Below are 72,089 nucleotides of genomic sequence, written 5' to 3'. Positions count from 1 at the left end.
TTAAAATGCCTGGACAAAGAGGGAAGAGAAGAGCCTCTATTGCCACCTACTGGGCTCCATGTTTTTATCAGCCTATCCAGTCTACCATCTCTGGTTTCAAATCTCTGGCCTCTAGCTTCTTTTGCAGGCTAACTTCCCTCTGACACGTGTCAATCTTTCAGTTTCAGTTTGGATGGAAAAATGCTTATGAAAAAGAAATTAACATTTTAGCTTTCAGCATCAACTATTCTTTAAACTTATGCTAATTCATAAACAAGGATAATAACTAACCACTTCTCCATAGCACTCAGTTGCTTCCAAGTGTTTTTCATTAAACTTAAGTGAAAACATTTCTCAGGATGCAATTTGAAGAGACTATTATTAATCATATGCCTTGATTAGCCTTGAACAGTGGAATAAGTAAACTGGCTGAATAAAAATTATTTTCTTCTTTCTGAATATCCTTATTTTATAAGCTGGGTATGGCTGAAGGTTTTGGTTGCCTTTAAAAAGTGAGCTATGTGAAGTGATTTTCCAATTGTATATTGACTTGCAATCATGCCTGGCATATAATTTTATATGGCTTTATATTTTAACCACTTGATTATCCGGAAGATATTGATATGGATACCTTCAGGGTCTAAGGCAAAATGTTTCAAATCTTTTCTAGAGCACTTAAGAGAATAAACAATTTAACAGCATAGATTTAAGGAATGAACAGAAGCCCCTAGCACGTAGAAAATTTCACGATAAAAAGTTTTTACTCTTCTCAAATTCTTTCTTCTCTATTCACAGTTGCTCACAGTTATCTGAAAAACACACATGACTTTTAAAAGGGAGATGCCAAGAGTCCCACAAAAATGTGCAAAAAGATTGAGTTGTTGGTAAAACAAATTAGCATGAGTGGATCAGCAGAATTCAAGATTGAAGATTTATTATTTAAAACATAGATTACATATTGTGTTCCTGAGTAGAAAGAGTCCATATTGAAAAGATGCTGATTATTACTAAAAAGCATGTATCAATTTGATTCAATACAAATCAATATACTAGCAGAATTTTTCAATGTTGTTTGACGAGCTTGATTCTAAAATTCATTTAGAAGAAAAAATGAGTAAGAAGAGCCCCCCCCTGAAAAAATCTTTGAAAAAGAAACTGGACTTTTCTACACAATATAAAAATGTACTCTAAAGATATAATCATGTAAGCAGTGTGATACTGTTGCGGACTTAGGAAAATAGATCAAAAGAACAGAATGGAACATCCACAAATGAATCTATTTATATATAGGATAAACTAATAAATTATACTAGAAAATTTCTTTGGGGAAAAAGATCCCTAATATGCACCTAAAAATAATAATAAAATGTCAGGTAGTTAAGGTCTAAACATAAAAACTAAAAATTGTTAGAAGAAACTTAGGAGACTATAGTTTTGAAAGGCTTGAAAAGGCTCTTTAAGCTATACATCATAATCAGAAAGCAGAAAACCAAAGTCTAACATTTTACTACGTTGAAATGTGTGATTGACTCTAGGACTTCTGATAAGACAACTTCTCTTCCAGATGCAAGGTTACCTACAGTGAGATTGGAGGCTCCCAAAGCTCCCTTAATCCTGCACCACACTTTACACTTCAGTCTAGAAAGGAAAGGACTAAGCACCAAGTGCCCCTGAAGCTAAGTGAGGCCCCAAATGCTCCCATTTAAGCCTCCCTGTTACTGACCCACAGAATAGTAAGTGCCCTCTGAACACTGCCTCCCTCCCAGCATCCCTCCGGTCAACATCTCCATCTTGTCCTAGAAAGAAGCTTCAGTTAGAACTGAACAAGCATTCCCTAAAGGACCCCCAGTACTAATCTCAATGGGAATTATATCCCCGTTTAATTTAAATGCCACCAGAAATTCTGGCTTCCCAGAGCATTATGGAGCCTCATATCCATAGACAGATCGGTAAATTCTCTCGTCTTATATTACCCAAACTTCTCCCTGACCTCCAGCCGTGTAATTTGCAGAGCCTAGTGCAAAATAAAAATGTAGGTCTCCTAATAAAAAAAATTATTAAGAATTTCATGATGGTATCAGCAAAACATTAAAACCAGCATGGGGCCCTTCTGAGCGCAGGGCTCTGTGTGACTATGTAGGTTATACACTCTGAAAGCCAGCCATGCTCTCTACTCCCAACCCCTTTCTTTATTGCCTTATGGCCTCAATTTCTTCTCTAAATGTTTGAAAGCATTCTTCTTAATCTAACTAAAACTCAGCTGTCCTTTGAGGACACTGTTGGATTCCCATATTCCACACCACAGGACCCAGGGATGGAGTAGGTACCCTCTTTAGTCCTCATTCCTTTCCCTTTTCAGAACTTTTCCTTCTTTCTTCAAAAGTCATTTCTTTCAAGCCCATGCCACCATCTAGACCCGCTGTCTCTCCTTGTTGAAGTCATCAACACATCACTCCATTGTCCAGCTAGTACATGACACCTCATAGGACCTCCGTAAATATGTATTGAGACAGTTAACACTTTCTTGTCATAACTGGCACAATTTTTTTAAAACTTGATAGAATGCAAATTCTACTTGCCCAACTGCCTAATAGGAGCAGTCATACTTTAAGCAAAGTATCTGTTTTGCCTGAATACACCATATACTTTCTGTTCACAGTATGTGGATATTTGCATTCTATATGCTGTGTAAGTTCGTCATGAAACTAGCCAAAATGTGACCTGTTATTAAGCCAACTTGATATTTATATCTTAAATATTTATGATTATTTCTTTAAAAAGTTGGGAGTGGGGAGATGAAGGAATCATTTGATATGACTTCAGAAGAAATGCATGCTCCTTTTATAGTTCGCTGCAGCAGTATGAAAAAAAGAGAACCCATCAGCCTGTTAATGCCTGTGCCTGCACCATGAGAATTTCTATGTTCAACACTTCCAAATACTGCCCTCTTCTGGCTAGACGGTGCTTATTATTAGAGTTGTATGAAATGAGCCTGCTTCTGAGAAGAGAAATGGAATAAATGGGGATAGAGACAATGCGATTGTGAGACAATGAAATTAGAAAAAAAAAATATGGGAACAAAAATGGGAAAGGTAGATTTATAAACTTCCTAATCTTTAGGCCCACCCACATTATTCCTGTAGAGGTCATCTTGTCCAATGACCTCCAGAATGAAAACAGACAAGGCATACAACTTGTCTGACTTGCCTTAGTACCTGTGGAAAGTTAGGGGCTTGAAAGAAATGAAGCCATAACTGCTCTGATCTTTTTGTTGTCAACAGCCCTCTCTTTCCTTGTGTACAGACCCTGTTCCTGCCCTTCATCCCTGCTCCAGCTGTTCCTCTGATCTGCTGCCCATTGTTGGTTGGGCTTCCAGATAACCTGCACACACAGCATGGCCACTCTTAGATACCTCCAGAGCCTCCCCTGATAACCCAGCTATGTATGGGTTTTCTTTCTATCCTTCATTGCTAAAAGGTATATGGAACTGCTTCATCGCCTTCTGCATCTGGGTTCTTCAGCTCTCTGGAAAATACCGCATTGGTGATATAAGAAGAAAATGTAGCAAGTAAACAAAGAGAGGAAGAGAAATAATACCTTTAACTAGAGAAAGTGAAACATTAATTTTGAGAATTTTTTAAAAGTTGATCCCACATGCAGTTGGATTCCACATCCCATACAGTCTAGAATGTTACTGTACCTTTCCTCCCCATGGTCAATGTCACTTACCTGCATGTAGGCTGCAGAGCGTCCCACCACGTTTCACTTTACAGTACATTTGAAACATGCTAATATACATGCTAGTGTTCACCAATGAGGCTGCTTAGAGCCAGAGGTGAATGCCACAGGCCCTGGAGGACAGCCTGGAGAGCCAAAGGGATTAATGTGTTAGCACACCAATAATGGGCACATTGGTTAGGAAATAGTGGTCTAGAAAATACAACAGATTAAGGCAAAATAACATGCCTTATCAAATTATCAGGAAATCCTGTGGACAAACCCAGGGAATTACAAACAAAAACAGGCCAATTAGAGTGGAAACAAAACAGATCAAAACCTGCAATTCACGGAGTATCCCACAATTTCTATGGGTTTTTTCCTTGGGGTGTCCTCTAGTGACCCTGCTGCCTCTACCTCCTCATCCTTTCAGGGCCAGCTCCAACTTCCCTCTGCAGTGAGGTTTTCCTAACAACTTCAGTCCTCCCATCTGCTTTGGCTGCAGGAGGTAGAGCCCATATAACACCATTTGGTACAGTTACACTAAGTCTTGTGTTGTTCATTGATTTTTTTTTTTTTTTTAAGACAGGGTCTTGCTCAGCTGTTCAGGCTGGAGTGCAGTGGCATGATCATGGATCACTATAACGTCAAACTCCTGGGCTCAAGAGATTCTCCCACCTCAGCCTCCTGATAAGTGGCAACCACTACACTTAACTAATTTTTTTATTTTTTGTAGAGACAGGGTCTCACTTTGTTGCACAGACAGGTCTTGAACTTCTGGGATCAAGTGATACTCCTACCTTGACCTCCCAAAGTGTTGGGGTATTTTTTTTCAACATATTTAGCCATATATCCATGTTCTCTGGCCTTCCATGGTTAGATACACCTTTGCTAGACAAGAAAAAAAAGACACCAAGATCCAAACCCTTGTTGGATGATGTCAGGAATCCCAGTCCTCTCCTCAGGTGACTATGAGGATTTCTGTAGAAGATGTACCTACCTTGGCTGTTGCTTGCCATCTGTTGCTTCTAACTGCTTTTTTGCATGTTTCATGACGTTTCATGGGCATAGCTAATAATAGGCCAGAGTGAATAGTAAAACTGTACTGAGGGCGTAAGATAATATTCAGAATTAGAATGCAGAAAAGGAACACTTAAAACTTGGTAATAATGACCACTGCTCTTAAGTCTACCAGTCTTATCCCAATGCAGAGTCCCACCTGCTGTCTCATCTCAGTCTGTATTGCTGACATGTCGCTATGGCTATGGTTTCAGTCCCTTCTCATATAGGAGGACGTTCCTCTTGATCTTGTGCTGAGTCCAAAACTCCAATTTCTTTCTGTCAGATTCCAGCCAGAGGATGAAAAACTAATTTACTTCATAATAATTACCCGGAGTTGGAGCTCTTTCCACTCCAAAGGCAACCATTCATTATTCACATTCTTTTGCAAAACTGTCTCTCTCATCTTGGCCCCAATGAGACTTCTCATTTATGAGACTAAACCCAAGAATAAACTTCGCATAACAAAACACCCCTAAAAGTGTTTCCTCAAACAAATAAAATGATTCTTTCTTCCAAAAAAGAAATGATGCTCCTATGCCTAATATATGAAAATGGCTACAATTTTTTAAAGTTTCACCTTTTTTTGTCTTTATTTGCCAAACTTGTCTGCCTTGATGGCAAGAGCAATGCCTTGTCCTCCTAGGTTTGTGCCCAAATATTGTTGATTTTCCATTAGAGGGAAAGTGGTCCCTTAACAAGAAGCCAGGAATAGATTCATGTTTGAGCTGCTTGGAGACACCATTAATTATTCCCCCAAATTCGTGTGCACCTCTCCTTCCTGCGGCTGCAGTAAGAACACAGTTCTCATCCTTTCTTGCACTTAGGCACTACCATGTGGCTGAGATTCAGCCAAGGAATGTTAGTGATATGAGGAGCATTTCTTCCAGACTGGGCCTGTACAAAACTGCCAAATGGCTAACTCCTTGATCTTTTCTTCTGGCAAGGCTGAAAGGAAAGCCCTCCCCTTCCCCTACTCCCCCACAACCAGGGCTACTTTTGAGTGCCTCATATGGAATGTTGAAAATAGAAACTTCATCAGCCTAGGACCCTGACTGATTTTATGAGAAAGGGATAGCTTACTAAACTGCTCACTTGCACAATGCTCTTTTTAGCGCAAGAAATAATTTTCTATCTTATTTAAGCCATTATACTCTTTTGGTCTTATTTATTGCAGCAACTAGCTTGCCTCAGTACAAGCTATAAATGGATACCCTATAGTCAGAGAAGCCCCTACTCAGATGGAAAGTTAGCAAAGGTCTGTGTGGTGGGATAAGGCACACTAATGGTTAAGGAGAGGCTCACTCCCCATGCCCTCTCAGCCTCCATTTCAATACCACTGTCTAAAATTCCACCACATGGATTTCATTACTTTGGGTAAAGATGTAATACTTCTAGGAATCTTCTTTTAAAATAACTATCACCTGAAAGAGATAGCACATTCAACCGTGATCTTCCATGAACCTATTAGGATAAATGAGTTTCTCAGATGTCTTTGCAATGAAATACCTAGTGAAAAGTTGAGAAAGGGATACAGGCAGCAAAATGTTGAAGGGAATATTAGGGGAGATGAAGAACCTGCAACAGAGTATTAAACCTTTCTTATGCTGCCATCTCTCTCACCCACACTTTGCCTTCTTCTTCTACTTTTTAGAATATCTGGATCATGGAGCACCCGAGTTTTTGCTCCAACAGAAACAGTGGAGCTGTTTTGACTCCACTGCGCAGTGGTGGGCAGAAGGTGGCAATGGAGACTGCAGAAGAAACCTTGATGGGGAAATTGATGCAGAAGGTTCAAAGAGGGAAGATGAGGGCATTGAAGGTGGGTTTCTTTCTTGATAATATAGATGAACTCTGGTCCTCAAATCAGGTGCTTTTGAACACCCTTTTTCTACCCTACAAGCAAGTTATTTTGATGGTTCTGGCTACTTTTTAGATCTGTACATGGCTCCTTAGGAAAGCCCCAGTGAAAATCTTAAGAGAATTTTGGAATTTGTTCAAAACATATGTGCATTTCCAGAGTTCAGATGTTTTGATTATTTTTTCAGTCAGTGCCTTGTTTAGAGGTTCCTGTAATAACTGTCTACCATTCCAGATTATGCAGTTATTGTCTTCTTTCTGCAGCTCATGGAAAGGAATATGACTTCTAGTACAGACAGGTGGGCAGGGCAAGGCCGTGGGGCTATTAGTGCCAAAAGTCAATCATCAAATAATTCAGCTGCATTTGTCCATTTATTATTACTTTAAAAACAAGTATGTACATATGACAGAATCAGCTTTATGATTAAGAATATTAAAAACAGTATTTTTCCTTAGCATAACATCAGTAATCTGCAACCAAAATTTATATACACTGCAAAATGGTTGTGTATTCAATGGTGGCAAATCTTGGAGCCAGTTTTTATATAAGGATATCTGCCCCTCCAGAATGTTGTCTAGTTGCTCTCTTGCTAAAAAGCAAGCTGTGGCGGTAGCCAGTAACTTTTATGGGCTTGAGAGCTCTATGCCTCTGATCAATAGGAGATTTTATTGGTCCTACCTTATGCCACATAGATGCATCTTGCATTTATTGTCTGTTGTTGCCATAACAAATTACTACAAACTCAGTGGCTTAAACAACACAGATATTCACACAGTTCTGTAGGGTTCAATCCTAGGCTCACCTGAAACAAAACAAGGTAGCGGGGCTGCGTTTCTTTCCGAGGCTCTGAGGGACCATCTGTTTCCTTGCTCATTCCTGTTCTTGAAATAATTTACTTTGCTACTTGTGCTTGTGGAACTGAGGCTCCTGTTTCCTTGCTGGCTTTCAGCTGAGGGTGGCCCTTAGCTCTGAGGGGCTTCTCTTACCCTTCGCACGTAGCTCCCTGCAGCTCAGAACCTGCAACAGAGTATTAAACCTTTCTTATGCTGCCATCTCTCTCACCCACCCTTTGCCTTCTTCTTCTACTTTTTAGAACTCAAATAAGGTTTCCACAACTCAAGGCCCATAACCTTAATCACATCTGCAAATTTCCTTTTGCCATTTAAGCTCCTCTGTCCACAAGTTTTAGAGACTAGGATGTCAACATCTTTGGGGCCCATTATTTTGCCTAACACATTCTCGGCTAACTAAAAGACATCTGAAAACCCTTGGCCTCTAGGGTGATCAGTGTCAACAATAATGGGACCCAGCTCCATGATGCCTAGGGCAGATTTCACTTTCTTATCTCACTCAGTTAAGCTTATGTCCATGCTGGCTTAATTTCATGTTCCTGTAAGTAGGACTGAAAGGCATTGTCAGAGATACCCTGGAATCTTGGGATCCCAGCAACCCCTCCCTGCCACCTTCCCCTTTCTTTTAATTAAAAATAGTAGTAGTTGGAATTTAAACCATTCAAATTCACCCTCAGTAGATGTCAATGACTAAGTTTACCTGGATGTAGGGAACATGAGACTTCATTATACTTTTCTCAATGAGTGTATCTATTTTATAACAATATTTTAAAAGAACTAAGCATAAAGGTCTACCATCCTGTGATAACCCAGCAGTGTTTTTCCTGGTGTATATTCTCTTCACAGCACCCAATTTGGCCTCTACTGGAAACTTCACCGGTTCTCATTTGTGTGATTTCTTCCAAGTGCAGAAAAGCTTCGTTTTTCGTATCTCACCACAGTGCTCACAGAGAGCAGGCAGGGCTGGCAGAAACAGGCACAGCAGTTTGAGTGGTCCAGACAGTGAGTCAATATGAAAGTCATAAATGATAAGGGAAGTGGGACCATTGCCAGAGGAGGGAAAGGACCTCTCAGGAGTGGGGAAGGAAAGGGCAGGACTTCCCGCCCTGACATGATATGAGATTTAAGCCATATGAGTTGGTCTCAGTAAGGAGTGTAAAGAAGAAGTGCTACTCATGCCAGAAGCAAATGAATATAGAAAGACCAAGTGCTGTTATCTGGTTTGCAGAGGAGAAGACTGGATATTTATTTGATATATATATATATAGATATAGATATATAGCTTACAAATGGTCCTGATTATCAATAGGAGCTTCTTTTTTCATAAAGATTCTCAGACTCATGTTCCCCAGGCTATTACAGCAGTGCATCAGGGAGCCATCCTTGAGACCTCACTTAGAAATACTTGTTAGAGCCAGGAGTGGCGGCTCATAGCTCACGCCTGTAATCCCAGCACTTTGGGAGGCCAAGGTGGGTGGATTACGTGAGGTCAGGAATTGAGACCAGCCGGACCAACATAGTGAAACCCCATCTCTACTAACAATACAAAATTAGCCGGGTGTGGTGGTCATGCCTGTAGTCTCAGCTACTTGGGAGGCTAAGGCAGGAGAATTGCTTGAACCCGGGAGGCGAAGCTTGCAGTGAGCCGAGATTGGACCATTGCACTCCAGCCTTGGCAACAAGAGTGAAATTGTCTAAAAAAAAAAAAAAAAAGGTAATGTTTGTTAGAAAATACTATGATGTATGGAGCCAAAAAAGAGTCCAAATAGCCAAGGCAATCTTAAGCAAAAAGAACAAAGCTGAGGGCATCATGCTACCTGACTTCAAACTACAATACAAGGATACAGTAACCAATATTGCATGGTATTAAAACAGACAAATAGATGAATGAAACAGGGAGATAGCTGACAAATAAGGCTCCACACTTACAACCATCTGATCTTCAACAAAGTCGACAAAAATAAGCAATGAGGAAAGGATTCCCTATTCATTAAGTGGTGCTAGGATAACTGGCTAACCATATGAAAAAGATTGAAACTGGACACCTTCCTTACATCATATACAAAAATCAACTCAAGATGGATTAAAGACTTAAATGTAAAACATAAAACTATAAAAACTCTGAAAGATAACCTAGGAAATACCGTTCTGGGCATAGGACCTGGTAAAGATTTCATGACAAGATGCCAAAAGCAATTACAGCAAAAACAAAAATTGACAAATGGCACCTGATTAAACTAAAGAGTTTCTGCACAGCAGAAGAAACTATTAACTGAATAAACAGAACCTACAGAATGGGAGAAAATATTTGCAAACTATGCATCCAACAAAGGTCTAATATCCAGAATCTATAAGGAACTTAAACAAAACTATGAGCAAAAAACAACTCCATTAAAAAGTTAGCAAAGGACATGAACAGATACTTTTCAAAAGAAGGCATACATATGACCAACAAGCATATGAAAAAATGCTCAACGTCACTTCTTATTAGAGAAACGCAAATCAAAACCACAATGAGATACCATCTCACACCAGTCAGAATGGCTATTATTAAAAAGTCAAAAAATAACAGATCCTGGTGAGGTTGCCAAGAAAAGGAAATGCTTATACACTATTAGTGGGAATGTCACCTACTTCAGCCATTTTGGAAAGCAGTGTGGTGATTTCTCGAAGAACTTAAAACAGAATTTCCATTCTACCCAGCACTTCCATTATTGGGTATATACCCAAAGGAATATAAATCATTCTACCATAAAGACACATGCACATGTATGTTCATTACAGCACTATTCATAACAGCAAAAACCTGAAATCAACATAAATGCCCATCAACTGTAGAATGGATAAAGAAAATGTGGTACATATGCACCATGGAATACTACACAGCCATATAAAAGAATGAGATCATGTCTTTTGCAGCAATGTAGATGGAGCTGGATGCCATTATCTTAAGTAAACTAATGAAGGAACTGAAACCCAAATACTACATGTTCTCACTTTTAACTGGGAGCTAAACAACAAAAACATATGGACACAAAAAGGGAAACAACAGATACCAGGACCTACTTTAGGGTAGAGGGTGAAAGGAGGCAGGAGGGAGAAGATTTTAAAAACTACCTATCAGATACTATGCTTATTACCTGGGTGATGAAATAATCTGTGCACTAAACCCCCGTGACACACAGTTTACCTATATAAAAAATTTACACATGTATCCCTGAACCTAGAATAAAAGTTTTAAAAAAGGAAATACTATAATGAAGCCATCTAAAGACCCCCCCATAATGGATCTGAGAGACTGATATGCTCGCTCAGAGTAAGAGATTTCCCCTCTCCATGCCCCTGACTAGAACATCCTTGTTCAGCCCCCTTCTGGTAGGACAGACCCTAAAAGATTGACGTTAATTGAATGCAAATGAGCATCAAGAGATCCTGGAATTCCTCCTATAACTTCAACTAGAGGGGAATTCAGTTAAACTTTGTGCAGTGCCAAGTAACAGAATGGTGAGGAAATTGCATTGTTGTTGATGCCTGTAAGAGCATTACATCCCACACCCACCAATAATGGCCTGGGTTAGTGTAGACTTCCAAGTACCTCCATCTAGTATCTGCTCTTTATAATCTAAAACAGTATCTATGGGAACTATTTCAAGGTTCGAATTCATAGTTCATGGAGGTGCCAAGCATTGTTAAAGAAATTATTTTATTTTGAGAGTTATAAAGAGCTGCACAGATGTGAACTCATTGTGGGAGGGCCATTGGCAGAGAAGGTGAGCTCTTTCCCATTAATAGAGAGACTTCAATGACTTGCCTTGATAATAGACCAGAACTCTTGGGTTGATGTCATCATAACTGAGCTTGCTCCAGATTTAATTCCATGGAACATTTTTAGGCCAGCCAAGGTGAAGCCATCGTGGAATCTCCATACTCAGTACCTTGATGTGTCTCAAGCTGGCTCACAGTTCCCTGTGGATGCGATGATTTCTACAAGAACTCATTCTTTTCAACCACTTCAAGAGCTCACTGACTTAATGCTTCATACACATAAGGATGCTGGGTTTTTAATTTTTATTTTTGTCATATTCAAAAGTCACTTATTATGACCTGAGTGGCAACTCATTTCACAGTTGAGGCCAGAATTTTTTATATTCCCTGCTACTTGATTTATGAACATCAGCAAAATGCAGAAGTGTCTTTTGAAAAACCTAACACTGTCCACTTCAAGCTTGTTTTCACCTCAGTCTAAGTTAAACCCAAACCAGCAGCAGAACTGCAAGATTCCCATTTGCCTTAGTTACTTAAATAATACACAAAATGTTTCAGATTTGTCAGATCATTTGTGTTAGTATGGATAGTCTTATTAGTGATGAAATCTAGCATACATATAGCAATGGATGAGTGTGGGATTGGAAGTCCAGCAGTCCTGAGTTTGCTTCCTTCACTATTCCTTAACTCAAGCTCAGTGTGACCTTGAGTTAACTATTTAGACCAAATATCAGTTTTTTGATCTGTAAAATAAAGATAATGATATCCATCTGTAGGCTTGACATGAGATGTATATAATGTAACATATGTGAAGCACTTAGCACAGTGCCTGACCCACAGTAAACTCAACATCTATTTGATGTTTTTGTCATTTTGGTTAATAAGGTAAAACAACTAAACCACCAACTATGAGTCATTAAATGCTATGGTTTTTCACAAGATTTTTATTTGAGGGTATCTAAAGACTTTTAAAAAGTTCATCTCTTGCTTCCTTTGAAGCAGGCAGGAAAAAACAGAAATATTTGCACAATTATCCTAACTTAACCCTGTGTAATACGTAGAAGTATGGCCAAAGTATTAGGTAGAATAAATTTGCCTGTGTAATTTGGATCTGACTATGCTGTGTAAAGTCATGAATGTGAGGCTTGCAGGAACCCACTGGATCCAGAATGGCCCTGGAATTCCGCCATAAAATGAACAAAGATCTCAAGCAAAACCGCTGGGAGTCCAGGCAAAGCAGCACAGCCCGGGGGAACAGAATTTCCTGGGCAGAGTCCCTCCCTGACCCTGGCGTCCTCCCAGGAGAGCCCCACCTCGATGAATACACATTCAAGGACTCTAAAATACTAAGCAGTTTCACAACCCACTTACTGTGCATGAGCCTTGGATGGGGAGGCACAGAACTTTCTGGCAGGCATTTAGACCACAACAATAAAACACCTATAAACCCCTATGACGGCATAAAGAATTCATGCTGGACTTCTCCTAAAGAAGGAAGGAGTTAGCCTCCACCTATTTTGATGAATTGTATTGCACCAGTCTCCTGACACATGAGGCTGGCAGTGGCTCTGAAATATCTTGTATCATTTCTTGCCATTTGAAAGCGAGAATGAGTTAGATATGGTTCCAGTACATTGAGTTCTCAGCGATGTTTTGAATGTCTCTGCTGTTGAACAGTCTTACAGAGAAAAGAAGCACCCCAGTCAATAACTCAAAAAATGTCCCTGGATAAAAGGACATGTGGAATGACAGGTTATTTCAGAAAGCTCAGGGAGAGGAAGGAATCAGGTTCTTCCTGGGATTAAGGAGTTGCCTGAAGCTGCCTCCAAAACCTTTGTGCACTGAATAAGAGTCCTAATTGTGAAGTTCAAAATCTTGTTCAGGAAAGAAAATGGAAGAAAAATGGGGACCATTGGCTCTGAAATTTCTTTTAGACAAAAATCCCAGCTCTGATGAGAAGCAGCCTGCTTGTAAATCTGCCTGAGAAAAGTGTGAAAGGGTCCCCAGCGTGCCTATGCACATGCAGCTGCTTGTTAAAACCAGAGCATTTGCCCAACTGCATAATAGTGAGCAATGCTTGCAACACTGAAGCGCTGAACTGGGCCTCCCCAGCTAGACCAGCCCTTGGTCAATTCCAGTTTTCCTTGTTTCCCCTCGTCAGCTCCTTTTTCTCCTTCCCACTTTATCCCAATCTCTTTCAAAGGGATTAATTTCTGTAACACTTCAGTAGAGAGAAAAGGGCTTTACTTGGCGGCTTTGGGTTTACAAGATCGTTGGTGAACAATCAGTCTGTCTGGCAGGAAGGTACGCCCACAAACATAACAGGGAACCAACTGGCTCTGGGCACTTGTCCAAGCAGCTTCATTTAAAGCATCAAGATCATAGAAGCCTTTGGCTGGAAAGTTAAAGGAAAAAAGCAAAAAGAAAAAAAGAAAAAAAATACCAAAAACAAAAGGGAAAGAAAAAGGTAAAATGGATAAGTTTTTATTTGGGAGAATCATATTCTACTTTCTATGGAAAATATTTTCAGGAAATACCTGTTGACTGAGTATTTTAAACAAATCATATTACTTTTGCCTCCAAAAAAGAAAGGGCTTCTCGCTCTTTCAAGTGTTGAATAAAATTAGCTGGGAATCAGACAGAGGCTTTTCACTCTTTGGATTTTAAAAAGGGAAAGACATTGTTTTACATGTTATGATATGCATTCTTCACTAATTATTAACATCTTTGCATACACATTATTATTTTGCAAATATAACTTTTGGCCTTCTTTCAGTTGACTCTAAATATAAGCTTACAAAGGGGAATGAGCATGTATTTGTATTTTCCTTTTCTGTAATCCTTCAGTGGAATGTTTTTAGAAGCCAAAACTGACAGTTGAGAGTGAATTTAAGATGAATTATATCCTAAAAACTTATCATCTCTTCATGGTCATAAACTCAGATATTCTTTAAGTAATCAAAGTGGAGAATACAAACAGAATAATCTGACAAAAAGATACGTCCTTAAGAAAATAACAAAGACAGATGAGAAACGTATAATCTTCACTGGCAGAGCATAGGGAGAAAAAAGCATATGGCTTTATTTTAGAGAAACAATGTGGCATTTACCTTTAATAAACCTTAGTTAAAATAGAATGACTTTAGTACATTAAATTGACTATGTCTTAGAACCACTGAAAATAGGCCCCCAAAATGTAACAAGGCACTCAAAAACATATTACTTAGTTTTTATCTTTGGCACAGCATAGATTACTTCGTTAAAGCTTAGGCAATTCTCATATGATTTCTATCTAACGGTTCACACAACCACAGTGAACCTTAAATTTTTTAACATATCTGCTCCTAATACTCACTTTCTTGCTCCATGGGAATTTAAATCCCAGCAAAATCTAGTATTTCTTCTTTGGATAAAGCAAATGTCACTGTCTATGTGGGATATGAATGTGTAGTTTCAGTGCTTTGAAAAATGAGAAAAGAATGACACTGACTTTCTCGTTACTCATGCGAGTTTTAAAATGAACTCAAAAATTCCAGAGTAGTCACTGACTCTCACTTGAAGGTGATTCATCACATTGCTAAGTGTTTTTGCATAGGGCCTTGACTTCAGATCAGGAAGAGGGGTTATTTGAACCCTGTGACTACAATGAGTTCATGGGATAAAAATGGTAATATGAATTCTTTTTACCTAGAGAGGAAGGGCATCTTCAGAGATAAATAACATGGAAGTGAGAGGAAGACTGCAGGGAAGTGCAGTTCTAGGACCTATCTTTTCCATCTGTAGGCAGTAAGAATAGTGAACCACCAGGGCTTTCAGACCAATCATTCCTCTTACTTCTAGCCTGCTGGTAGTTATGGTCAAGCAGAGAAAGTGATAAAGATCAGAAGGGAAGGAAACATATTTTGACACCAAATGAGAAATGCTGGAAAGAAAGTTTCAATGAGGTAAACAACCTGTTTATGGAAAATGCTCTAATTTCAGTAGCTGGTCATTTTCATCTTTAGCTATTTTCCCACCTGTATGAAGAGTCCTCTTTTTGACAAGCACTGTGAATAGCTGGGATCTAGCAGGATCTAGAATTTATCATACAATCTAGGCTCTACTTTGTGGGTTGTTATAAAACTCTCCTTGTGTCACATCTCTGACACAAGTGCTTTGGACTAATTGACATTAAATGACCCCCAAGGTACTTTTCAGCACTGCAAATCTACGGTTACATAGGAGAATGGATGAATTGAAAGATACTCCTCTTAAAACCAACATTGTCCTGTGAGATGGTTTAGGGGATCTACTGAGAAAATGACAATGGTAAAAATATGATAAGCAAGTCTGAGCTTGCATGGCAAAATATTTTCTTAACTATTCTCATACCCTAAATGAATAAACATGAGGCTTTGTGATGAGGCCAAACATGGCAGTGTAGTTTCAGTTTCATTTGGTTTGCACCATGCTTTACAAATGATTAAACGTGAAAAATTCTGGACATTTAAAATAGATGTCTAGATTTCTAGTTTGTTTTGTGTTATTGAAAGATATGAGTACATTGGACTAAATTTCTTAATGATAACGCCAGCTGGAACTGGGCAGCTGCTTGTCTCCTTTAGAGTGAGCTGATGCTCCACAGCGCATCATAGTCCTTACCTCCCCTTTGTTGCACACATGGAGCAGTTTACTCAATGTTATAACCTGACTGGTGGACCTGGTGAAAATTCGAGTTTGGTATCCCTGCTCTATGAACACCAAGACACATTCATATTTGGAAACATGACTTTGGATGTTCCCAAAGGTTTTTTTTAAGTTTCATATTTTTTTAAGTTTTATTCATTTTTATTTTTTAAGTATTTTATTATTTATTTTACATTCAAAGGGTTTGATGATGTATGAAAGAAACTTTTGGAGAATACAGCAAATTCCCATAGGTCCCTCTCATGCACAGTGTTGCCAGGACATAGTGTCTTTATGTCTCAGCATCAGAAGATAATTCTTTGGACAGGCATTTCAGAACTGTTTTTCTTATTTGTCTGTAACCAAGGCAAGAAATGTTGATTTTGGTCGTTTGTACAAGTGAAAAAAGAATACTTCTGCTCTTATTAGTTTAGAGAGAAAAGTCTCCCCTTATGCACTCAAATCTTTTTTCTAGGAACTTACCAGTAATGGTCCTGACTTCTGGTTTTTTTAGGTACTGGTCTCCTTAACTCTTTAGGCAACAAGTTATTTTCATTATGCCATTTTTTTCAGACATTGTGGCTCATGAATGCTAATAGATTTTGTTCCATATTCACGACCACAAATGTAGCAAACAACTGCTGGTGGACGCCGTATCATTGTTGGCTGCAAGTAACATAAAATAAATCATGAGTGAACTCCCATTCACAATTGCTACAAAGAGAATAAAATACCTAGGAATACAACTTACAAGGGATATGAAGGACCTCTTCAAGGAGAACTATAAACCACTACTCAAGGAAATAAGAGAGGACATAAACAAATGGAAAAACATTCCATGCTCATGGATAAGAAAAATCAATATTGTGAAAACGGCCATACTACACAAAGTAATTTATAGATTCAATGCTATCCCCATCAAGCTACCATTGACTTTCTTCACAGAATTAGAAAAAACCACTTTAAATTTTATACTGAACCAAAAAAAGAGCTCGTATAACTAAGACAATCCTAAGCAAAAAGAAGAACAAAGCTGGAAGCAGCACACCACCTGACTTCAAACTATACTACAAGACTACAGTAACCAAAACAGCATGGTACTGCTACCAAAACAGTTATACAGACCAATGGAACAGAACAGAGGCCTCAGAAATAATGCCACACATCTACAACCATCTGATCTTTGACAAACCTGAGAAAAATAAGCAATGGGGAAAGGATTCCTTATTCAATAAATGATATTGGGAAAACTGGCTAGCCATATGCAAAAAACTGAAGCTGGACCCCTTCCTTACACCTTATACAAAAATTAAGTCAAGATGGATGAAAGAATGAAATGTAAGATCTAAAACCATAAAAACCCTAGAAGAAAACCTAGGCAATACCGTTCAGGACATAGGCATGGGCAAAGACTTCATGACTAAAACACCAAAAGCAATGGCAACAAAAGCCAAAATTGGCAAATGGGATCTAATTAAACTAAGGAGCTTCTGCACAGCAAAAGAAACTATCATCAGAGTGAAGAGGCAACCTACAGAATGGGGGAAAATTTTTGCAATCTATCTATCTGACAAAGGGCTAATATCCGGAATCTACAAGGAACTTAAACAAATTCACAAGAAAAAAACAAGCAACCCCATCAAAAAGTGGGCAAAGGATATAAATAGACATTTCTCAAAAGAAGACATTTATGCAGCCCAAAAACATATGAAAAAAGCTCATCATCACTGGTCATTAGAAATCAAAACCACAATGAGATACTAGCTCATGCCAGTTAGAATGGTGATCATTCAAAAGTCAGGAAACAACAGATGCTGGAGAGGATGTGGAGAAATAGGAAAGCTTTTACACTGTTGGTGCAAGTATAAATTAGTTCAACCATTCTGGAAGACAGTGTGGCGATTCTTCAAGGATCTAGAACCAGAAATACCATTTGACCCAGCAATCCCATTACTGGGTATATACCCAAAGGATTATAAATCATTCTACTATAAGGACACAAGCACATGTATGTTTACTGCAACACAGTTCACAATAGCAAAGACTTGGAACCAACCCAAATGCTATGAAATGCTTTTTTCATAGCATCCAATGCTATACTGGATAAAGAAAATGTGGCACATATACACCATGGAATACTATGCAACCTTAAAAAAGGATGAGTTCATGTCCTTTGCAGGGACATGGATGAAACTGAAAACCACCATTGTCAGCAAACTAACACAGGAACAGAAAACCAAACACCCCATGTTCTCACTCATAAGTGGGATCTGAACAATGAGAACACATGGACATGGGGAGGGGAACATCACACACTGGGGCCTGTTGGGGGTGGTGGGCTAGGGGAGGGATAGCATTACGAGAAATACCTAATGTAGATAACGGGTTGATGGGTGCAGCAAACCACCGTAGCACGTGTATACGTATGTAACAAACCTGCACATTCTGCACACGTATCCCAGAACTTAAAGTATAATTAAAAAAAAAGAAAAAAAGTCTGTTAGATAAAGCTTAGATTTGGAAATCATATTTTAAAATTATACCACATTTAAGTTAGCTGGAAAATCAACGTGATTTAAAAAAATCCCCACTAGTCTGGTGACTTTATCTTTTTGGCAATTAAAAGATTAAACTATATTATTTGAGTAACTGGGATTGAGGTGAGGACATGGCTTCAGAGGAAATAAAAAAGAGCTAACCAGAATTCTTCATATTGGTACTATATAAATTATATTTTCTCATTTAATATTGACTGATTGCCTTCTGACTATTATATCCAAGTTACTATGCTGGGAGAATACGAAGATAAATCAGGCATAATTCCTCTTCTCAATAACACCAGGCTCGAGTACACCCATATATCTGAGAAGAAAAGTAATAAATGTCAATGGAAAGTTTATAACAGACATTGTTAACACTATTATGCCCACCCACATTGGGATCATGTCAACAACTTTCTACTGCAAGCACTTGTGATTCTTTGCGTTTTTTGATCTGGAGTAGGCTCTGCCCACAGCAGAACAGCTCATCAATTGCAGATGAGAGTTAGCGAATAAATACCCAGTTTCCTCACCAAGGTTGATTCCATATAGTCTTCCAGAAGTCCCCAGAGTGATTGTACCACAGTCGCTTGTTAACACACTATCTAGGCTTTGTTCTCTTCCCTGTCTCTCTTCCTATTCCTTTACTGGGGTATCCTGAGATCACCTCCCAAATAAACTACTTGAACTCAAATTCTTAGTTTTCTTGTTCCTAGGAGAACCAAATCTATGGGAGAGTTAAGGATAAGATGCAATAGGGAAATTCAGCTTCTGTCTAGGATATAGAAAAGGACAAGAATCATTGCTTCCACCTAAACAATGAGAACAAATTGAATAGCTTACAGAATCATAATTTTTGAGCCCATTGGAGACTCAAAGTTGCAAGATAAATAGATGAACTAAAAGGCCTACCTAAGTTTGAAGATAGATCAATAGTACCAAGAAAAAGCCTCCAAGCTCCAAACTTTATATGAGACATAATTTTCTGCCACAAGAAAAGGGCAGAGTAGCTGAGCGTAAGCCCCTGTAAGGTGCAGGCATGCAGGGACCATCTGTGTATACTCTCCTACCCACCATGTCTTACACTCAGTGATAGGAGGTGACAATCTGATATTGGGGAGAGGAAAGGGCATTGACAGAAGCCTCTACCATTTTAGGAACCCAGGGCCTGTCTAAATCTGAGGATAGAGCTATAGAAAAACTTGCACAGAGTACAAATAAAACTTATAAATACAGAAAGGCAACTTAGAGAAGGAGAAAAACATTGATTTTGTTCTGGATCTGTTGAGTTTGACATAATTGTAGAATTTAAATAAATAAGCCCAGCCAAAACAGGAAATACAGGCCTGCAAATTCAGTATTCATTTATTTCAGAGCTATTCACACAGAAAAAAAATGTTTAAAACCATGAAAATTCTATAGATAGGAGTATGTAAAGAATATATGGAGAAAAATTCTTGGGAGAATATTTATAGTAGGGATATTGGACAAGGGAAATTATAGCCAGAAAACACAGAGAAAGGTTCAAATTTGCAGTTAAAGAAACAGGGCATGCAGACAAAAGATTCTGGAAACATTTCTGGTTTCCAGAAATATGGTGTCATCAGCCTTGTCAGATGCTGCAAAGAGTAATGAGGGGCTGAGTACAGGCTATTAGATGAAGTTATCAGTGGATTCCATACCAGTGACTTTTGAAAGGTTAGTTCCAAAGGAGTGGTAAGGGTAAAAGCTAAATTGTTAGGAGTTAAAAATTACATCAAGGAAGAGAACAATACTCTTTCAAAAAACTTGCAGAAAAGAAACTTGAGAGACAAGCAAAGTAGAAGAAAGCTTTGTTTTGTTGTTGTTTATAGGATAGGGATGCCTTAGGCAGAGAGGAAAAGAGTATAGGCCCACAGTAAAATAGGATAATTAAAAATTACAGAGGAGGCAGTAGAAGATGAGATTAAGGGCATAATTGGAGGTGTCAGATTCTGAGAAAAGGGAAAAAAGAAAAGTTAGAGAAAGGGAAAAGGTGTTTGTAGAGAATTGAGGAATTGGTGGTGCTCACATACATGGACTTAGTCTTCTAAGTATGAGATAAAGTGATCTTCAGAGAATGAAGAGATTTGAATTCTGGGAAATAGTGAAAGATGCTGGGATTATGCACTCTGGGGAATGTAGTAATGATTCAATTAGGGAAGAATATTCACTGAATAATGGAAAAGACCTAGTTACCTGAAGCTGCAAGAAATTTTGTTGGAATTAAATGACTTTTTTTCAATATGCTCTTTAGTAGCACCAGGTGGCATGAAAACAGAAACAAATTAAGCTGATTGTGTGGTCTCTGTTGGGGAAATAAAACTTGGTTAATGTGTATGTCTTAGAATCAGCCTACTTCTAACTATAACTATTGGGACTTTCACTTTTCACAGACCAATATCAAAACCAGAAGGAAACACATTTATGATTTCTGATTACCAGACATAAAAAGAGATTTTAGATGAATAAATCCACAGTTAACATAGACTAAGCAAAAAGGGAAAATAAAGTGACTCCCTGGATGATTGAAGTTTTTATAAAAAGGGTATTATTTGAAGTGGAATTTTTTTTCTATTATTTTACACTAACATGCCAATAAACTGTCTACATTTATCAAAATAACTAAATAGTTATTTATCCTTCTTTTTCTTAGCCATATGGTAGGTTCTAACAATTGAAAAGTGGCATGAAAAATATTTGAGAAATTCAAGAAAGACCTAAGAGAAAGTACAAAGCATAAGCAAAAATTTTCAAGATGTTTAAATGTTTCTTACTATTTTTTTAACATGTTTATTTACTGGAAAGGTTAATTAAATGCAGATTTTTAGTTTAAAATGAGAAGTTATTCTTTTCACTTTGAAAATAGTGAATTTAATAAAATTCCACATGGAAAGTATGAGTCAAATCCAGTATTTAACCACGCATATAAGCACAATAAATGGCATGGGTCATAAATGAAGACATTCATGTCACCATCAGATTTCCTTTGGAAGGAAAGTTAGAAGAAAACAGGCAGACACAGAGGTCAGAAGACACATACTGAACAACTGAAATGGATGTGGGAGAAAATTAATACCATAAAAAGGCGAAGATGTTCTATATTATATTTTCTAAAGCTTCTCCCATGCTCTATATTTGTGGTTGAACTTCAGTTGAACCTGCAATATACTCCATATTCTTAGGTTTTGAGCATCTTACTCCTAAGCCATGCTCTAGTGAAGTGCAAACAACCCAGCCACAGCAGAAGAGAAAAATACATCCACATGGGTCTAAACAGAAATAAGAAGACCTATTTTATTTTTCATTGATTTTACAATTGTCAGTCTGAAACTTCCAGGGAAAGCTGAGCAATCTCCAACTTGTGGTTATTGCCACTGCCCCAGCTGCCAAGGTTTTCCTATTTGGCCTCTTTCTCCAGTCCAAGGTTTTCCTATTGGGCCTTTTTCAGATAGAAGTGGATATGTGGGGGATGGAGAGAAGGAACGGAAAGAAGAGACTGTAGCTCTGGCAGAACCAGCAGAAGGCCCCCTCTTAGCAAATGTGCAGTCTGTAGCTTTCAGTGGCATGGCATAACAGAGTAAGGAGGGCAGTGGAAGGGTGGCTGAGGAGGTTATGTGAGGGCAGGGGGCCCTGTCTATGGAGGCCCTTGCCAGGACCAGCCAACTCCAGGAAAGCGTTATCAAAGAAAGGCAAAGAGGAAGTCGGTAAGTCTGAGGTTGCTGAAGAGCAAAGAATTAGATCAACAGTTTTCCCTGTAACATTTCAGATAGTATTTTGCTGATGTGGCATTACTTTTCTAACATCAAGGTAAAAGACATTTTTTACAAAAAGTTAATCACTAAATCTATGTAAGTGTGCATAAAAATCTATCAGGGCTCATCACAATTTTGTTTCTGTGCTCTCAGTTTCCTGGGAAAGTTGATTTAGGCTAGATACAGACAGGCACTTGAACATTTTAGGGAAAACTTTTAACTTGAATCCACTAACTTTTCATATGTTTTCAATTATTTTGCTGGCCACTATTTGAAATTATCATATTATTTTCCACACAGCATCTTTTTCTTTCTGTTAATGTCTTTTCTCTGTCAAGAACACTTCATGTTCAATGCTTTAGGCCAGCTTTGTGTGACACACAGGGAAGTGGATATTTAACAACTTTTATCCTAATTATTGTACATAACCTGGCATCCATCCCTTCATTGTTACTGATTGAAATAAATAGTCTTAATATCACTATTGAAGCAGGGGAGAAAGATTAAGGACCAAGAAAAGAGGCTGATTTGTTGGAGAACCTTAAGAGAGGTTTGGATAAAAGAGGAATGGACATAGCTGTTTCAGAAAACCGAGACTAGAATACCTACATTTCAGATAGATTCAGATTTCTCTAGATGACCTCTCTGATAGCACAGGCTAAAAGGAAACCACTGTGAAATACACAACTCAATAACTAATATTGTTTATAGAAAGAAATATGACAATTGGTCAGAAGGAAAAAAATATTCCTAGCACTAAATTTATTGCATGAATTTATGAATTTTAATAAAAGACATGATGAAAACTAAAATGGAAGTCATTACTAGCAGTTTTACAAAATATCAGAAACACTCCACATTTGTTAATTTCTTTTTTTTTTCTGAGACGGAGTCTCGCTCTGTTGCCGAGGCTGGAGTGCAGTGGCGCGATCTTGGCTCACTGCAAGCTCTGCCTCCCGGGTTCACGCCATTCTCCTGCCTCAGCCTCCCGAGTAGCTGGGTCAACAGGTGCCTGCCACCATGCCCAGCTAGTTTTTTGTATTTTTAGTAGACACGGGGTTTCACCGTGATAGCCAGGATGGTCTCGATCTCCTGACCTCGTGATCCATCCGCCTCGGCCTCCCAAAGGGCTTGAATTACAGGCGTGAGCCACCGCGCCCGGCCCACATTTGTTCACTTCTTATACTAATTATACAGAAGATACGAAGTGATAACTTATAGTGTGAAAGTATAGTTCTGCGATGTTATTTACAAGGGAGTTCAGAGAATGTGATCCAAGCATCACCTCATGAAATAGAAATTGGTAAGAAATGTTTATGGAGCAATAGCCTTTGAAAATCTGATTAGTGTAACAGTGATCTCCCCAGAAAAATGCATACGTATGCAGAATTGTGGATATGATGTGGACTGATTGGTAGATTCCCTACAACCTGTCTATTAGCCCCAGGAAGTGAGCTATTGGGCCTTTAGACAGAGCCAAACTTTCTCTTCCAATAGATGATTCGTTGTTAAAGGGGCCATTTGGCACTGTTTAAATGGCTCAGAAAGTTCTGAGTTGAAGCATTCAAGAACTTGGCACCATATCTGGCTTTAGGGTGATTCTAAGCACTGTTTTGCCTAGAATAGTCTTATTATATACCTGTTGTCTTGGCTAATATTAATAGATGCTCTTTCACTACCTAAAGTGTCCCTGTATAATAAATACATGATATAGCCACTCTACCCCTGATCCTCTTTGAAAAACATTAGTTAATATAAGAAATTAAGGGATGAAACAACAAAAAAGCTAAAAAATATAGAGATTGTGACTCAAAGAGTGGCAATTAATCCACTTAAATCATAGAAGGCAAAATAACTATAGAAATTGTACAGGCTGTGCCCAGTGGCTCTTATCTGTAATCCCAGCACTTTGGGAGGCCAAGGCAGGTAGATTGCTTGAGCCGAAGGGTTTGAGACCAGCCTGAGCCTGAGCAATCTAGTGAGACCCCATCTCTACAAAAAATATAAAAATTAGCTGGGCATGGTAGCACGTGCCTATAGTTCCCAACCATTAGGAGCCTGAAGTGGGAGGACCACCTGAGCCCAGGAGGTTGAGGCTGCAGCGAGCTGTGATCGTGCCACTGCAGTCCACTGTGAGCACCAGTGTGAGACTCTGTCTCAAAAAAAAAAAATTATAGAGAAGAGAATATAAAATTAATTATCAAAATTGGCAGGGGAAGGAGCAGTACAAAGAAGTTAATGACATTAAATTCCTCACTTTTCATGTGAAACAGTCAATTGAAGCAGTGTAAAATTAAAGTTTGAAGTTAATGTTTTGCAAATACTTTAATAATTACTGTTTTTAACTTTAGTGGGTCCTTTTAAAAACTAAACTTTTAGTGAAGAAATATTATCCTACAGTTCAGCAAAATTATTAGTTTCACTTTGGTGCCTTTTTGTCAAATGCAAGTAATTTAAATTTATCTCTACTGATAATCTCACTTCTATGAAAACATATACATGTCTACTTATGTATGTCTGTGTACACAGATGCCTGGAATGATATTCACTAAGGTCATACTAGGGGAGTGTGGGGTAACTTTTATACTTTCCTAATGGCTTGGATTTTTATAATGAATTTGTATCATTTTTATAATAAAAAGTAATAAAAAAATCAGCTCTGGAGTCAAAAGCTAATCTGGATTGGGTAATAAAATCAGCCTTAAAGGTAAAATAATGCAGACTAAATTATTTTCTGCAAATTCCTTAAATAACTCATAAAAGATATTCAAAGATTATATATATAATATAGTTTAATATTATAACAAACTAGTAGTTGGAATTAGAGTTAATATTAGGAATGAATACAGCTTTGCATAGCATAAAATTACAATGCTGTGGCATAATAAGAAATGCATATTTGGTCTCTGCACCTACTTCCTGACACAGAGGTCTCAAAACCCTTGTAATTTCTTGAGTGACAGGGGTAATAGGAGCTTTTAAAATTATATTTGGTCCTTTTCCCTGTTTCTGAAACAAGAGCTTCTAAGACTTTTGGAATCCACGGGGGTGATGAATGTCTTTTTGTATGCTAATGAATGACTGGTGGCTAGGACCCCCCAGACAGCTTTAAGATTCGGGCTGGTTGCCAGAATGACCAAGGCCTGATCAGAGGGCTGGAAATTTCAGCTCTACTCGCTGACCTCTGAGGAGGGCAGAGGGGCTGGGGATTGAGATAATCACTAATGTTCAATGATTTAATCAATTATCTCTGTGAAATGGAACCTCCATAGAAACTCCAAATGAAGGGTTTCAAAGAGCTTCCATGTTGGCAAATCCATTGAGGTGCTGGGAGGGTGGTGACCCCAGAGAGGTCACAGAAGCTCCACACCACCCCTAACCCCGTACCTTGCCCTGTGTACCTATTCATCTGGGTGTTCATCTGTACCATTTGTAGTAAACTGGTAACATAAATAACACGATGAAGTGTTTCCCTGAGTTTTGTGAGCTGTTATAGCAAATTATTAAGCGTGAAGGGAGGATCATGGGAAATCCAGTTTTTAGCCAAGTTGACAGAAGTGTGAGTAACCTGGCGTCCCAGTAGTGGAGATTGGCTTCTGAAGCTGGGAGGCAGTCTTGTGAGACTGAGCCCTCAACTTTTGAGGTCTGCACTAACTCTGGGACAACACGCAGTTGTCTGGAGAACTAGAGTAATGGTTGTTGCTGTGGGGGAAAAAATCCACACATTTGGTCTCAGAAATGTTGTCAATAGAAAAGGTTTTCCTTTTAAATACAAAATAAAAATACGGTACTTTAAGTTACATTATTCCAATACTATTTTATTTTGCTAATTGTTTATGGTTGAATACATATCAGTTAAATACTTGTATGATGAAACATAATTGAAATCCTAGAATTCTGCTCCATTACTTTAAAAAGCAGTAACAAATGTCTGGAAAAATAGTCTGAGAACAAGATTTAGCATGAGTTCATTTCCAGCATAAGATAATCCTAAATCCAGCTTTTACAGATATTTTAATTTTGTCTAGGCTGTTTCCCACACCTGAACGCATTAGTCAAAAAATGAACTCACAAGTAACTAAGTGCGGCTGTATGGTACTAGTCATCTTATTTTGAAAAGTGGTGGTCAAAAGGATAATTTGGTGGGTGGATGAAGCAGGCCATCCTTTGGATCCTGTATTGCCCATTCTAGCTGGCTTGACATATCGCCATATAATTTTCATCTTCTCAACTATCTCCACCCCCCGCCACTTGACTGTTTTGTGCAAACTTGGCCTATCTAACATGATGTCAGTAATTTTATGGTTCTCTGTGGCTACAGACTAAAGTCCAACACTTCATATAGACTTCAGCCATGGCCAATCTTAGCCCCATGAAACACATCTTTCAGCCACACCAAACTGGACACTATTCCCCAAGCTAGAGGCCACAGCCCTCAATTTTGCTGTCTCCATGCCTTCATTCATCTACTTCCTTCAGCACCAAGCTGGAGGTTGTGGGGAATCCCAATCCTTAACTCTCCTTAGTTATGGAGGCAAACATATAAACTATTAATTTACAAGCCAAAATGTGTAAGTGTCATGATATGGGGACATAGTGCCACAAGAGTCTGAAGCAGAAAGAAAGGGAAGTGTTTTCATCAGAAGCCAATGAAGTGGATAGTATCTGAAGTGGGTTTATTGAATGGTAGAACTGTACAGGAGAGAGGAGAACTCCCTCAGGCAAGCTGCTAAACAACACGACCCTTTCAACAACTGTTTAATAGTACTGTAGTATGTGAACATGAAAGCTATAATGCCTGTAATGGAAACAAGAAGGCTGCTTAGAGGAAGTGTACAAGTGAGGATCAATCTGTTCCACATAGGATGGAAACAGGAGTGGTTAGACCTTGAGAAAGCAGTTGAAGGTTGCAACATTTTCTAAGTGTCTCCCCTGGCCCTCTACCTTTCCACCTTGGTCCGGATCCCAAACTTCATTCTCCTGTCAGAACAGTGGGGTGGAGATTTGACAAATAATACTAAAAGGAAGGGCTTCCTATAAGAGAGCTGCATCAGTCAAGTTAAGGTGTTATGCTGTTTTGGATAGAGAGAGGGCAATTTTGGGGATTGTGTTGAGTCCTGAATGCAAGGATGAGGACTTCATATCTTTGAGACACAATCAGATTAAGAAATGGGCCAGATGGGACAATTTATAATTTTTTATTTTTTTAGACGGAGTCTTGCTCTGTGCCCAGCCTGGAGTGCAGTGGCACGATCGCGGCTCACTGCAAGTTCTGCCTCCCAGGTTCACGCCGTTCTCCTGCCTCAGCCTCTGGAGCAGCTGGGACTACAGGCGCCGGCTGCCATGCCTGGCTAATTTTTTTGTATTTTTAGTAGAGACGGGGTTTCACCGTGTTAGCCAGGATGGTCTCGATCTCCTGACCTCGTGATCCATCCACCTTGGCCTCCCAAAGTGCTGGGATTACAGGCTTGATACAATTTTTATACACTAAACCATCTTGGTTATCCCATATTGGAGAAATGCAAATTGGTTCTGCCTGCACTAAAGCTCTGAAGTCACAGTAAAAAACCATGAATGTGGCCAGGTGTGGTGGCTCACGCCTGTCATCCCAGGGGAGGCCAAGGTGGGTGGATCACCTGAGGTCAGGAGTTCAAGTCCAGTCTGGCCAACATGATGAAACCTCATCTCTACAAAAATACAAAAATTAGCTGGGCATGATGGCAGGTGACTGTAACCCCAGCTATTAGGGAGGCTGAGGCGGGAGAATCGCTTGAACCTGGGAGGCAGAGGTTGTAGTGAGCCGAGATGGCACCATTGCACTCCAGCCTGGGAAACAGAGTGAGACTCCGTCTCAAAAAAACAAAGAACAAAACAAAACACGAATGCAACTGGAAACATCCATAAATAGAGCAAGAAAGTTGAATACAGTCATTCAGTGGTCTATTACTGAGCAATAAAAAAGAACTACTGCTACTTGCACCAGTGGATGAAACTCAGAATCATTATGCTGAAAGAAACCAAACACAAGAGTACACACAGCATGATTGTATTTATATAAAATCCAAACTAATCTGTAGATTAGTGGTTGCCTGGAGGCTAGAAGTGGAAGGTGATAAAGGAATATAAGAATTTTGGAAGGTAATGAAAATGTTCTATGTCTTGGTTATGGTGGTGGCATAACAGGTTTCTAAAACCATCAAAATTCATTGAATTGCACATGTTTAAAGGATGCAGTTTATTGTTTGTAAATTATTTCTCCATAAGGCTGATTTAAAAACACTCGTGCAGATACAGTTTAGTGAAGTATTTTTGCATTGCCATGCTCATGCAATGCAGTCAGTTAAAAGCCAGCAGTACACATTGTAAAAGAAATTCCAGAATCAAGTAATGTATTTTAGTTATTTTTGCCAGGAGCTAGGGAATATTTCAAATGATCTCTATTCTAAACTCTTTAATTTATCTCCCAAGAAGTTTTCCTAGTTCAAAAAACAAAGCATATAACCATAAAAGAAAACAAATAAAAAGACCTAGAGAAAATTAGAAAATATTTTATCAAGATGTTTTTTTTCAGGACATTAAATTTTTTGTAGGAGAAAGTCCATTAGGAAGAACCCCATTTACATAAGATTTCATCAAGAAAACTCAACCCTAGAGTTTCAGGACCTGATCCCTGCAGCCAGAGATGAATAACATAAAAGCAGGACTCTCCCTCTGCACCCACGTGCATGGCATCTTGTCTGTTTGAAACATAACTGACCAGTTTCTTGGCTAGCCATATGTAGAAAGCTGAAACTGGATCCCTTCCTTACACCTTATACAAAAATTAATTCAAGATGGATTAGAGACTTAAATGTCAGACCTAAAACCATAAAAACTCTGGAAGAAAACCTAGGCAATACCATTTAGGACATAGGCATGGGCAAGGACTTCATGTCTAAAACACCAAAAGCAATGGCAACAAAAGCCAAAATTGACAAATGGGATCTAATTAAACTGACAGTGTGGCGATTCCTCAAGGATCTAGAACTAGAAATACCATTTGACCCAGCCATCCCATTACTGGGTATATACCCAAAGGATTATAAATCGTGCTGCTATAAAGACACATGCACACGTATGTTTATTGCAGCACTATTCACAATAGCAAAGACTTGGAACCAACCCAAATGTCCGTCAGCGATAGACTGGATTAAGTAAATGTGGCACATGTACACCATGGAATACTATGCAGCCATAAAAAAGTATGAGTTCATGTCCTTTGTAGGGACATGGATGAAGCTGGAAACCATCATTTTCAGCAAACTATCGCAAGGACAGAAAACCAAACACCGCATGTTCTCACTCATAGGTGGGAATTGAACAATGAGAACACTTGGACACAGGGTGGGGAACATCATACACTGGGGCCTGTCGTGGGATTGGGGGAAGGGGAGATAGCATTAGGAGATATACCTAATATAAATGACGAGTTAATGGGTGCAGCACACCAACATGGCACATATATACATATGTAACAAACCTGCACGTTGTGCAAATGTACCCTAGAACTTAAAGTATAACTAAAAAAAAAAAAGAAACATAACTGACCAGTTTCTTATCTTCCAACATATGAGGCACTTCAAAGTTCATTAGTATATAAATGTGTATGTGTGTATATATGCACAAAACACATATAAATTCAGTTAGTCCTCATCTACAGTTGATTTTAGGGATACTGAAAGGCTCCCCTTGTGTCACACCATTTATTCCTTTATATTTTCCTTGTGCTTGCCCTTGTCTACCCTCCAGCCTACAATTATTTTCTTTAGGGTCATTCAGCTCAAAAAGAGAGAGCTGAGAACTTTGGCTCTAGAAGGGCACAAGAACAATTACCCATCTGCTACCAGGGAATAAAGGAAGCCTCCTGCATTCACACATTGGAAGGCAGTAATTTGCTGGATTTATCTGTAACCATTATAAAGCAGTAAGCCTGTTCTTTTTGACGAGGTCATTTTAGTGGGCCTTTGCCAAAGAGCCACATCAAAATGTAAACTATGTTATTACTAAATATGTATGCAAATGAAATGCCTGTGTCCTTCTCCCAAGTAACATGCTTTGTACATTCCTTGGAAATATTTTTTTAAATGCAGAAAGTTTAATGGTCTTTTTTTTTTTTTTGTAGGTTGCATCATCCCTACATCAAACCTACATTTTGTAGGTTGCATCATCCCTACATCAAAATAGCCATATTCCCTGTGTTCATTTGAGGTTATTCATTAACCTAAGAGTCAAAGAGAACTCAGGGCACCCAGAGGTAATAGAACATCCTGCAAGGGAAATAGCCCCTGTAAGCCTGAACCGTGACTTGGAGCAAATCAGAAAAAGGCACTCCTACCTTCAGACACTTTCCAACCATATGGTTGTAATCATTAATCTGTAATAACACAAGTCACAACATGTAGAATTAAAAAATGGTGACCACGGGGGAGATAGACATGACAATCCTTACCCTGTCTCACAACTGGGCCTAGAACTGACCATATATGTCAATGTGTACTTTGTCTCTCAGATGGAGTGTGACTGGTAACCAGTATAGTTTGCTAGTCCATAAATATCTGGGATGAATCAGATGCTTTTCAATTTCAAAAGCCAATAAAACAATAGGATTCTAGATTTTGATACTGCATTTCCATTGTGAGCAGAAATAAACCAGAGACCTCTGCTGGAAACACAGCTGAGACTGATTCACGTGAGGCCCGCACTAAATGCAAACGCATCTGGAGGAAAGGGCTGTCCCTCAATAGGTGATTTAATTGAAGCCCAGATGTTGTTGCTCAGAAATATTTTCTGATTACTGACAATGTGCCAGGGACTGTGCTGGGTACAGAACTGAGAACTGGCCCTAACAGTGGGAATGACCATATTGAACTCACTTTTTTTACTTTCTTTTCTTTTTGCCCCTTTCATCTCAGTCCAACCCCTTTATTTAGAAAACATTTTTTAGCTTTGTCCAAAGCTCTATCTCTGAGACAGTATCAGGTTGACAGATCCCTATTTGGCTTGTGCTGAGCCCATTCACTTTAAATTACTCAAGATACAGAGGCAGGGTGAGAAGGGGACCTGCTGAGTGGAGGAAGCATTCTGACTTCTCTGCCCACTAACGTGTTTGAACTCAGACTGGTTAGTTCTGAAAACTACTCTCCAGATATGCAGCCTCCCTAGGATCCTGGACTTTTGGTCCTTAAAAATTATCAGAAGGTTTGGCTCCAAGGTGTCTGATCCAGAAGAATAGCTTCATCGTTCCAGAGACTTCCACAGGTGATCCAAATGGTAGTTGGCTGCAGGGGCGAGTTACCCTATGCTCAGGTATGAAGTGTGCATGCCCCTGGTCCCTGCACACAGCTATCACACAAACATGTGGCTCCTTCAGCATCCACAGCTGTCTTCTCCTGGCCCGGGCATGGGTCTTTACAGTATCTCACCTGGTCTACCCAATGGTACTGCCTCCTCTTGGCTTTATACTCTGGATTTCAGGTTACAAGCTGATGGACCAACAGCCATTTCAATCAACAGGCATGTTTTACTTGGTCAGCACAATGTTCTTAAAAGTTTTAAATGTGAATATCTTTAGGTGAGGCTTACTCTCTAGTATACCACAAGCTCTACCACTCCCTGTTGCCCTCTATGCAGCCTGTTCTGCCCCTGAAAGCATTTGAGCTTGTGACTCTGAGCTGCCTATTTTTCCAATGCCTCTCCTCACTCGTATCCCCAATAAAAGGTATTTTCCTTATATCTCATTTCTAAGAAATGAACTAACCTTATTGTTAATTCACATTAATGTGCCAGTGACTAAAAGGGAATCTTTGCCTTTTAGCTGAGATCTCCTGTAGAGTCAGTGTTTTCACTCGAAAGACTGAGTCATTGACTGAGGAATTAAAACAAAACTTACCAGGTAGCAGGAGAGGCATTTTTGAGAAAAGAAAAAAAAAGGTGACACAGAGATTGTCACATTGAAGATTCCTTGCTCTTTTTGAATTTAAGCATGATGACAATTACAACAGAACTTGACAAGAGGCTTGAAGCCTATCCTTAGGCAAAAGAAGCTGTACTTTAAGGCATGAGACCGATTTCCAAGATGCTGTGCACACAGTAAGCATGGGTAATCCTTGAGTCATTTACTCTCTGGGGGATTTTTGCTTTCCCTGCTCCCAGCTGGATCCCAGGCTGTCAAAAACAGGGCACATCTTGCCAAGGTCTGAGGGAATTATGTGATTGTGTAGCTATTTGAATGTGTCATTCCATCAATGAGTGTTTCTCTTTCTCCATGATAAAATTAAACTAAAAATTTGGGCCTTAGCTTCTGTTTTAGATTTTCCACACTCCTGATTCCTTCCATTAAGCCAAATAATTGAGATTTCTGTGGTAAGTGCACAGGGCATATCATAGAATGCAGGAAGTTTGGATGGAGGAAGTAAGAGTGAGTGTTCCCCTCCCTCCATACTTGGTGAAAAAGGCTAAAACCTCTTTTATAAATCCTTGTGTATGTTGCAATATTAAACATGTCTGACCAAGTGGCATAATGGCAACTAATTACCAGCATTTACTGACTAACAGGCCCTGTACTAAACACTTTACATGCTTTATTTCATTTGTTCTCATAATAACCCTTCGGGCAGAGTTCAATGCCCCTATTTTATAAACCAGGAAACTAAGGCACACAGTGATTACTAAGTGGAAAAGCTGGTTTCTGTTGCAGAGAGTTGGGTCTCCTGTGAAGTGGGCAGGGAGAAGCTGACGGAGAAAATTTTGTTAGGCACCATCCCAGGTCCTTTGCAGGCATCCTCTCATTCCAACCTCTTATGGTGGAAACTGAGGCTTGGGGAGGTTAAGTAACTTGTTCAAAGATATTTGATTTAATTGTGCATCTATGATCTGAATCCAGGTCTGTCTGATTCCGGTTGCTTCTAGAAACATGGGAGATACAGTCATCAGTGATCAGTGGGGTATCATGCCCTGCCTTACATGTCCAGAGTCAGACATTGGATGGGACTGGGGAAAAACTAGCAAAACTCCTGCCTTTGCTCTCCCAACTACCTCAAAAGTTTATTCCTTTGGGTCAAACATTACCTTCTCCCAGATAGGTTTTCAGAATGCAAACAGTCCTATGAAGGATGGTTTTCTGTTAAGTTTATAAAATTATCTTGACCCCTTCCAACAATACCAAGGGGTGGGGGTGCAGAGGTAGAGAAGGTGCAGAAGGTGCTAAAAGGCAAAGGAGATTAGAACATGAGGCGAGGCCACCAGAGACTCATTTCTCCAAATCAGAATTTTGCCTTCAGCCATTTAAAACATAATTTCAACCAACTTGACTGAGACTGAATATATACAATTAAGTTTCTACTCTCTTAGTCATGTCCTCCTACATGCAAAGTATAAATAGCATTTTAATGTATAGGAGTAACTGCATAGTTCAATCCCAAACCTTAACAATTGCAGAGTTTGATTGTCTAGAAACCACTGGTATTTCACATTTACTTCTGGTGTTTTTAAACAATTCTTCCCAAATGTCATATCTGGAAGGATCGTTGTTTGAAATTAAATTGTTTTTGGAAATCGCTGGATGCCGTGTAAAAGAATTTCCCAATCCGGTCTGTCTATTGGCCAACTATAAAAGAGTCTGTTACTTGTGATTTTGAGTTTTGTTTTGTTCCTTTTAACCTAAGAAAGATTTGACATTCATTTGGAAATGTTGTTTTTATTAAACTATCTTTATGTATTTAATTTTTTAAAAAGAACTATTGATATTTCCAATGCATGCCTGACATTTTAGTTATTTAATTGTTAATCTTGAGCTACAAAGCTGAAAAACATAGGTCAAAGAATGAATTCCAAAATAGACTCTAATTTGGTCTAGGTTTCTGAAGGAAACAATTTCCTAGCTGAAGGTTTTTTTTTTTAATTTTCACATTTGAGATAAGAGCCGTTTCTGCTTTTGTTTTTCTGATCTTAGAAGAACATAGTTGGAAGGTGAAGGGTTTGAGGTATTGATTAAATGTCTTGCCAAATTCTTGTCTGAAATGACTTTCCTTGAAGAAAATGGTTGGAGAATGTTCTTGGTGTTTGGTTCTTGTGCTCATCAGTTTGGATACAGGCCTGACTTTTATGCCAGTTGGCTTCTAGGTCACAGAGTAAAATGGAGAAACAAGGGAAAATGGAGGAAAGACAAGAAAAATCCATGGGCTATGGCAGACACTCAATTTGTCCAGTGCATATAATTAAAGAGATGAAAAAAAATGCTCTCTGACCTGAACTTGGATGTTGGGTTTTCTCTAGTGCCTGATTTGTCTACACCTTATGTGTTAGCACATTGCTCAGGAGCAGAGGCCAAAAAAAGGAATTTTCCTATAAAAAGAAGTCCACCACCTTGGATAGGCCAGAAAGAATTCTAACTTTAAGATATTTTAAAAAAAATTTTCTATCAGAGTTGACCCCGCTCTCTCCTTATCCTTCCCTTCTACTCTCTGCCTCCAATTACTTGAAGCTTTAACATGGGACCAGTGATACCTTTATGTTCCCACTTTCTCTGATTAAAGGTAACCTGGGATATGAGAGCAGCATGGGAGACTTTAAAGATGGGACCATGGCATCAGAGCAGGTGCTTGGGCTGAGAATATTGGAAACTTATTGAGTTCCTGGATTTACTAGCCCTTTCTTCAATTTGTAGGTCATTTCTTTCTATGTATAAGACAACCTTATAAAGTAAATGTTAGAAAGAGATAAGAGATGTAAGGGAGAGGAGCACTACACAACATAAAGGGAGAGAAGAAGATGGAGTCCCAAGTAAAGTTCTCTCAATTCCCCACCTATCCATAAGGCTGAACTTATGCCTCACATTGAGCAGTGAGATTCTGTTCATGGGACAGTCACCTCTGTTTCAATAAGGACTCCTCACAGATTGCGTTGCACTGCCTCTGTTGGAGCTTTAAGAATTTTGGGAAAGATTGTAGTTGTTGACCTTGGAATTTGGATTTTTAAGTACTGAAGCTATATCCATTCGCTCATTATACAAAGATTCAGTATGCATGATCACTAGGAAATGTGGATGTACGTGTGTTTGGACTGGAAGCAAGTGATGGGGGAAAAAGGCTTTGAAGACATATGAAATTAAGCTAGATTAACTTTTTGAGAGTATAACTATGTTATGGTTTTTGTTCATTTTAGGCCTAAATAATATTTGAATTTATAATATGTGATTCTCTCCTCTCACAGAAGTTACAGTCAGTATTTTTCTTTCTAGAGAAGCAGAAAGCCACATACAGAAGTGCCAATTCAAAGAAAGAGCACCTATTTTTGCTTTGGGCTGTGGGCTCTGGGAGATGTAGTTGTATCTATCACAGTGTCTCTACCCAGCAATATGTGATATATAATTATAAGTCAAGGATGAGTTTTTAAATAATTATATTAGACTGTGATTTGTACAGGTGAGTATTATCCTTTAAATTTTTAGATTAGAAAGCTACATGTCAATTTCACTCATAAGGCTGTTGCTCTAAAATGTGTAACTTTCCCCACCTTCAACACACACATATTCCACACATGTAATACATATACACAAATTACCTTGGGTTGCCTTCTGGAGCCAACAATGTAGAAGAGAACTGGTCCTGTTACCTTAGTGTTGTGGTCTGTCGATGTGAGAGCCATGGGATCATAGAGTGCTGCCCTGATATGCAGGCATGGTTGGCACCAAGGAAAGATGAAGAAATGACACAGGCAGTTGGATATTAGTAGTCCAGCGGTTAGCATCATCAAGGGGTAGTTTGTGAGGTCAAGGCTGGTTTTCATGACATCAGCACAGCTGAGGAGGTGAACTAGGACCACTGAAGATTATTAAAAAGGTCGGATCTACAAGTAGGATCCCACTGAATGTTTCATCTACCACCTCCAAAGAAGCGGAGATCATAGAGGGAAATAATTCTAAAAGACTTAGTCTTTTTTTTTTTTTGAGACGGAGTCTCGCTCTGTCGCCCAGGCTGGAGTGCAGTGGAGCCATCTCGGCTCACTGCAAGCTCCGCCTCCCAGGTTCATGCCATTCTCCTGCCTCAGCCTCCCGAGTAGCTGGGACTACAGGCACCCGCCACCATGCCCAGCTAACTTTTTGTGTTTTTAGTAGAGACAGGGTTTCACCGTGTTAGCCAGGATGGTCGTGATTTCCTGACCTCTTGATCCACCCGCCTCGGCTTCCCAAAGTGCTGGGATTACAGGCGTGAGCCACCGCGCCCGGCCTCTAAAAGACTTAGTCTTGATTTCAGGAGCTCAGTTTTAACAGAAGGCATGAAGAGACAAAGGACTAAGAAGGTTCTTAACATTAACCTTTTTCTATCTCTTTATACCTCTCTCTTTCTCATCTGATAGGCTTGATAAGATTGCCTGATATTTCATCGAGAAAATATGAGATACAAGCTAACAGGTAGTAGTTACTTTATCTCCCCACTAATAACCTACAGGCTTGCCTTCATCTGGATTCATCACTCTCCTGAAACAAAAAAATTGCCCTCTCCTATGGAAGACCTTCCTTCCACACACACTGGTGATCCCATCTCCTGGTGCCTATTTTTTTTCCAGGTTTTGCACTTTCTCTGATCACCTCTCTTGCTTCTTCAACCTCCTTTTCTCCACTGGATCATTATTCTAAGCATTAAAACATAATCTAGAAGCTCCCACCTTTTTAAAAAAAACCTCTCATCCCAATATCTCTATTCCTAGCCAACCTACTATTTCTCTTCTAGTCTTCAAAGCCATACTTCTCAAAACACATTCTATCTTTATTCTCCATATGCTCTGCAGCTCTCACCACTGCACTGTGTGCTTTCCAAGGTTAGCAGCTGCATCCACACTGCCAAATTAAATATTTTTTGGTCCTCATTCTACTCAACCTCTCAGCATAAAACACTGTTTTCCACGCCTTTATTTACAACATTTGTCTGATCTCAGCTTTCACAGCACCCTACTCCAGGCCTTTCTCTTGCATCTCCAGACCTTCATTCTCCAGCTTCTTCCCTTCTAGTCCCTAAATATTGTATCTCAGGGCTCAGCCCTGGGCCGTTTTTCTATCTGAGTATTCATTCTGATTGCTTTAAATATATGTTAATAATGCACAAATGTATATCCCAGCCCAGTCCTCCCTTCTGAGTTCCAGACTCATAGATCCAGTTTAACTCAAATATCTCATATGCATTTTGAATTTGATAAGGCCAGAATTAAACTATAGATCTTACTTCCCCAAACCCAACCCTTCCACAGTCTTCTTCATCTTAGAAAGTGGTACTACTAGTGCAGTTGCTCAAGCTACAAATCTGGGAGTCATCCTTGACCCTCTTTCTTACCCTCCACATCCCAACTATCACCAAGATCTGCCCATTGTACCTTATCTTTATCTCTGCTACCAACATGATATGCCAAGGCATCACCAGCTCTCACCTGGGTTCCTGCAGTAACCAAACTACTGATGTCCCTGTGTTGACAGAGCAGCTGGAGGAAACTATGCTACTTCTTCAGCCTCATCATGTGCCTGTTCCCTCTCTCATTAGGTCCTGGCCACATGCGCACTCTTTCATTTCATTATAAGATCTTCCTTACCTCAGGACCTTCATACATGCTGCCCTTGATCCAAATGTCTTTTTCTCTAACCATTCCCTTCCTCCACATGTTTCCTCTTGGCTAGTGCTTTCACACCTTTTATGTCTTAGCTGAAATATCTTCCCCCCACAGGTTTTCTCTAGCCAAGATCCTGAATGTTTGTCTTCCACCATTCCACACTGTCATATCACAATTTTAAATTGTATATTTTTTAAAAATTCCATATGATTTCCTCAGTAGGACTACAAACTTCAAGAGGTCAAGAACTGTGCCTATATTTTTATGACTCTATATTTAGTACTTAGTCCAATGCCTAATGATAAGTATTAATGAATGAATGGAATTCTGTCCTCTTTTTCCTGTCTAACACTCACAGGTCGGCGGGTTAGCAATACCCATTTTTTATATCACTTCTATGACCCTTTCACAGTGACATGAAAATATATGAATTTTTGGAATTAGACAGAATGGCTCTGACAGCCACTTGCGAACCCACTGTATGACTTTAAGCAAGTTGCTTAACCACAATCTCCCAACCTGGAAAGTGGGAAAATAATGTTTATCTTATAGTAATATAATGAGAATTAAAATGACATCAGGTATATAAAATGCTAATCATAAGGTGCTGTGGTTTCAATGGTGGTGTCTCCTCCAAAATTCACAGTGGATCTTACTTCCTAGTGCAACAATGTTAAGAGGTGTGGCCTTTGTGAGGTGATTAAGCTGTGAGGGCACCACCTTCATGAATGGGCTTCACACCCTTATAAAAGGGTTCAAGGTTAGAAGAGGGAGCACCCTTCTTGCATTTCCAACCCTTCCACCACAGCATTTCTCCCCTCTGGAGGACTAGCAACTGATTACCATCTTGGAAGTAGAGCATTCTTCACAAGTTCATAAAAATCCTGCTGGTACCTTGATTTTGGACTTCCCAGCCTCCGGAACCATGAAATATAAATTTCTGTTCTTTATAAACTACTCAGTCTTTGGTATTTTGTTATAGCAACACATATGGATTAAGACATAAAGGCATTCAGTAAAAGTTAGTTGCCTGTCTTCCATGCCTTCCCCCAAACTCCAAATTCTTCTTACCCAATAGATACACATGCAGAATTTGAAAAGATGAGAATATCCTGCCCTCATGAGTTTTTCTGATTATGCTCTTCCCACTGTGAGTTTTGCCTGTAAAGAATAAGATACTTAGCCAGAGAAGAACATTTGTAGCTTTAAATCAAATATGTAACTCTAGCACTAAATAACTGGAGTTTATCTAATAAGGGCACCTTCTCAAATACTTTTGGGGATAACACAAAGGAGGAAAAAGTCAATAATATTATTTGATAGCACAGAACACATTACTTTAAAAGAAAACACCAGATGGCAGCACCAGATGCTGGAGATGTGTCTGATGGGGCTTTAGCTCAAACCTGAGGACTGAGGATGCTGAAAGTAGCTTAAAGCTGTGTTTAGAGAGACAATCATTTATAGAAAAGATAGTTCCCCTTAAGAAAAATAATACATATTTTGCAATATAGAACAAGGTTTTTTAGGAACAGCGTTTCAAATGTTACAAGTGAAATCCTAGGAAAATAACCCCAAGCCTTACCTAATAAAAACTTATTAGACAAAAGCTTCATTCTGGTTTATAGTTAATTAGCTCTCTTCTGTTCCAATTAGCTTGAAAGGGCCTAAAGCTAAAGAATGAATTACAATCAGCTTCTAAAAACAGGCAAAATTTTATCAACTATTAAATACAAATATTAAAATTTATTCATTCACATTAAAATAAGAATAATTACTTCTATTATATCCCTCAGCATAACTTAGAAAATAATTTACTAAAATGACATCAAAGAATCTCATTAAATGTATGTGATATTAAAATTTAAAATGTTAATATATAGTTTGATCCACATTATGAATCAAAATTTTATCTGCAATTGACACCCCTTTTAAATTTTTGCTAAATTGGTATTACCCATCGAGGCTTTTCTTTTAGAGGAAAGAAAGGAAGTGTGATGCTGCTCATTACACCATGAAATACATAAACACAGTCCCAGGACCATCCCACCTTTTAAATAAAAATCCACACTGAAGGTTTTATTCCTCTTAAATACTGTTTAGTGTCCTTCACAACTTTCCCGGGAGATCAGGAAGAGTGAGCTCAGTGCTATACTTTGGATGTGAAACAGTGAGACAATTTGAGCCAATATATTGGTTAGAAGGCAATGCAAAATGCCCACTGAGATCTTGGAGCAGAACTTGTCTAATCGGTGTTTGTGTTTAGATTTGATAGAAGGATCACAGGAGCATCTGTATCATAAGGGACCTGAGTCAATCTATTCTGGAGAAACATTCTGAGGGAAAGGTAATTCATTCTGCCAGTGAAACAGTGACTGTGGGGTCACTGGAGTGAATTGTTTTCCAAGTACTATGATCATAGTTCTGAAACTATTTCTCTCACCTGAATCCACTACAAGATTGAACCCTGTGAGAACATAAGGCACGATAGCTGATTCTAATCTGAAATCAGACCAAGGATTCTGGGGGGAAATCTGAATTGTAAGAAGGAATGTATGAGAGTCACAAGTTGCCAAAAGTCAGCTTTCACAGACAGATGAAATTCTGAAATCTAATAATCATTAGAGTAGTGTTCTTTATGGAAAATGAGTAATTCATAGCACTAAAATTTAAATGATAGAAAAATATCTATAGTGAGGATCAAATCATAACTAAACTACACAGTGAAGGAAAGGCTTTCTGCTGAAAGCACTATGGAATGGTAAATATCTTCTCTAAGAAAGGGCTAAAGCCCACTGCTTTGAAAGTTCTTATGCTCCCTGGAAGCCTAAGAGCTTTCTCCTTCATAACTAACCCAAGCTTGTTTTAAGCCTGGCAGCCAAAGGGTCCCTATGTTGGATGACCTTTCTATGCCCTCTACTGAATCTTGTGTGGTCCCCAAACAGGCCAGCACGCATCTGACAGTGGTCGGGGCCAATTTCCCATTCACATGTGTGTTCTCAGGCCTGAGAGCAGGGTTGGGTGTGCTCTGACATAGTCATGTCCTCTAGACCGCCTCCTCCTACTCTTGTCTAAATGCATAAGTCGAGTCACTGAAGGGCCATCGCTGGCCTCTCCTGACATTCTCCCCTCCAGATGACCGGGTGAGTCAGGAAGGTGTTTCCTCGGGAAGCTGGGGGCCCAAGCCAGCTAGTTTCAGCCATCGTTACTGGGTAAGAACATGCCGTGCTCAGCCTGTTGGCTCCACTCTTGAGCACAAAGTATGTGTTACAACAACAAGCACAAGAATACTGACCACACACTTCCCTATCTCTAGATCTGTAATGAGAACATTTGAAGTAAATACATACAATCAAGAAACAGTTCTGTAAGGCAGAAATTGAACAGAGTTTCTGATTTGTGGCCCTGAGACACAGCTTCTTGTACTCTGTGAATCCAGACCCCACAGGTTATGGAAGAAAAGCAACAGACAGAAGATGGGAAAAACAGGTCATGTTTATAAGACCAGCTTGAAGACCATGCCACACTGAGGAGTTTGGTTTTTCGTTAGGCAAAGAAACTAGCTGTTTTTTCTTCAATGTTCATCGGAAAACTTGCCCAGCAGCTGTGAGTGACTCTTCAGCTTTCGAATCATTGTCTTGGAATCTTCTAAACCAGTAAGACCATATTTATTTTATTTTAAACATGGAATTTAGGAGCAAAGGACTAGACAGTCCTCAAAGTAAAAAAGAGAGAAAAATCATATTAGAAATAAAGAATGCCCCCTCCCCAACCAATTCCTTTGGTTTAATCTTTTACAATAGCTTGGTATAATCTTCGTTTTCTTTTTTTCTGTCTGTCTTTCTTTTTCTTTTTCCTTTTTTTTTTTTTTTTTTTTTGAGATGCAGCCTCAGTCTGTCACCCAGGCTGGAGTGCAGTGCGTGATTTCAGCTCATTGCAACCTCCAACTCCTGGGTTCGAGCAATTCTCCTGTCTCAGCCTCCTGAGTAGCTGGGACTACAGTCATGCCCAGCTAATTTTTCTATTTTTAGTAGAGACATATTGGTCAAGGTGATCTTGAACTGCTGACCTCGGGAGTTGGCCTCCCAAAGTGCTGGGATTACAGGCATGAACCACCACACCCGGCCTAATCTTAGTTTTCTTAAGAATCCATTATCCCTGCAGGCTGGGCTTTACATTATCCCCAAGTGCTGGGATTACAGGCATGAACCACCACACCTGGCCTAATCTTAGTTTTCTTAAGAATTCTTTATCTCGGCAGGCTGGGCTTTTCAAGTAGCAAGCCATGGAAAAAAGACTTTTACCACTTCCTGTTTCTCATAATTTGATATTCTGTAAGGTTGACACAAGACAAAACATCCACAATCTGGTTTAACGGACAAAGAACATGGACCAGGCCCTATCTTGCAGGTAGCCACCCTCGTAAGCATCTCTCTCCAATCCTTGCCCGTGGTGAAACTTTAGATAAAACCCTAAAAACTCTTTGCCATTCAAGCTGGGGGTTCCTGGGGTCATGCTTATTCAGAATGGCCCAAGTGGGGGGGTGGTCAGGGCCTTGTCTTCAGCCTGAACACAGGGCACAGAGCAGCAGCAGGAACCAAGCACCTCCCAGAATATAACCTAGTTGCTTCAGTGTCTACACTGGGGTTAATTTCCTACTTACTACAACCATGTACGTGTCAAAAGAAAAAATATGCTGTATTTACAGACCATGTGTATTTTTGCAAGTGCTTCAGTGTTTAATTGTTGCTAAAGTCATTTGGGGTTTTTGACACAGATTCTATTTTAGTAAGATAAACTCAGCATAACCCAGCATTGCCAAAAATGAATTCCTAAGGTAGATGACTAAAATAAACCGGCAATAAATATTGGCTGTTGGAATGGGAATTATATCTCTGTAATGTAGACACAGCATTAATGACTCATTTTCAAATTACAGTCTCTTCCAGGGATTATTTGTATCAGGGATCAGGGAAGAAAGAAGTCCATCTCTTCTTCTTTTAGACAGTAGAATTGAAGAGGAATATGAACCCATCAGGCAAGGATGTTCTTATATCTATTCAGCCAAGAGAGGTATAGGCCCTGGAGTTCAACAGGGAGTTAACTTGAACAGGCTGCTTTGAGGCTGATACAAGGCATTGATAGAAAAAATACTAGGGGCTGAGGTGGCTGATTCTGGGGATAGTTTTCTCTTGTTCCCCTACAGGCAGAGGGCACCACCAGATTCACCTAATGCGTCTTGTGTGGCATGAATTACCTTATCAGTTACACTGGGTGCTGCCCTGTTCCTTTGCTGCTTGGAATTAGTGGACTCTTTTAGGCCTCCTTTACTCCCTAAAGTCAAATTCTGATATTTTGGCCCATGAGGATGAGTTTTACAACTTCTCTGGTGTACCAGAAGGCAGTCTGAGGTAAAGATTCGGCTACAATGTGGGCAGGACACAAGCTGAGCTTGATTTGGTCCCGCTTGGCTGGACTGAGCATTCGGAAGGGGCTGAGGCTTCTGTGGGAGTGGCCGATGGAGGTCCACAGGGAGCCGGTCATTTTCTATTTTCCACTTTTCCAGGCATTTGGGCTCATGAATAGGAAGGGACAGGGTGCCAAATTCCTTACCACATATGTAGCAGATAATAGTCCTTGGTCGGGCTGGGGTTCCACTACAAGCTTTCTTGAGGCCAGTAAGATGATCAGAACTGTTAGAGTGTGGTGCTCTGGGACCCTCACCCTTTGGCTTGCAGCTTCTGTGATGAACAAGAAGATGATCTGGCAAGAACGTGAGGCCACAGGATTCACAGGGCAGCAGCTGAGCCTGGGCACTCTGAAATGCAGCCTCATTAGTTGCCTGAAGACTGTAGGACCCACTGCTGCTGAGAGACTGTGGTTTGGAGGGTTCTGGCCTCCTCAAGTGCTTGGGCAACTTGCTGTTTTCAATATGCCGCTTCTGCAAGCACTGGGGTTCATGAATGGCAATTGACTGGGACCCAAATTCTCGGCCACAGATATAGCATACCCGGAATCCAGGCCTGCGGGCCGGGATCACAGGGGGGCTAAGCTGACTTTCCGATATAATTCTTCTACTTGACAGTTTTGATAGTATCACAGTCCCAGGCCTCTTTTTCTGAGTGTCTGTCTTTATCTTTTCACCAGGATTAACACTCTCTGTTTCTGGCGAAAGGCTAGAATAGGAGTCACTAGAGAGAAGCCCAGCTTGGTTGATAAGGAAAGTGGGTTCTTTAGAATGGTGAAAAGTTTGTTGTAACTTATTGGAAATTCTTTTCTTCTTTCCTCTTTCCATTAACAAAGATGTCTTTCTGTAGTGCTTGCTCTGATTTCAGGCCAGACTCACTTTGGGCTTCTGCTTAGAGTGAAGGTTAGTGAGGTTAGTTGTCCTGGGGTTCACACCGTTGCCAGTACCTTAGCCTCACAGACCGTGACTCAGAGCTTCATTGCAGGATGGCAGTCTGGAATGTTGGAAAGTCCTCATTAAAGCTGAGATGTCTCCAAGATCTGTGGAGGGGGGGTGGGAGACATAAGAAGTTATTATGTAAACACACACACACACACACACACACACACAGACGTTTAGGTTGTTGTTGTGTGTGTGTGTGTTGTTTTTTTTTTTTTTTTTTTTGCTTGTTTTAAATATTGACCTTGTATACTTTTTGACTAGCACAGTAACCAGCATACGGGATTTGGTCAATAAACTGACATAAACCTGAGGAAATCTTCCATCATCAATTGCACTATCACTGTATTGAAAATCGTGTTCTGCCCAAAAAGTTAACTTGACAATTACAGCACATCATAGATACAGAAGACGCAAAGCAATAGAGGCTGAGACCAGGGTGGTGAGGCCATAGAAGAGAAAACTGCAAACTGTGAATATTAGATTAATGAAATCAGCAGGTCATACGAAAAGACCCCCTGGGCCCCACAGAAACTTCCACTACGTCAGAGATCCTTAACTTGTTAGTGACATGGATTCCTTTGACAATTTTGTGAAGCCTATGCACTTCTCAGAATAATATTTTTATAAGTAAAAATAAAAATTGTTGCTATCACAGGTGAAATCAGTTTTACTGAAATAATTTGTCAACTGTTTCTAGTTGTGATATACATTTTAATTGAGGTAAAGTTGTGTCACAGACTTCTTGAGTGTCCATCGACCTGAAATTAAGAACTCTTGCAGAAGAAGTAATTCAAGAATGAATCTTATGAGGATTATCAGGATAGCCCTCAGAGGGACATAAACTTCTTGTGACACATCATGTATTCACTTTTGTTTATTATGGGAATAGGGTATTAATAAAGTGGAGCTATAATTCTCCAGCAAAGAGTACAGCCTAGGCTGCACCCATCCTGGTGGGATATCTGCAGATCTTTCATGGAAAGATGATACACAGATGCTGCTTGAGGCTCTTTTTTTTTTTTAAAGGTATCATACCTACTCTCTTGTTTTATATATGTATGACTTCCAAATATTTTTAAGTATAAAACAAAGGCCCTGGATTCCCCAAAGATCCCCACCAGAAGAAGTGGCAGCTTAGATATCCATTTTTAGGAAGAATCTTAAATTTGTATATTGGGAAAAGTTATGAGTAAATTTTACCGTGGGTTTATAATCTGGCTTCCCAAAAAGATTATTTCAGAAGCCTCAGGACCTTTTTCATTTCCTTTATCATTTCATTTATCAGGGTGATAAACTCTAAAGCATCAATTCTTAACCACAGAAGAGCAGCCCCTGGTATGAAGCTGGATCCTGTACATCATGGCAAACACTTCAGTTTGGACAGTGCAAGGCCAGCAGTCCTGGTAATATGGAAACCCTGGGCACTGGATTTGATAAAGAACAAGAAGAGCTGTGATATCTGTGCCCAGCTCCTGTACTTTGGTGCCAATAAAGGTCTGAATCCTTGCCTTTAAGAGTATCAAATCAGGTCTGGCACAGAGAAAGAAGTTATTCTTCATTTTGACAGATTCTAAGACAGTAATGTTAACAGATGTGGGAAAAGTATGTGTTGGCCCCAGAGTGGCCAGCACAGAAAATAAAACAGAGAAATGTATCACTCGATCAGTACCATCTAAAAGAGAAAGTAGATCTATGGAACACAGGAATAGGGTAAAATTATTTCATTAGGTTTTAAATCCAGCCCATGGGTTATTTCCACAAACCATTCTGCTTCATTGGCTCTGTTCACCGAGGAACTTTAGTTTATCATTTTCCTTGATACTAGGAAATTGCAGACACTAATAAGACTTAAGAAGACAGATTAGAAAAATCAATACAATCAAATAAGCCTCCTTCCCCTAAATTGTCTCTGCCTCTCTTTCTCTCTCTGTCTCTCTTTCTCCCTCTCTCTCTCTCTCTCTCTCTCTCACACACACACACACACACACACACACAGAGAGAGAGAGAGAGAGAGAGAGTCAATTCTGTTCCCAGCAGATTAGAATACTGAGAAATCCCCATGACTTTCCCCAGCAACCCCTCCATCTCCCTTTTGATAAGGTAAGAGAGGTAATATTTACTGAATGCCAATTATGTGCCAGATAGGGCACAGATTTTTTTGTAAACAGAATTTTAGTTAATTCTCAAATGATTATGAAGCAGGTATTATTATTTCAATTTTATAAGTAAAGAAACTGACTCAGAAAAGACAAGTAATTTGCCCAAGACTGTCAGTTTCTAAATGACAGAACTGTGAATCAATTCCAGCTCTCTTTGGCTCCAATACGTGGCTCTTTCCATTATTCATTCTGCTTAAATTCCTCCAGCAGAGCGTCTTCCCTTTAGTTTTTATCCCTGTTTTAATGTACTATCCATATGCCTCAGGGGAAGGTAACTAAGCTCTCACCAGCTGTTATGCTTCCTTTTAGAAGAAAGAAGAGGCAAGAAGGAGGAGTGCAGACAAGGCACAGAGGAGAAGCCTCTGAGACAGACAAAGCAGAAGAGAGAGACTGGGGCTATGGAACACAATGTTTTCAATGTTAAGCGACAGGGGACTTTTTTTCTTCAACTTTTATTATAGGTCTGGGGTACATGGGCAGGTTTGGTATATGGGCATATTGTGTAATGCTGAGGTTTGGAGTACACATGAATCTGTCTCCCAGGTAGTAAGCATAGTACCTAATAGGTAGTTTTTCAGCCCTTCCTCCGCTTGCATTCACTATCTGTTGTTCTCATCTTTATGCCCACGTGTACTTGCCGTGTAGCTCCCACTTATAAGTGAGAACGTGTGGTATTTGGTTTTCTGTTTCTGCATTAAGAATCACTTTTGCCAGGCCAGGTGCGGTGGTTCATGCCTGTAATCCCAGCACTTTGGGAGGCCAAGGTGGGCGGATCACCTGAGGTCTGGAGTTTGAGACCAGCCTGGCCAGCATGGTGAAACCCCGTCTCTACTAGAAATACAAAAATTAGTTGGGTATGGTGGCTGTAATCCCAGCTATTCAGGAGGCTGAGACAGGAGAATCGCTTGAATCCGGGAGGCAGAGTTTGCAGAGAGCCAAGATCACGCCACTGCACTCCAGCCTAGCTGACAAGAGTGAAACTCCATCTCAAAAGAAAAAAAAAAAAGAAAAAAAAGAATCACTTTTGCCATATACAGTTGTTTTCTAGATGTAGTTTTTCCTGAGTCATGTGCAGTACAGATTCTTTTCTTAATTTCACCAATATCTTCAGAAAAATCTACATAACCAGCAGAGGTAGGGACCAGTTGGGGGAATGGGGCAGACCACCAACGAATGATGTGTTTTGTCTGTCTTGATCATGGGCACAGGGTAAAAGTGAAGGCTGCCCCAAGAGGCCAGGTAGTGCTCAGTTTGAAGCCATGTCACCATTTTGATTAGGGATAGATCTTACCGCACACAAACATTTGTGCACTGCAAATATTTTCTCTGCAGCAAACACGATGAAACATCACAAAACGTCCATTTGAATCTTCAACTTTTCTTTTTCTACCATCCCTTTCCTTCTCCAATGTTCTCCTGAAATTTTTCCCTTATTGTGACTAAAGGTATCAAAATATGAAAGATGAGGTAGCTGGAAGCCAGTGAAATTTTTGGGAACGGAGGTGTCTTATGGAGAAATGCATAATGTTTCTGCCAGTGACTGTGCGACGGCAACATGCCATGGCACAGCAGTGTTGGTTGCTCTCCCTTTATAAGTTAGCTCTAAAAGCAAAAGTGCTGGAAAATACTAAATGCATATACTTAAATCACATAAGAAATTGGCCTGTCACCCAAGACGTCATAAAGCAATGTTGCTAGTTTATAAAGAGAACCACTTTGCAAAGCCAGACAGTTTTACCTCAAGCATCTCTGGAAAAATGTTCACTCAGTTGGCCTGAATTATTCGTTTTGACCATATCTGCACATAGGACATTTACAGAACGTCCTGGAAGGCATCACCTTTTATCAACATGATGCCATTTTTCCATTCTCTTCAGGGTTCATGGGAAGGGAGAGACAAACACACAAAGATGAATGTAATAACCGTGGAAATCCAAAAACCATCTTGGCATTAGAAGGTGTCTCTCTAAAAGAGAGGGAACAGAACACAATGAAAAGTGTGATCATATCTTTTAAAAAATAATCTAGTCCTTTGAGGATGAGTTCATGTCCTTTGCAGGGACATGGATAAAGCTGGAAACCATCATTCTGAGCAGACTATCACAAGGACAGAAAACCGAACACCTCATGTTCACACTCATAAGTGGGAACTGAACAATGAGAACACTTGGACACAGCACGGGGAACATCACACATGGGGGCCTGTTGTGGGGTGGGGGGATGGGGGAGGGATAGCATTAGGAGAAATATCTAATGTAAGTGATGATTTAATGCGTGCAGCAAACCAACATGGCACATGTATACCTATGTATTGAAAATGCACGTTGTGCACATTTACCCTAGAACTTAAAGTATATAAAAAAATCTAGCCCATTGAAACAAAAGAAATATAGTTGATACATGATATGATCCTTTCTCTATTAGTATTGAATTCAAATTCTTTAAATGAACAAAAACATAAATAAGAAAGATGGAGTTGGGGCTGATGGTGGCTCTGATCAAGATTCTGAAATAGAGGAGGTTCATCTTCAATGTTCTTCACCCACCCCATTCAGCAGCCTCCACTATCCAGCCTAGTATTCTTGTATGCTCACCAGTCCGTCTTACCTATGAAATCTTGCTTCAAAAAGGAACTGATGGACTCATTTACACCAAGGCTTATAATTGATGAGATAATGTCCCTTCTAATGTCTGGCAGAGACAGTTAGCTCCTTACCAATAGCCATTCCACTCAACTCCCTCAATTAATAGAGCCCCAATTTTCAGCTGGGCACATCTACAAGCTCCTTTGTAGTTAGTGAAAATATTGTGCGGAACTTGTAAGAACAATTCTTGAAAAGGAAGAAGAGAACAATTGCTTCTCTTCCTTTCCTTCTTACTGATGCTTAGAAGATGGATGTGATGACTGGCGCTTTAGCAGCCAGTTGAGAACAGATTTCATTTATGTAACCCTTGATATGACAGAGCAGAGACCTGGATGGACTTGGGTCCCTGGTAATGCTGGAACCATCACAGAAGCCCTGGAGTGCCTTTCTTGGACTTTATTTACATAAGAAAAGTAAATTATTATTTTTATTTTAGCCATTTTTAAGAGTCTGTTATTCACATGGAAACCTAATACTAATTGAGAGATATCTGTATTTTAATACTGGTGATTAGCACAATTCATCCTAATAATGTTATTTCAAATTTCAGATTTTTTTTGATGAAGGAATTTTTTTTGAGGAAGTAGAGGTTTGGGTGCAGAATTGACTTATTAAATATACACTTCTTAAAAATCAGAAATTTAAAAAATTGATACTATAAATACTGGATCAATGGTTCTTATGAAATTGATCACAACACTTCCTTTTTTAGAGATTCTTTTAAGAAAAAAAATTTAATGACTATTTTTTATAAAAAATAGCCTATTTTTTCCACAAGCTTATTAGAGAGCTAGCAGATAGCAATATTGTGCCAGTTATTAACTTATTGTCTGTATACTCCCAACCTTCTTTTCTATATTTAGCTTTATGATACAGGTACAGGGACTCTGCACAGCCCATTTCTGCTTTGCAAGTTGGCTCTGTGTTATGCTCTGCCAACAGGAATAATGGAAGAAGAATGCAAGAATTGGGGAGCAAGAGGCCATTTAATCCTTTTAAAGGCTTCCTGTGTGCATGTGGTTGCTGTGAACATTATTCCAGCAACACTCCTCTACTCCAGCAGCAGCAGTTCTTTTCAGTAGCAGCAGCTGAATCCAACCAAATTTGTAAAACCAGACAAACTGACCCTTCCCCACCAGATGCAATCACCAGCCAGTCTGTGCCTCCTCCTTGGAGATCTGATTTTCAACTCCATAGGGTGCCTCTTCTAAGTTTCTAAATTTTAATAACAACCCTCAAAATATAAGTAATAATAATCTGTGATATTCAAGCTGCATATTACTTAAATATTGCAATAAATATAAATGCAAATTAATTCTTTCATAGAATCTTACAAAATAAGATGCTTATCTGAACATTTAATCCTCAACTCATTCAGACCACTGAAAATGCATTTTTGTTATTTTTACACTATCGCAGTGCTTTAAGAGCTAGAATGTATTGTTCTTCCATTTTCCAGTAGATGAACAAATTCATAAGGGAAGCCTACTGTTCTAAGCATGCTTGTATTTTTTCAAATTTTATATGACACTCTTCACCTGCTGACCCCCAAGCCACAAGGCCACCACTGCCACAGAGGAAGCCATAGCGAAGTGATCCTACTCATAGACCAAAGATGACCAGGAGTGTTGAGGGCAGCTTGTTGGGCTCATTCTCACTGGTTCTTCATACTCTTTTCTAGGCAGCGTCTGGTCCCATGGCATCTGCAGACCTCAGCCAATCTAATGTGAGGGGGAAAGGCCATGTGAGAGCAGCTGGGACCTAGAGGCAGTATGGTTTAAGAAATATAAGAGCAGCATTTAAAAGGTAAAAAGTGGAAACATTTTCATAAAAGCCACTTAGCCTGAGGCATGGCTTTGAGAAAATATTGGCATTTCTAGACTGATTATAAATAACTGATGAAAAAATTCCTTTTCTTTGTCTCCCCTTCACTATGAATAATTTTAGGCCAAGAAATAAGTTCTCTCACTTTCATTCAATCTAATTGTCAGGTACGAACATAATAGCCTATGGTGTTAGAAAAGCTATGAAAAAAGTGGGAGAAATGCACTCTTTGCGCTTCTAACTAGAGCCCTCTGCAAAAGGCATTTTATGTTGTTAAGGCTTATAATATCACCCTATGAAAACTATTGTTAGATCAAGCCTGTAATTTTCACTCTATATTGAGTATCCAAATCACAGAGTACCCAAGAGTCATGAATGCCACACAGGTATGATCATATAATTGTAATATTGACATTTGCAGTGGTGGAGCACTGGTTATACAAACCGTCAGTATAATCACATTAGAGGCCTATAATACATAGAAATCCAAAGGATAGCCCAAAAAAGAAAAAAGTGGAAGAGTCGAATAACAAGTCTTCAAAGGAATTTCACATGCCATATTTTCTCACATTTAGGATAATTTTCTTCCAACAGGATAGCTCTATACCAATATGTCTTTTTCAAGATTGTTTAAGCATTGGCTCATAGGCACATCTGGTCCATAGCTATGTTCCTTTTAGCCTGCAGAAAGTCAAAACTGCTTGACTTAGTTCCTGTTATTTTAAAATTGGGAGATGTCACATAAAATAAGGATTTTTGGTTTCTCTTGAAAAGTGGAAGAGCTGGCAGAACAGAGCCCACATTCCTGTGTGGCAACATCTAACATAAGCTGATGCTGAGTAACAGCTGTGCCTGTAGCTCAGAGAGCCAGCCTTTACTCTTCCAATGCTTCTCACTAGCCGGATTCACTAATTTATAGTTCATGCTTCTTGCTTGAAAGTGTCCTGTGGGGACATTTTTCTTCTTAATTAAATATTGAAAATCACTTCGAGGAACTGAGAATCCAACTGAAGTCTTCTAGGATATAATTGTTATAAATACAACATATTTATTAGTAAATATTTAGAATATTTAGGAATGAATCTTCCTAATGAAAGTAGATTAGGGCTGAAATGCTTCGGTCTAGGAGGGAGGGTAAAATCCAAGAAGAAAAGACAGAATCGGTGACTTAAGAAGGAATTTTCATAAGTTATTAAAGGGTTATAGAAGATGATATATACATAACTTTAGAGAAAAAAATAAAGCAGCCAGTGTTTAGAACAGCTACAGGTGGGATTATAGAAGAAATAAAAAGAAAAAAAGGAAAACACAAACAGACAAAATTGTGTTTTGTGGATCACCTAAACATTTTGGAGACATTCCCATAATTATTTATTGATCGGTTGATATCATAAGAGCTACTTTTCTATTTAAGCCAATGGACCTTTCCTCACCATTAAATGACTCCCCAGATGAGGATTGTTAGATTATTAGTTTAAAGAAATAATCAGCCAATTAAAAGAACCATAAATAAGCTATTAGCAATATAGACCGTAGTTGGATTGTAAAGATTTGCTCTGGAAATACTTTATAAGAGAATTATGCTTCCTCGTGGGGATTACAGGATTTGGTACACTTTTTCTTTCTGCCAAGCTGTCCATTTTGTCAAGAAATACCTATAAATTAGTTTGAACTGCAAATGTGTAAGAACAGTATAGGAGCCCCTTCTCGACCTAGAATGAGATCTATAGCCATCAAGTGTCTAAAATTGACATATTATGGTTTTTAAACATTGGATGGAAAAACCCACAGATAACCATATTTTAGTATCTACATTTTAAAAGAACTTCAAATAGATGCATATGTTTGCCAGCCCCCATTATGTGATATGCTTGCACAGAGTTCCCACTGTCTTTATACTCTTGATTTAGTTGAACTCGGTGCGACACTTTTAGCATAGACTTCTGAGCCACGCTGTGTAAGTATCAGAAGTGTGGTCACTTCTGTGTGTCCAGGTGGAAACAAACACAATGAAGAATAAAGTTGTGCATGAACGGAGCTGCTAGGCCAGGATAAATTGGCATAAGAGAGATGGGCTCACTGAATCCGGGAGGAACCTTTCTAACACATCACTAGCTTACCTTACAGCAGTTTCAAAGTTGTGCCTTATTTCTGTCCACCTCCAGGAGGTCAGTGCCTCCTGGAGCCTGGCTAACACTTACACTGATTATCAATACCATTCATTACAGACATCAACACCCTTTGTTAATAATGCGCTCTCCACCCAAAGCTGTTTCTGAGGAAAATGCCTGGGAAGGAAGTCAAAAACAGCAGAGTCCATAAGGCAGGCTGGGCCTCTGCTGTGTGCATGAATCAATGTGCCTCTATTTTCTGATATGCTCGCCATGACATTCCTGGCAGTGACTCTGGAGACCTGGTTGTTTGTGTGTGCCCACAAACTGAAGGCTGTTTCTGAACATGGGCTTTTTGTTGCTGTTCTCCCCACATCTCTCATCCTTCTGTGTGAATAAGTCATCAAAATATGATTGTCATACCATTTGACATCGCTGAATCATGGCAACAAGACTCTCTTTCATGGGCCACATAGTTAGAGCTCACTGATGATTCAGAATCCTCAGCCCTACAAATTCTCATTTCCCAGGAAAGCTTATACAAGATATCCACTGCTGGAGAAAACCACCAGAATGAGTCTCCTGGTGTCTAGGGGAAACTTGTTCATTCTTTGTGTCCCCAGACCCAAACAAACATGCAATGTGGTGATGGTTCATTTAAAAACCTCTTCAGCTTCTAGTTTAAATTTTTTTGTGGTTCAACATTTATAGAAAGCCTCCTTCCACTCCATGACCAATAACTCTCAACTGCCTTGTTCTGTCTGCCTTTAGTAAACACAAAGATCACATGTATATTTTAAGTCACACATAAGATTGGAAATATTAGGATATTGGATGGGAAGAGTTTAATTTAAAATCAACTTTGTGGATGCTGATGTGTCCTATCTTTCTTGTGTTTTCAACAGGGTCTTTTTTCCCATCTTCTGTGTTCTATTTCACTTTGTTTCATTATTTCCACTATCTATCTGAGCTTTAAGTTTAGGACAATCCAATAAGAATACCCAATAAGGACAGGATGCCATTAGAAAGAGAGTGAAGAGTATAGCACCCTATGGTTGACACCACTGCTAATGTCCTCTGGATTTTCCATTTGGCTGGAGAGAGAAGGCGATGCCAACAATTCCAGCTCACTACTAGAAAAATGTGGCTTATATCTTAACTTCATTATATTCTGGAGAAAGCAGCATTAGAAGTGAGGGGCCCAGTCTAATCACATGAGTCATCAAATGTGGAGAACTTCTTCCCCAGTCAGTGAGAGATAGACAGGAGCAGAAAAAATTTCAAGTGTGAAAGGGCCTCAATTAGCTGTTCCAAAGAAGGGGTCTAAGAGTTAAAAAATGCAGGCACCTCTTGAAGCCAGGAAGACCAAGGAAACAGATTCTCTCCTACTGCCCCCAAAAGAAAGATGATCATGCTGTGAGCTGGGTGTAGAGGTTCATGCCTGTAATCCCAACACTTTGGGAGGCAAAGGCGGGAAGATCACTTGAGTCAGGAGTTCAAGACTAGCCTGGCCAACATGGTGAAACCTCATCTCTACAAAAAATTAGCTAGGGCCGGGTGCAGCGGCTCATGCCTGTAATCCCAGCACTTTGGGAGGCTGAGGTGGATGGATCATGAGGTCAAGAGATCAAGAACATCCTGACCAGCATGGCAAAATCCCGTCATTACTAAAAATACAAAAATTATCCAGGTATGGTGGCACATGCCTGTAGTCCCAGCTACTTGGGAGACTGAGGCAGAAGAATCACTTAAACGGGAGGCAGAGGTTGCACTGAGTCAAAATTGCACCATTGCACTCCAGCCTGGCAAGAGAGGGAGACTCCATCTCACAAAAAAAAAAAAAAATATTCAGGGGTAATCCCAGCTACTCGGGTGTCTGAAGCATGAGAATAGCTTGAACCTGAGAGTTGGAGGCTGCTGTGAGCTGAGATCGCGCCACAGCACTCCAGCCTGAGCAATGGACTGTTTCAAAAAATAAAATAAAATAAAAAATAAAAAAATAAAAGCTGAAAACACATTTCCATTTTGTGGTGTCATTTCCTATATGGAATCCTAACCTAAAATGGATCCCCCATCCTGCTGTGCCATGACACTTGTGTGTAACCCCATTAAATGTCCCCTTGGCATCAGTAGCTCATGGGTGTTGCTGTTTATCCAGCTCATACCCATTCCGTATGCTCTACATAAACATGAGCAAAGCAAGGATAAAATTTGGAATATACTCTAAAACAGCACAAGAACATTGGAGATGCTGCCTGTGGTGCCCAGAAAGAAGTAGATTTCATTTTAATACAGGAATGAGACTGAATATTTTGTCTATAATTGATCCAGATTTGGAAATTCTCCACAGGTAGAAGAGTGTCAAACAAAGACAAATGATAGCATTAACATGATGTAGCTGTCCCAAAGATGGGGGTCCCTTACTCTTTTCCTGCCTGTATGCTCCCTCATGAAAAAAGTCATACATGGTAGTTTGGATTTAATTGCAGTTTATAGTTGTATACTAGGTGTATTTCACTCTGTTTTGTTTTATCATACTATGATCTTTTAAAATATATCTTGCCACTCAGATGTTAAGAATTAATGTTAATTTTTTAGGTTTGATGACATTATAATTGTATTTTTATTGTAATTTTTACTGAGATAATTGTAGATTCACATGTGGTTGAAAGAAATAATACAGAGATCCCTTGTACACTTGCCCAGTTCCCTCAAGGGTAACATTTTGCAGAACTATAGTGTAGATATTATACTATAATAATACCTCAACCAAGATGTTGATGTTGATACAATCTACTGAGCTAACTCAGAATCCTCGGTTTTATTTGTACTCATGTGTGTATTAAGCTCTATAATATTGTCAACTGTTTAATAAGTATCCACTACTGCTGTTTTTAATAAGAATTTATCACATTGGTAGCATCTGAATTTTGGTTGGAATTAAATTTCAACATGAATTTTGGAAGGGACAAAACATTCTACAATAATACCTAGGGTTTCCAATTCCAGGGTCTAGAAGAGCTCTTCACCTGTGAGAGTTTTCCGTGATGGTTTGTGGTTAGCCCAGCTTCTAGGCAAACTTTTCAGAGAATTCCATTGGCCTACATTCATGGGACACCAATAATAGGCATCAGGAACAACCTCTTTTTTCACTCTTCTCCTTTACCTTTCCTGTCCACTGTGCTTGTAAGACCTCTCTACGAAGACCACTCCATTAAATGTAAATATGGCAAATAACTCCTAAGCTGCCTTAAAAGGTTTTTTCTTCTCTATCTTGAGAAATAACGAGTTTACTCTGGATCCCAGGGCAGAAACGTGCAGATGTGATGTCATGTCCTTATTTCATTTCAACAGGCATTAACAATTTCTTAATATTTCACTTTTATTCAGTCACTACTCTTTCTTCCCAATTTAAGTGTTATAAGCTGATTTTCATCTACTTGTTCACATCATCATGTTCCTTGTTTTCTAGTTTTTCAAATACCAGGATCTTATAGTACCATAATTATATGGAAAAAATACACAGAATAGGCTGAACTACCTGAAGACATTATGAAATCAATATTTGAAAATTCATACATTTAGGGTTTGTCCTGTAAATATCATGAAATAATGACAATTTTTTAGGTCACAAATCTTGATCCTTTTTAGTTGACTGTAAAATTCCAGTTATAAAATTGACAATAAAATAAATTTGGTTACAAAAGATCATTACATTTTTAGGGAATGATAATGAAGGCTGTTTCATATAGGCAAGGAATGGGTAATGTTAATTTAAATAATTTTAGCTAAAACAGCATTCCTGTGCTACTTCTGGGAATCTCTGTTGAAAACTTTATTTAGAAACTGCTTAACACACATAAATGCCCCAATAGTTCAAATAATTAAACCCTGTTTGACATGGTATTTTACACTGGAAACAGGTTAACTGAAGGGGAAAGTGTGGTTTTAATTTTTGTTGATTGAAATGTCATATGTTTCATATATAAGATGGTTCACTTGGAACTGAACAGATAAAGCAATCCAAGATTTATCTGATTTTAATGTTTCACAGTCATTTAGTACTTTTGAGTGGAAATGCCATGAACCAATTCAAGGAATGTAAATATTAACTTTTATTACACATTTATGATTTTAAAATGAACCAAAATGGAAAAAGTCTTTCACAAAATAATTATATATTTTTCCATTCTTTCAAAGGATATGTATACTTGATTGTCAAGAAAATAGAATTTTATCAGTTATATTTATTATCACCTCACGGAGGACTCTGCTTCCAATTGTTCAGACACATGAATACACATACACACAAACACACACACACATACACACATACATCACAGACCTTGTGCATTCCTCTCCATATTTCTTCCGGGTCAAGGGGATGTATTGATAATCAATGTTATAATCTTCATTTAGTAATTAATCCATGCAACAATGCTAGTCCATCTGACACTTATTTGGTGATGATATGCTGGATTGTAACTAGGTCATATGGTACTAATAAGGACAATTGTTGGCTGAGAGTCTAACTGAAACTCGAGATTTGAGTCTTTGCCCAATTGCCTTTTTCTTCTATTTCCAGTCCTCACTACTCTTCATTTTGTTCTTTGTTCATTTCACAATAATTTCACTAAAATAACCTTTTGAACATATCTTTGAACTTGGGAGAAGTCTCATTGGTGGTGAGGCCAGGCTGAGAAGATCATGAGGATGTTTGCCTTTGCCTCAGCTCTCCAAGTAGATTCCCCCTCTTATTGTGGGTTTGCATGTGAAATGCAAGGTAAGGAATTAGACAGCGAGGGAAAAGGGAAAAGGCACTAACAGACACTCTAAACAATATTTAGCATGTTTTTGTTTCCCATGTGATTGCCCATTAATAATTTGGCTGAAAAAAACATCTTATCCTATTCTATCATCTTATATTTTCCTTCTGCTCCCCTTTTCATCTTAGTATTTTCTGCCTTTGCATTTTAATATATCTCCTTTCCCATGATTTTTTACTCCTGTCTTCATTCTACCCATTTGATATTGGATAACCTCTTGTGATATTACATCAATTTATGTAGAAGCATTTCCACATCTAGCATTGAAGTGGTTGGTTATTCCTTTTGGCTGTTTTGCCTGCACTCATAAATCTAATGCCAGGCAGGTGAACGGGTGCGCCTTGCATCTGTGAGCTGTTTCAACCACATAGGTGAAGAGGCACTTCCGCTCTGAACCCTCATCTATCCTTTTCAGAGCAGTCACATTTAACTCCTTAAGCTACAATCACAACTTAAACCTCTGCTGACTGACTGCTCCATGGTTGTCCCACTACTCTCAAAATAAAATCCAACCTCTTGACCTTGAATGCCCTCTGTAACCTGGTACCTCCCTCAGTCTCTGCCTATCTTCTTTTGCTCTCCCCTTTCTGCACCATGCTCCATCCATGTTCACCTGTCAGTTCCTCAGGCAAGTCAAACTCTCTCTTACTTTGGGGGAGACTGGGGGAGGGACTGAGAAGAGGCTTTGCACATGCTCTTGCCATTGCCTAGAATCTTCCTCCAGTTCTTTGCTTAGCTTTCTTATTTTATCCTTCAGGTCTCTATTTAAATATTGTCAACTCAGGCCTTTCCTAACTACTTTTTTTTTTTTGAGACAGAGTCTCACTCTGTCACCCAGGCTGAAGCACCCAGGCATAATCTCAGCTCACTGCAACCTCTGGCTCCAGGTTCAAGCGATTCTCCTGCCTCAGCCTCCCAAGTAGCTGGGATTGCAGGCACCTGCCACCACGCCTGGCTAATTTTTATATTTTTAGTAGAGACGGGGTTTCACCATGTTGGCCAGGCTGGCCTTGAACTCTTGACTACTCTTTTTCAAGTAATTTCTCTCCCTCTGTCCCAAACACACACACTTACACACCCACCTGCACCCATACACATGCACATACACATGCCCACTCATGTTCATTCATGGAACTGATATCACCATCACCATCCATCATAGTTATGTTCAGTGATGCCACTGTTTATCATCTTTACAGCACTCAGCACCTATGTTTTTGTTCTGTTTGTTTGCATGTGTAATATTTATCTCTTTAAATTGCATGTGAACTTCGAGACAATAGAGACTTACTTGCTCTCTACATAGTTATATCCCCAGCACCTCGCCCAGTGCCAGGCACATTGTAGGTCATAACAAAATAAATTTAATGTTGACCGAGCTGAGTGAGATTAGCTTGATTTTATATTAAATTTTTAAACAAAACTGAAGTTCATTATTTATATGAGGAATAAAAAACATAAAGGGGCTTTTGGAAAAGAAGCATTATCAGACAGCTTTGTAATATTTTCTCAAGTCTTACACATATGTGATCATTTAACTCTTGTTCATTTTTATAATACTATTTCAAGGAATTAGAATTATAATAATATTATAGCTTTAAAAGCATAACTATACTGAATCCAAGATAAATGAGAATCTCTCCAAGGACCATGAACTAGACCAAGCACTATACCTCATGGTAAAGATTATCAAGTAGTGAGCAACCAGAATAGATGGGCTGCTGCTCCCTAGAGAATGGACCTAGACAGGCACACCAAAGGTAGCCATACGAGCAGCTAGTCACTTGTGCTGGGGGCACTGCCTAACTACGTAGAAAGCTGAAGGAGTATCACAGAGTTTGGCTTCCCCGAGCTAAGTTTATTCATACATTGTTTTTCTTGACCACATATGTTCTGAGCGCTAATGACTTTCAAAATTTAATTTTCCTTGGAAGTCAGCTCTCTTCTTTTTTAAATTTTTAATTATTATGAATACATAATAGTTGTACATATTTATGGGATAGGTATATTTTGATATAAGCATACAACATGTAATAATCAAATCAGGGTAATTGGGATATCTACCTCCTCAAGCATTTATCATTATTTTGTGTTGGGAACATCACAATTCTACTCTTTTCATTATTTTGAAATACTTACAATAGCTTATTTTTAACTATAGTTGCCCTGTTATGCTCCTGAACATTACGTCTTATTCCCTCTAACTGTATTTTTCTGCTCATTAACCAACCCCTATTTATTCATTTCCCATTACCCTTCCCAGCTCTGGCAATCATCATTTTACTCTCTATCTCAATGAGATCACATTTTTTTTTTAGCTCCCACATTTGAGTGAGAACATGTTCTATTGTCTTTCTGTACTTAGCTTATTTCTCTTAACATAATGTCCTCTAGTTCCATCCATGTTGTTGTAAATGACAGGATTTTACTCTTTTTATGGCTGAATAATATTCCATTGTGTATATGTGCCACATTTTCTTTATCCATTGATCCACTGATGGACACTTATCTTGACTCCATACCTTGGCTCTTGTGGATATTGCTGCAATAAACATGGGAGTGCAGATATCTCTTTGGCATACTGATTTCAACTTTTTTTGGCTATATACCCAGCAGTTAGTTTGCTGGATCATATTGTAGTTCTACTTTTAGTTTTGTGAGGAACTTCCATACTGTTCATAGTGGCTGTACTAATTTACATTCCTACCAACAGTGTACAAGGGTTGCCCTTTCTCCACATCCTCGCCAGCAATCAATATTGCCTGTCTTTCTGATAAAATCCATTTTACCTGAGATGAGATGATATCTTGTTTTAGTTTTGATTTGCATTTCTTTGATGATTAGTGATGTTGGACATTTTTTGACTGTTTGCATGACTTCTTTTGAAATATGTATATAGACCATTTGCCCATTTTAAATTTTTTTCTAATTAAAAAAATTTTTTGAGATGAAGTCTTGATATGTTGCCCAGGCTGGTCTCTAACTTACGGCCTCAAGTGATCCTCCCACCTCAGCCTCCTGAGTAGCTGGGATTATAGGTGCATGGCACCAAGCCTGGCTTTTTGCCCATTTTAAAAATGTATAATTTGGTTTTTCACTATTGAGTTGTTTGGGCTCCTTATATTATCTGACAATTAATCCCTTGTCAGATGGGTAGTTTGCAAATATTTTCTCCAATTTGTGGGTTGTCTCTTCACTTTGTTGATTGTTTCCTTTGCTCAGTAGAAGCTTTTTAGCTGGCTGTGATCCCATTTATCCATTTTTGTTTTGGTTGCCTGTGCTTTTGAGATCTTACTCAATAAGTCTTTGACCAGACCAATGTACTAGAGTGTTTTCCCAGTGTTTTCTTCTAGAAGTTTTATAGTTTTATGTCTTAGATTTGATTTAGTCCTTTTTGATTTGATTTTTTTCTATGGCGAGAGATAAGGGTTTCGTTTCATTCTTCTGCATATAATTATCTAGTCATCTCCCTTCTAAAGAGAACCCCCAAGTACCAGGCACTCAAGAACATTTTCAAGGCCACAGGCCTTTCAGTATCAATGTATGATTTTTGGAAGGTATCTCATCAGAACTCCTTGAACATTAGAAGAGCTGACAAACTATGGCCTACAGGATAAATCTGGCCATCGTTCAGCTCTTTCGTAAATAAAGTTTTATTGAAATACAGCCATGTTTATTCATTTATGTTTGTCGTTGACTGCTTTTGCCCTACAATGGCAGAGTGTATGGCTTACGAGCCCTTAACTATTTACCATTTGGGCAAAGACAAGAAAATTTTCTAACCCTTCTGTTAGACCATTTAAATTAGATTTCATTTTAACATTAAGACATCAAGTTATTAATCAATGTGAACTTACAGCACTCAATGCAACCAGAATCCTACTAAGTGCTGTCTGCACAGAACTCCATAAGGCTCCTGTTAGAGTCTCCTCTCAAACAAATGCTTGGCTGCATTGCACCTTGGGGGACCTTCTATTTGCACTTTGCCATTCTTTTTAAATGATTAAAGCTTGCCTTCTTTATATTCTCCCTCTCTGCTGCCCCCAACATAGTGTATTCCTATTGCCATATTTGTGTGCAATGATATTTAGAAATTGTTTCTCCGTGTTTGTAAGACTCCACAGAAATCATCACTGATCCCTCAGGAAGGGTGTTCTGGAATTGCTCACATTCTTCACCATTTACAACTTACTTCTGGAATTGCATATAATCCTGAAAATGTATCATTCACCAGATAGTCTGGGAAAATGAGTTAAAATAATATTACATATTTATTCAAATTATGTAGACCCAGAGAAGAAACAGTCATATGAAGGTCCAGTTGGTAAAACTAAAAATTCTCTTAGAAATAATAGATAAGATTTGAATTCTAAAATAAGCTGGAGCTGGGCGCTATGGCTCACTCCTGTAATCTCAGCATTTTGGGAGCCGGGGTGGGAGGATTGCTTGAGCTCAGGAGTTCAAGATCACCTTGGGCAACATAGTAAGATCTCATCACTACAAAATGTAAAAAATATTAGCCAGGCATGGTGGCGCACACCTGTAGTCCCAGCTACTTGGGGGACTGGGGTAGGAGGATCGCTTGAGCCCAGGAGGTCGAGGGTGCAGTGAGCTGTGATTGTGCTGCTGCACTCCAGTCTGGGTGACAGAGCAAGACCCTTTCTCAAAGAAATGAATGAATGAATAAAATAATCTGGAAAATGCAACTAATAGAAATAATAGTTTACATTTTAGGCTCAAAAGAAATAGGTATTTTATGGAAGTGATAGCAAGATTTGGAAAGGCTGGAAAATATTTTTTCTTAGTTAACATTTGAATGTTTATAATTTTCTGTCAGTTCGTAAGAATACGTGATGACATTTATTCTGATGCATATTTGACCAGGTAAAGATTTTTCTCTGTAATTGTGAGAAATATACTGTTAAACAGGAAACAGAGCTGATGTTATAAATAATGTTTTCTTGCAGAAATTATGAACAAATAAATATTCTCCTCCTGCTTTTTCCTGTCTAGAACAGTGTCTGGAATATAGTAGATGCTCAATAAATTACTGAATAAATTAACAAATAAAAATTAAGTTCAAGTCACATTCTATATTAATGGGCTTGAAAAATACTTATTTTTTTCACTGGGATTATGATTCCTGAATAAGTTTATAACTATATTTTTGGCTTTTGCTTATTACAGAATCACTTAAAATAAGGTTGCTGCCTGGGGAAACATTTGGGCAACATGCAAGGAGGACTGCCCAACCAGATTCTAATTCTTGCGTATGGTTCACTAGTAAGCAGTCATGGAAGAATTCAGCTTCCATATTTATTTTGAATACTTGCTTCAGGTATTCAAATAATATAAGTTGGCTTATTAAAATTAATATGCCAATAAGGATAGACAAACAGATCCATGTAATAGGATAGACAGTCCAGAAACATATGGTCAATTTACATACATGATCAATTCATTTTTGATGAAGATGTCAAGACAATTCAATGGAGAGAGGAAAATCTTTTTAACAAATGAGAGTGGAACAACTGGATGCACACAGGGAGAAAATATCAACTCCCTACTTTCACTACACACAAAAATTAACTCAAGATGGATCATGGAATGAAATATAAAAGCAAAAATGATAAAACCTTAAGAAGAGAATATCTATGATCCTAATATTTGCAATGATTTGTTAGACAAAACACAAAAGAACTAAGTATAAAAGAAAACATAATAAATTATACTTTCTCTTAATTGTAAACTTCTGCACATTAAAAAAAGTTAAGAAAATTAAAAGGCAAGACATAGATTGGGAAGAAATGTTTGCAAGACATATATTTAAAAATTGGATTATCTAAAAATTTAACTTTATAAAGTTAAATTCTAAAATACCCAATGGTATTGACATTTTAAATCATTACCTAAAAAAATGAAAGTATATGTCCACAAAAAGTCATTTACAAATGTTTACAGTAGCTTTACTCATAGTAGTGAAAAACTGGAAATAACATAAATATACATCAATGGATAAATGAATACAAAATTATAGCATATTCATACAATAGAATATTGTTTCACAATACAAATGAACAAACTACTAATATACACTACATGGATCCCTTTGAATAATGTGCTGCTGAAAAAGTCAAATGCAAAAGAAGTATAGGTACTTAATTATTCCATTTATATGAAACCCTAGAATAAGCAAAGCTAATCTGTAGTGACAGAAAGTATATCAGCTATTGTTTGGTGGGTAGGTGCATGAAAGGAAAATTGACTACAAAGGTTAATGGACGTTTTCTTATATTTACGTCTTTGTTGGTTCATGGATATAATCATTTGTCAAAACTCATCATATTTTGTACTTAAAATGGGTGCATTTCATTATATGTGAGTTATACATCAATGAAAAAGACATTAAAAAGAAAAAATGTTAAATGGGTAAAAGGTATGAATAGATAATTTTTAAAAAGATACAAGTCTCCAAGAAGTTCATGAAAAGTACTCCATTAGTCATCAGGAATTTGCAAATTATGACCACTGTGACATATTATTTCATATTTATTACAAATATCTACCCTATCACTCATTAGTTTCACTCCTGGGTCCGAATCCAGAATAAATAAAAACATATATCTAATAAGACTTGTGCAGGCTTCCTTTTTTTTCCCACATATAAGTGAGATCACATAGTGTTTGTCTTTCCTTATCTGGCTTATTTCACTTAGTATAATGTCCTCAAGTTTCACCCATGTTGTTGAAAATAGCAGTATTTTCTTCTTTTTTAAGGTTCAATAATATTCTATTGTATGTTTATACCACATTTTCTTTATCCATTTATCTGTTGATAGATAATTTGTTACCACATATTGACCATTGTTAATAATGCTGCAATGAACAAGGAAGTGTACATATCTCTTTAATATACTAATTTCATTTTCTTTGGATATATACCCAGCAGTGGGATTGCTAGATCAGATGGTAGTTCTCCTTTTAACTTTTTGAGGAACCTCCATATTGTTTTCCATAATCCATAATGGCTGTATTAAATTACGATCCCACAAACATTGTATAAGGTTTCCCTTTTCTCCACATTCTAACCAACACTTGTTATCTTTTGTCTTTTTAACAGCCATTCTCACAAATGTATGGTAATATCTCCTTGTGATTTTTATTTGTGTTCCCCTAATGATTAGTGATGGTGAGCATCTTCATATACCTACCTGTTGAGTGCAATAATGGTTACCATGAGTGGAGGATGAGATGAAGGGAAGATAGGCAAAGGGTACAAACCTTCAGCTATAAGATGAGTAAATGCTAGAAACCTAATGTACAGCATTGTGATTATAATTAAGAATTATTATAATTAATAATAATTGAAATGTGTTAAGATAGTAGATCTCAAGCATTCTCACCACAGCCAAAAAAAGGTAACTATGTGATATGATGAATACTTCAATTAGCTTGATTGTGGTAATCATTCCACAATGTCTACATGTATCAACACGTTTCATGAGAAACCCCAAATATATGCAATTTTTATTGGTCAGTCATACCTCAATAAAGCTGGCAAAAAAGTTAGACATAAAAAATAACATTAGGAGAAAAATACTTTGTGCAAGATTCTTTATAGCTGCTTTAGCTATAAGAGGACCAAACTAGAAACAAACAAAATACCTATCAATGTAATAAACAAATGTAAAATAAGCATATAGTGCAATTATACTTACCTTTAAAAAGAATTGTACTACTGACTTAAAAAGCCACATTGAAACGCTTGAAAAAACATTCTGCTGAGCCAGAGACGTCAGTCCGACAATATAATATATATGGTATCATTCTATTCATATAAAGTTCATGAAAGGCCAACTATTCTTTGAGGATAGAAATCAAAACAGTGGCCCCATGTGGAGGGAAGATTGGCTGGAAAGGATGTGAGGAAACATTCCAGGGTGAAAGAAATGTCCCATGCCCTGACTGAGGTGACCATGACATGGTTGTATACAGCTGTTAAACTCATTGATTTTAGAAACTTGATTTTAAGAACTCAAGACTGGTTACAATTTACTCCATGTCGATTTTATCTCAAATAATTAAAAAAAAGCCAAGACAACTGAGTAATTATAGCCTTTAACACCCCTTTTCTTTCATGGATAATCTGGCTAATAAACATATAGTTCTGAATTAATGTTAAAACCTGACTTCATCTACTTTTCTTTGAAGAAAGTTATTTTAAAAATCATTCTTTTAAATACAATTTTATTATTTTTTAGGTATTAGAACATCTAATCCATAGTTCACTCATCATTGTCAGCATCCAAAGAAGTAAAATGACATTTATTGTTTTGTTTAGTAATACTTGAGATTTTTCACTTAAGAACTAATTATTATTATTATCGTCATTTGGATTTCTTTTCAATAGCAAGGAAATATTTACTGAATACTGGTGAGAAGCCAATGGAAGAGACCAAGAATATCTAAGAGAAGCAGTTGTTATTAGTTGAAAGGTTTGAGATTTAAGACCTACCAGAAAACAGAGAATGCACACACCCTGCGAGAGCCTCACCTTGTGACATTTGTTCTTTACCTTTTTATTTTGCCTTTTAGCATGGCATGCTGAGCACCTCTGAGTTTTCAGGGAAGGAGCTGACGGAAACAGGAACAGAATAGCTGGGAGCTCCAAGATTCACATTCCTTGCAGGAGCTGGTGTGAGTTTTTGAGGCTGCTGAGTAACAGGAACCGCAGTCTTTGTTGCCTGGATGTATCCTGGCAACCTGGCAACAAAAGGGACGGGACTGAGTTCTCTAGTAACTGATGGGAAACAGAGAGCAAAGTAGGTATGGATTTCAGCTTTCTTTTAAATTGACTCCAGGAACTTTACCGATGGACTGAGCAACCAACAGGGACAGATAAATTTAAGTCACAGGCTCTTCTTGATGTAGAAACACAGCGTTTTATTTTAAAGAAGAAAAGAAAACAATATTTACTGATTATCTTATTGATCTTTTCTAGGGACTTTAAAAAATACTGTAACGGTTAATATTGAGTGTCAACTTGATTGGATTGAAGGATGCAAAGTATTGTTCCTGGGTGTGTCTGTGAGGGTGTTGCCAAAGGAGATTAACATTCGAGTCAGTGGACTGGGAAAGGCAGACCCACCCTCAATCTGGGTGGGCACCATCTAATCAGCTGCCAGTGTGGCCAGAATAAAGCAGGAAAATGTGGAAGGACTTGACTTGCTGAGTCTTCTGGTCTTCAGCTTTCTCCCATGCTGGATGCTTCCTGCCTTAGAACATTGGACTCCAGGTCTTCAGCTTTTGGACTCTTGGACTTACACCAGTGGTTTGCCAGGGGCTCTCAGGCCTTTGGCCACAGACTGAATGCTGCACTGTCGGCTTCCCTACTTTTGAGGTTTTGGGCTTCCCTACTCCTCAGCTTGCAGATGGCCTATTGTGGAACTTTACCCTGTGATCATGTGAGTCAATACATTTTAATAAACTTCCCATCATATACACATCTATTCTATTAGTTCTGTCCCTCTAGAGAACCCTGACTAATACTAATACCATCTATATAGAAGAGCTTGGGCCAGTCGCAGTGGTTCACACCTGTAATCCCAACACTTTGGGAGGCTGAGGTGGGTGGATCACCTGAGGTCAGGAGTTCAAGACCAGCCTGGTCAACATGGTGAAACCCAGTCTGTACTAATAATACAAAAATTAGCCGGGCATGGTGGCACACACCTGTAATCCGAGCTACTTGGGAGGCTGAGGCAGGATAATCGCTTGAACTTGAGAGGTGTAGGTTGCAGTGAGCCAAGATCGCGCCGTTGAACTCCAGCTTGAGCAACAAGAGCGAAACTCCATCTCAAAAAAAAAAAAAAAAAAAAGAAGGAGAAGAAGAAGAAGAAGAAGAAGAGCTTGGTCTCCTCTAAAACAGGGAAGATGGATAGTCTCCATGACTCTCAAAGCGTGTTCTATGTTTTGGTCTAAAAGGCAAGCAACCACAAGATGTAGAAGCTATGCTTAATCTATTTTTCTAACATGTCCTAAAACATAGAAAACATTTTAAAAACTAAGGCCAGTATTTAAAAATATATCTGAAGTAGTGTTTTCAAGATTCGTATTTCAAAATACTCTGAGATATTAAGATAATTGTAGTACAATTCCACAATTAAATATTCTGCAAGCATTAAAGCTTATGAGGCAACAGTTTGTTGACCTGGGAAAAAGTTTACAATATATTGCTAAATGAAAAAGAGAAGCTACAAAACAGAATAAATAGTATAATCTCATCAAATTCTTTGTGTGTGCTCATGTGCACACAAACACACAATTAACTCAAAGAATATACACCCCAGTGTTAACAGTGGTTACCGACGAGTGGTGAGATTAAGGAACATTTTTACTGAATGTTCCTTACTGGTTAGCAAAAAAGAACAAAAACTTGACCTCTAATATTCCCCAGCCCTGCTCCTTGTCCCCAGATAATGTAATTGGGATATGGAGGTAATTCACAGGACTCTTAATTCTGCTGAAGTGACTCTTCAGGCCACACAGTCTAGAGATCCCAAGGGACGGTAACGTTTCACATCCTAACTTGCAATAACGCTCTAACTATTCTAGCTATCTAATTTATGATATAAAATATTTCTAATTTAGATGCTTCTGAAATCATAAGATACATATACAAATAATAATACATGCATACAATGACATAGAGCCGATATAATATCAGTGAGTAAATGTTGAGATGGCGGCAAGAAAGCCCTGTTTTACATGTTGCCTTTTACTGACCTGCAGGCCCCTAGTTAACACACTTTTCACTTTTCACAAACTGCATGTTTTATCGGCCTTATTGTGAACTAAATGTGATCTTTCTCTAAAGAAAGTGCCCAATAAATAAACATCATCCCAAATGCACACCCAATATTCAGTCCAGTGGCTGGCTATTTGGGCCAGATGGCAGAAGAGACAGGAAGTGTTGGCCTATGACAGGACAACCTCAGGAAAACATCACGAGAGTGGATATTTCTGAGCTAAAGCAGGGCAGAGTCTCTATCCTGGCTGGAGCAACTCTTAGGAGGCCCAAGAATAACAGAGCTTGCAGGCTTTGTTAGCTGCAGCTGATGGTGCACTCACGGCCGTCTCTTCCCTGGTGCTGTGGCTGAGTTGCCAGCTGCTTTTCTGTATTCATCGAAGCTGCTTCTAAAACTGGCTGGAGTGGAGGCTTTGTTTCTTCCCAAATTCTGGACTCATTTTTAATTCATGGGTCTGTAGTTTCAGTCAGAATTGAACTTCCTGGTGTTCAAATGTATTTCATCCTGGCAAAACAGGCGTTCCTAGGTGCTCTGTCTCTCTCTCCTTCTCCCTGTCTCTGTGTCTCTCTGGTCTTCTGAGCGACCAAAACTTTTAAGCTGCTCGTATTTTTTTTTTTTTTTTAAGCATGCGCAGAGGCATCTTCGACATCAAAAAGCTCTTACAACACACAACCTTTTGATGATTTAAGTGTAAATGAAGCAGAAACATATGGATTCTATTTTCCATAAATCACATACGGTCCTAAAAAATCAAGCAGGGTATGTGTTTTGCACGACGTATTCTGTTTAGTTGAACCCAAAACATCTGAAGCATACTTGGAGGTTGATGAATCCAAAATATTTACCCATCCCTATTTATAACATTGTGGGGGAGCCCTTGATTTATGGTGACAACTAAACTGCTCACATCTGTTGAGTGGGCAACCAGCAACCAGTGTGAGCTTCAAAGATAACCGTGTTCCTTCTTCTGTTCTGGCTCCAGGCATTCAAGTCAGCCCCAGATCAAAGACACTGAAGCCTTTACTTGAGCTGGTCTGGTTTGCTCTTGCTTGAGCTTTTCTCACCTAAAACAATTGCCAGTTATTTCAAGTTATGTGATATCCAATCATGCTTGTGTCACTGTGGGATGATGCCAGCCTCCAGCAATAATCCAGATCTGACCCCTTGTGGCAGCAGCCCCACCACAAGGAGTTCTGGATTATTTTCCCTTCATAAAACCACAGCTGTTGTGCCTGCACAAGCCCCTGACTTTTTCATTAAAGGAATGAATCACATTTTCGTGGAGCAGGAGAAATGCTTCTCCTCGTTGGTATTTCTGCCCATCCTCAAGACTCTTCACTGATGCAAACCCCAAATCTTACTTTGCAAGCTACCAATAATCCTTTGGAGTTTATTTAAACTTGGCAGAGACTACATTCTGTGAGAAAAAAAAATTGCAATGGCAGCAGCAGGGATCCAAACAGGATGTTTGTGAAGTCTGGCAAAATAGATGCACTGAGTGCCTTGTTCTTGTCTACCTAATTATTGTTTACTTCATTCTTATCGCCTAACTCCGAAACAGCAAGTTCCAGCCACCTGACATCCGTTATCTCAAATCTTTTAACCATCCTACAAGGTAGGCGTTAGTATCCTTGTTTGACAGATTAGAAAACTGAGGCTCAAGAGCATTAAGCAACTTGCCCCATTGACAAGGCTATTCCGAAGCAAATCTGGGATGGACATGTGTGTCTTTCTGGTGCCCAAATGGCTTCCCTTCGCTGCCTTCTGCTAGATCTTGCTGCCATATTCCCATACCCAATAAATAATATTTTTTATGAGTTGCCCAGACTGAGTAAACATTTAAAACCTAGACCTTCATGTCTCTGAAACAGGAGGCTTGAAGAAACACTGAAGAAACATTATATATAACACTGAAGAAACATTCCCTGTCCATAGGAAGGGAGATCAAAAGACAGAAATCCTTCTATCTGTCCTGGCAATGTATTTATTATGAGTCTGACCTCAAAAGAGAGAGTCATTTTTCAAATACGCCTTTTGTCACAAGAACAGCCTTTGTATAAATTGAGTTTTATATACTGTACTAGACTGAACTGTAAAACGTCTAAATTTAAAATAGTGCAAAAAGTGTTCTGTGGTAGATTCGAAGGAAAGGAGGAGAGGGTGCACTTTAAATATTTTAAAACTTAAAAAAATGTATTGTATTTGATGCACCGGAGTCCTGTCCATCAGATCTTAAATCTTCAAGGAATCCTTGCCCTAAGATAGTGTTTCTCAACTTTTTTGTGTTAGTGTCCTCTGCCACAAAGACTTTTAAGGTTTATTTTCCTAATCTTCCCTCACCCACCATGAAATTTTAGTATCACAGATATATCTTATATCTGTTTATGTACTGTGGTTCTTTGGCCCGCCACAAACAAACGCAATATCTAAGATTATGTCACCCTTGAAACCAATTTTCACTGCTTCCATGGGGAATGCATGCTGAGGGTCATACATCCAGAGAGCTGACAGTGTTGGCCTCAGATGATCTCATGGCCAAACTGATGTACAGAAAAAGTGGCCAGGAGGCCACAGAAACCATGGTAATCCTCCACAGATTGCCTAAACAAAAGAGAACGGCAAATTTTCCCTTAAGTGTGTTCAAGAGAAAAATGGACTTGTTTGAAAAGGGGCAATAAATTTATGATATTTTCTATGTATTTGAGTGGTTTTATCATAGAAATAGAACTCTTGGAACTAAAGTGGACTTCAAAATTGCATCTAGTCCAGCCAACTGTCCTCAGGCAAAAAGATATTTTTGGTCTGACTTTTTAAATTGATGAAGCATTTAAGTAGAGAATATTAGTTATTTGTTTATGTAGCACAGATTTAAATTCTGACACCAAGAAAAAAAAATATCGTCAGAAGACGCCTTTGCTTTATCTTTGCCATAATAAAAACATTGCCAGGACAGATAGAAAGATTTCTGTCTTTTGATCTCCCTTCCTATGGACAGGGAATGTTTCTTTAGTGTTATATCTAGTGTTTCACAGATAATACAATATTTTGTATATATTGTGTTGTAAAGCCTCCTGTTTCAGGGACTTGAGAGTCTAGGTTTTAAATGTTTGCTGTGAGTCTGGGCAACTCATCACAATCCTGGCTCTCCAGGCTGCCCTGGCTCAGTTCTCTACCCTAGTCTTCCACCTCTTTTCCTAACTTTCCCAACACCCCTAAATCAGGACCCAGAGCAGCTTTACATAGTAGGTTCTCAGTGAATATTTGCCTACTATGCTGGGCACATACCTTATTTTGTTGAAAAAGATAATAGTGACAAGTGGGTTGAAGATAACCAAAGTTACAAGATGTTAAGACCAGATTCACATTTAAAGATTTTTACCTTTTAATGTTAACATTTTGAAATAATTTTGCATCTTTTTAGAGATTTGGCAGAAGTCCAAGACCTTATGGCATGTGAACAA

The 72,089-nt window shown here is 38.8% G+C and overlaps 2 protein-coding genes across 2 annotated transcripts; both read right to left on the bottom strand.

Annotated features, from left to right (window-relative positions):
• Positions 1–13,459: 13,459 nt before the first annotated feature.
• Positions 13,460–36,156, bottom strand: ZNF475 (zinc finger protein 475). Its single transcript, XM_031010938.3, is given in 5 exon segments — positions 13,460–13,627; positions 16,381–16,408; positions 16,410–16,466; positions 16,468–16,563; positions 35,810–36,156. Coding segments are annotated over 5 exon segments (558 nt in total). The 5' UTR covers positions 36,035–36,156; the 3' UTR covers positions 13,460–13,475.
• Positions 36,157–41,256: 5,100 nt separating this feature from the next.
• Positions 41,257–69,197, bottom strand: ZNF474 (zinc finger protein 474). The gene is made up of 5 exons (XM_063706723.1): positions 68,735–69,197; positions 67,553–67,797; positions 66,396–66,583; positions 48,254–48,380; positions 41,257–44,353 (listed from the first exon to the last, which is right to left on the bottom strand). The coding sequence occupies exon 5, from the start codon at positions 44,139–44,141 to the stop codon at positions 43,047–43,049; it is 1,095 nt and encodes a 364-aa protein (XP_063562793.1). The 5' UTR covers positions 44,142–44,353; positions 48,254–48,380; positions 66,396–66,583; positions 67,553–67,797; positions 68,735–69,197; the 3' UTR covers positions 41,257–43,046.
• Between the last annotated feature and the right edge of the window lie 2,892 nt (positions 69,198–72,089).

Source organism: Gorilla gorilla, chromosome 4, assembly GCF_029281585.2.
Source record: "Gorilla gorilla gorilla isolate KB3781 chromosome 4, NHGRI_mGorGor1-v2.1_pri, whole genome shotgun sequence".
Lineage (NCBI taxonomy): Eukaryota > Metazoa > Chordata > Mammalia > Primates > Hominidae > Gorilla > Gorilla gorilla.
Note: the sequence above shows the minus strand (reverse complement) of the source record. Positions and strands in the feature narration are given on the sequence as shown.

Bases quoted from the DNA above. Each gene is read 5' to 3' on its own strand.
- ZNF474 (XM_063706723.1), bottom strand. From the start codon at position 44,141: ATGGAAAGAGGAAAGAAGAAAAGAATTTCCAATAAGTTACAACAAACT.